We start from the raw sequence: 71152 nt of genomic DNA, 5'->3' as shown, positions 1-71152 counted from the left end.
TAAAATAGATTAAACAATCGTGTGTATTGAGAGAATTCAGTGAGTTCAACTCACAGAGTCTGGCGATCAATTTTAGCTATTATTATTTGAAGATTTCTTTCAATTATCCAAATTGAAATGTCTACATTGGTGGAATTCACAATACTTTATTTTTCTTTATATTAGCTAGAGTCTTCGATGGGTAATTTCTTTAAAATGAAGTTTATTTCACCTACTATGCTATATGTAACAGTAGAACCATCTGGCCTCTCTCTGTCTCTGTCTCTCTCTTGGTTTCAAAGTTAAAATAATAGTTTCAATACCATCACCCCATGTTCTCTTCTGTACTCTTTCTCATGTCCCACCTCTAAGGTTCAGGCGCCCAAAGCGAGAAACTCTTTAAATAACTCAGACTCTGGTCTATACAGAAAGAGGAAGTCCTGCTTGTTTGCTTCTCTGAACACACCCCAAACGGATGCTGGGTCTTAGGGCTTTGATTGGTTTTGACTATTTTTATCTCCCTGTCTCTCTGACCTCTCATCTTCTCCAATACCAATTCAGAATGCAAATACCCCTTGATGGAATAGAATACTAAGAGTGCCTGCTGGTCAACTGGCTCCTGTATCCAAAAAGAGCCAACAGCAATCAAGGCACCCTGATCCCTGCCTTCTACTTTTCACTGTTGCAGACTGCATTATTTCTCCTTTATCTTGACACACACATTCTCCTAATCAAGTGGGATTTGCCTGGCCCTTAGGCAATGGTTCTATCAGACCGTGTTTGTTTTCTTCCCAGAAAGTAAAAAGAATGCTTCTCTCCCAGAGCAAGTGATCACATCTTTACCCACAAAAAAATCAACAGACAAATTTGTAGTGAGATCTTTGAATTGAGAGTCTTAGGAGCATCTACCCTTTTGACACCATTTGAAAGAGAAACTCAACTGAAAGCTTTCTGGAAAAAGGCAAAAAGTAAGTTTGGTAACAACCACATTTGACTGTTATTACCATGACAACCTTGAGCTTAGTAAACAGGAATCTCAAAGCAGGCTCCTGTCAATACCTAAGCATGTGACTCCTATAAGGATTAACAGCTGTGACTCACGGTGTATAGACAGAAATTTGGGCTGAAGTTCCCTGACTTAGCACTTCAGCATCCTGGTAAAACTACAGATCCACACTCTGGTAGATTTTGTCTCTTAAATTCAAACCACGTGTGTGGACTGATTAAATAAGCATATGTCATAACATATTTGGGCAACTATTGGGCAACACTAAAAAGTTGGCAATAGATCTCATAAAAGTTACTCAACTGTCTAGTAAGGCAAGGCGGCCTTTGAAAACATGGCCCCTCGCCATTTCTTTAAGCCCTTGGTGTGAGCAGCTGCAGGACTGGTGAGGATTGAAAGAGTTGCTATTCTTTCAGGAACGAGGTGAAAATAGAGGACTGGGGGTCAAGCCAGAGATGTGTGTCTGCACTGAATCAAGGGAGAATGAAGCCCAGCCAAATCCCACCCTCTATCTGCATCAGATTTATGGAAGCAATGGGTGAAAAGCCACCTTCCTCATATGGGTAACTGGAAGTCAATTTCTTACCTCTCTGCAGCTTTGAGGGCTGCATTAGAAGGCTCTTGAGTTCATTGGGAGCTGGTTCTTAGGACCTTTTATCTTTTCTTAATTCCTTATTTTTTACGGGTAGTCATTCACACATGATGACACATACCAAGTACCCCAAACACACTCACTTATCCCCCTTTCTGGTGTCACAGCAGCCAGGAAATACAAAAGTATTTATTGAGATATTCGGATTTGCAAGTTGGTTAGACATTTCCCTGCTTTTTTGTGATCATTGTGGCTATTCAAAATGATGGTAGACAAATAGGTCTATATGCTCAAAATCAACACGCCAGAATTCTAATCTCATATCTAAATTGAATGTGATAACCTCTGATTGCCTGTGTATGGCAAGGAAGAGATCTGGAAGCAATGTCCTGGAACCCTGGGAAGAGGAACATTTCAGAGAGGAGGAAATTGTCAGATGTCTCAAATGCTGTAGATAAGTCAGTAAATATAGTACTCAAATGTATGTATGGGCTTTTAAAAATAATTTTATTGAGGTATAATTGACATACAATAAGCCACACATCTTTAAAGTATATAGTTTCATAAGTTTTCTGTATGGACACACCCTAAGACCATCACCGTGATCAAGTTGATGAACACATCCATCACCCGAAAAGTTTCCTTCTGGTCCTTTGTAACCCCTCCTCTCCATCCCTTTCTATCCTTCTTTCCCAGGCAACCACTGATCCATCACTATAGATTAGTTTGCATTTTCTCAAATTTTATATAAATGAAATCATAGTATGTACTCTTTTTTTAAACTGCCTTCCTTATTTTGGGAATGGGCCTAATTATTTTGAGATCGAGACTCACCCATTTTGGAGCATTGTGTAAATAGCTTTCCCTCCTTCTTCCCTTCCTCCCTTCCTTCCTTCCTACCTTCCTTCTTCCTTTCTGCTGAATAGTATTCCATTGTGGACTTAGCATGGATGTATCACAGTTTATTTATCCATTCTCCTTAATGGATAAATGATGGACATTTGGGTTGTTGCCAATCTTTGGCTAATGCAGATAAAGCTGCTTTGACTGTTCATGTTCATGTCCTTGTAGGAACGCATGCTTTCTTTTCTCTCGGGTGAATACCCAGACTGGCTCATATGATCTGTATATGTTTAACTTTTTAAGAAACTGCTGAACTGTTTTGCAAAGCGGTTGTACGATTTTACATTCCCATGAGTGGTATCAGAGAGTTCTGGGCCTTCCACATCCTCTCCAGTGCATGGTAGGGTAATTTTTTTAAACTTCAGCCATTCTAAAACTGAAGCCATGACACCTCACAATCGGAAGGTCCTGATAATCTTCAGAAATCATTTCCTTTGCAGTTGTGGGTGCACAAGCCAGACTGCAATGGGCAGAGGAGGCAGAAGTTAAGCAGTGGAGACAGTCTGGGCTGTTTTCAGAGACTGGACTGTCAGGGAAGGCTCCAAGTTTATGTACAAGTCATCGTCATATACTCAAAATAGGTCTACTTTATATCTCAACTAAAATATTTTACAGTTTACTATTTTCCCAGTTCACCATGTGGGCAGTTAGGTGGGGCCTTGTAAGGATAAAGCTAAAGGATAAACTATTTCTTTTTATTCTTACCAATTCATAAGGCTACGTTGCTTCTTGAAAAGTATCTAAGTGTCAGGGTTGGATAAAAAGCAGCTGGAATCCTTCAGCCCTTTCATCAAGCTTTAAATATGTCACATGTGTCCTTCTCCTTTCCAACAGGGCACACCCAAGCAGAAGACACACAGGGAGCCTGGGAAAGAGAGACAAAGACGGAGTGAGAAACAGATAGGGTAACATCTGTCCCAGTTTGCTGGGGACTGTCCCAGTTTTGCACCAGACGTCTGAGTCTGTGAGCGTGTTGTGCGCTTTCGCCCGAGCTAGAGGAAGAACCAAATTTATAAAGCTAGATGACTCGCATGGAGGACAGAAGATGTCGCAGTCTCAAATTCCTTTATGGAATATTTCTCATTTGTCCCTAAAAATGCGAAGTGTAACTTCACAAATTAATGATGTATCATGTGTGGAAGAGTTGTACAAAAACCAGGGGTTCGTAACTGGAAATGTTTCAGAACCACTCACTCAAGTGAGTAGATCCAAGGAGAGCAGGGAAAAGGTTAGGACGAGTTCAGGCTCCTCCCCCCACATACCTCTCTCTGTTGTGTGACAACCGGCTTCTCCTACTCTTTGGGATGCCATGTGGGTTGAATTGTGCCCCCCCTAATCCCAGCTACCTGTAATTATGACCTTATTTAGAGATGGGGTCTTTACTGATGTAATCAAGTTGAGTTAATACTAGATTAGACTGGGCCTAGATACTAGATACGAGATTAGATGACCCAAAGACTAGTGTACTTAGAATAAGAGGGACCTTTGGACACAGAAACACACACGAGGGAAGAAGGCCATGTGACAATGGAGGCAGAGATTGCAGTGATGCACCTATAAGCTAAGGAATGCCAGACTTTTGGTAACCACCGGAAGTGAGAAAGGCATGGAGTAGATTATCCCTCAGAGCTTCTAAATAGGAACCAACCCTGCTGGTACCTGGATTTCATATAGGTAGACCCCAGGACTGTGAGAGAAGAAATTCCTGTTGTGTTAAGCCATCCAGATGGTAGTACTTTGTCACAGGAGCTGTAGGAGGCTAATACAGATGCTTCCACATATGGAACCCAGTGATCACTTATATCCTGAACATTCATTTCACAAAAGTTTATTGAGTAACTACCATGTTCCAGGGCCTGTGTGGGCATAGTGGGAGAAGCAGAGTAGAATGTCAAGGCCTGGCCTCCTCCTTTGCCTAACTACCCAATTGTACTTTCCAAGTCTCCATGTAGCTGTTACCCCTAGAGGGTAACAAGCCTTCCCCTCACTATATCTCCCTAGGAGGGTTCCAATGGCTCTCAACCGTCTCTGGGTATCAGAATCACCCAGGGAGCTTTTAAAACATACTAATGCCCTGTGATCTGAGATTCTGAATTCATGAGTTTGGGATGGCGCCAGGGTACTTGGTAAGATTCTAACTTGGGTTGGGATTCTCTGTTAGGGTGCTCCTCCTCTGGGCTTTCGCCACACCTTGTGACTTCCCTCAGCACCCTTCCCAGCACCCTCAGTCTTGTATTGAAATAACACTCTTCTTTTCATCTAGAACATTTCTCGACCTTGGCTGCACACTCAAATCACCAAAGGAGCTAAAAGTCCTCAAGTGCCTGACCAATCCCAGACCACTTGAATCAGAATCTCTCCAGCTGTCTGCAATTGGCCGCCAAGTTTGGAAACTACTGTACTATATCATAAACTTTTTTTGGAGCAGGAATCGAGCTTCATTGGTTTTGGTAACTCCATTGCCAATAGACTCCTGATGCTTTATGCTGCTGCAAGCACACCAATAGATGTTTCTTAAGTAAGTTAACTCCACCAGAAAATGAGTTTATAACCCAGAAAGGAGGTCAAAACAAACAAGTTACTATTTACAAAGTTGTAATAAGTGACATAGAGTAAGCACTATAGAGCTGCATCTTTTGGGAGGAGTTGATGGGTAAGGAGAAAAGTAAGGAAAGTCAACAATTACTCTCGAAAATCCTTTAGGAAGGTGCCTTTATAATCCAGCACTTTCCCAAGATCATAGAAATGATGGCCGTTTCTTTGGTGGAACACCAAATGAAATAATGGGCTTGCATTTAGGAATTGTGTTGATTACAAGATCCAACTCTTTGAATCCTAGAATCACACTCAGTTTGAGAAGACGCTCTATGGAAGGCTTATAGCACTGGAGATCCACTGAGGGGGAGAGCTGATTAATTAATTTCAGCTTTGCTTTCTCATCAACTCGAATAGGAATTTCCTTACCATCTAAACTGTATGCCCTCCCTTTTGAGCAAGAACATCTATTTTAATTTACATTTTTAAAAATGTGTATATCATTCCACTCCTTTGTACCAGCAAATAGCTTTGTGATAAACAAAAAAACAAATAAAAACAACTTTACATAAGGGAATTTAAAAAAAGATAAGGGAATAAAAGATAAGGGAATTAAAAAAAAATTTTTTTAATGTTTATTTATGTTTGAGACAGAGAGAGACAGAGACAGAGTGCCAGCAGGGGAGGGGCCGAGAGAGAAGGAGGCACAGAATCTGAAGCAGGCTCCAGACTCTGAGCTGTCAGCACAGGGCCCGATGCGGGGCTGGAACTCACAAACCTTGAGATCATGACCCGAGCCAAAGTTGGACGCTTAACTGACTGAGCCACCCAGGCGCCCCTGGGAATGCTTTCTGAATGGGTATAGGACTTGAGCCACACTTAGGGTTAAATGAAATCAGGATGGGAACAAAGGCAGTCTCTCATAGCTACTTCTCTTTTGTGTACCAGCTGTCTTCTCTCAGGCTTCTCTATACATTAAGGGTTCATGGCTACCAGTGGTTTAGGATACATGCTTAAAGCTCCATCTATGAACTGAAGAGACTATAAAACTACAGAGAACATAAAACTTCCTTTGAAGTTCGGGAAACCTCCAAGGAATGACTCTGATTGGCCAAGCTGGGGTCACATGACTATGGTGGAGGCTAGATGGGGTACCATGACTGAAATCCCCTCCGCAAGTACCGGATTGGAGCAGAGGGAAAGAGCTACCAAAAGAGAGGTGGCCCCATGAGACGTCAGTAAAGCCTGAATGACACTGGTGCCATTAAGTACAAAAACAGAAACTCATCAGTTAACCGGGTGAGAGCTACTGAAGAAAGAAGGACCTTGAACACCCCCAGACGAGCAATTTAAACTGATGTTCCAGGGACGCCTGAGTGGCTCAGTTGATTAAAGTCCCCTGCTCTTGATTTCGGCTCAGGTCATGGTCTCAAGGTTAGTGAGATCCAGCCCCACCTTGGGCTCTGTGCTAACAATGCAGACAGAGCCTGCTTGGAATTCTCTTTCTTTCCCTCTCTCTGCCCCTCCCCACCTTGCATGAGCGCGCGCCCTCTCTCTCTCTCTCTCAAAATAAATAAACAAACTTAAAAGTAAAATAGGGGCACCTGGGTGGCTCAGTCAGATAGGTGTTCAACTCTTGATCTTGGCTCAGGTCAGGATCTCACAGTTTGTGAGTTCGAGCCCCACACTGGGCCCTGCGCTGATGAACGTGGAGCCTGCTTGGGATTCTGTCTCTCTTTCTCTTTGCCCCTTTCCAGCTTGTGTGTGCTCTCTCTCTCTCTCTCTCTCAAAACAAATAAATACACTTAAAAAAATAAAATAAAATAAAATAAAATAAAATAAAATAAAATAAAATAAAATAAAATAAAAAATTGATGTTCCACAGGTACATGGAGAATGAGTTGCGTACCTGATCATTGAACAGGAGGCTGGTGTTCAGGGGAAAGGGAAGGTCTTGATAGGCAAATATGATGTGATCTGCACAGAGGAAGATTAGGGGAGTTGAGGTCAATATTAAAAGAGAAAACATAAAGAAAAAAGAAAAGGCTGAATGTGAAGGGAGCCCCTACACAGGAAGAGCTGGAAGAGGAGAGAGAAAAGTGCAATCCAAGAGCTAAATGGAACAGCTGAGGGAAAGGCACTGTGTGATGCTCACACACCTGAAGAAGGTGTGGCTGAGTTTTTAACGTTTGTTTACTATGAAAAAGAGAGAGTGTGTGTGTGGGGGCGGGGGGGGGGGATGGGGGTGGAGGGGCAGAGAGAGAAGGGGACAGAGGATCCGAAAAGGCTCCACATAGACAGCAGAGAGCCTGATTCAGAGCTCGGACCTGTAAGCAGTGAGATCATGACCTGAGCCAAAGTCGGAAGGTTAACTGAGTGAGCCACCAGGCACCCTACGGTGCGGCTGAGTTTTGAATGGTGACAGACAATAGGGTTGCCCAGGAGAGTGCGGTAGGAGTGCACATTCAAGAGAGTAGGAGGATAAGAAGATGTTAATGGGGTGAACCTCTTCTCCTTGGTTCTTAAGCTTTTCCTCCCCAGCCCTCCTGCCCCTCCCCCAGCCAAAGTCCAGACGTGTAGCAGCAGGAGCTAGCACGTTAAAAGGAGCTAGCACGTTAAGCTAGACGTTAAGAGGATGGGTTGTGGGCCTTCCAGCTCATAGATGCCTGAGCTTTAATTACCCTTTCTCTGACTCAGAGCCTTTGATGCTTATCAGTAACCCAGATGAGATCACTGAATGTAATCTGTTACAGCGTCATTATATTTAGGGCCAGTCTTCACGAAAAAGTAGGAAGCTATCTATTAGAGGTAGAACTTCCCATGACCCTCCTTGACTTGCAGCTGATGACTAGTCCACTATCAAAGCTTTATCTTGTTAGTTTGAGGTTTTGTTCCCTGTGAGGACACAGATCCCATTGGGGGAAGAGACCCCTATATCTGCTTTACGTACGTGATTTCGTTCCTCATTACGCTACTTCAAGATGCTTCACTTGATGGTCTACCTCCTCAACCAATCCATGCACTAGTCTATGAGGGCATACGTTGTGTTTCATCCACCTCCAAACCCCCAGTCCTCGGCACAGCCAAAGGTGTGCTAGGGCCAGCTTGCACCATTGTGCTTATATCTTCCCAACTCTGTGTTCGGTGATATCGCATTGGTAGCTCAATATCAGCCATGGTGGCAGCATTCACGCCACAGAAATTGGTAAGTGCTACCAAATCAGGGGCTCCCCGTCTCCCGGATGGTGGTTTGGTAAATAGTTACCACCACACCACTCCCTGTCCTGCTAGACTTAGGCAGCATATTTTTCCACTGAACCATTGGAGTTGTGGGTCCGATAGATTTTAATGTGGTGCTACTGTAAAAGAAAAATTTCCGTGATGCTCTACAGCTAATCTATAGTGTTCCCCCCGCCGTGACCTCTGAACAAACCTATGAGGCAGGCCAGGAAGATCATTGAGCCCCCTGTTTTAGCCACCTGTTGAGGAAGGGACAAGCTCCGTGAACCCTCGCTGTAGGAGGAGGAACAGGAAGGAATTTCTCCCGTTTTCTTTGCCCTTTTTCTCAACTGTTTTTAGCCGTTGACATCTAACAACCAGATGTGGCTGCTGTGTTGGGCCAAAAGACCCTTCCAGAATGCATACTTGAACAGTTAAGGGTGAAATTTAAATACAGGCTTGCTTCATCTTATCTCAATTCACAGACATGGCGTTTTTTACCCATTGAAGATTTGTGGCAACCTGTATTGAGCAAGTCTGTAGATGTCATTTTCCCAACAGCGTTTGCCCACCTCGTGTCTCTGTGTTATATTTTGCTACTTCTCACAATACTTCAAACTTTTTCATTATATTTGTTGTGGTGATCTGTGATCAGTAATTGTGACTTGCTGAAATGAAAGCTCAGACGATGGTTAGCATTTTTTAGCAACAAAGTATTTTTTAATTAAAGTCTGTACATTGCTTGAAGTCTCTACATTGCATACTTAATAGAATGCAGTACTTTTATACACAGTAGGAACCCAAAAAGATCATTTGACTTGCTTTATCACAATAGTCACTTTACCGTGGTGGCCTGGAACTGAACTCACAATATCTCTGAGGGATGCCTAAGGCAGGCCATGAGGTAGACAAGCTAGGAGGTCACTAACCTTATCCTGTTTGAGTCTATGGCTTTCGATGATCGGTATTCTAGGAGACCTTATCCTACCAGGAGACTTGACAAGTAGGCTACTGACAAACATGTTCCAGATTTCTGTGGAGGCCGAGCGGCTTTTCTCTGCACTGTCTGTCTCTGTGTATTACCACCCCAGGGCGACTGGAAGAGGGGTGTGCTGTGATGTGCTTCAAGTGATATGTTACAGATCACAGTGACAGCTCCAAACCAGAGGCTTCCTTGGGGAGAAGACAATTGGCTCAGGAAATGGAATTGCGTGTCTTAAATGGAGAATTTTCTGGCTCTGAGTCCTGGCTCTGACTTCTGACATGTTCCTTGGGATCAAGCTCCAGGTTGGCCCCCCCTCGGAGTCATGTTCTTTGTTGGGCTCTAGCAAGCCTGGGCCCCCCTTTGATAATGGGGCAGGTACCTCAGCCCCTTGAGGGCTGGGTTGTTCTTGATCTTTCTAGTTTTCCTAGGTAGTCGGTTTTCCTGGCCCTAAGCCACGTTCAACAGCTGGACCTTAATCACAGGCCTCATCCCTACTGCTTTTCTGTATTTCTACTCCTGACAACCTTTTTAGACGGCCGGGAACATCTCATCTTGTGGCCTTTCTACTTGTTCCTCCTTCGGAAGACCATTTCTCAACATTCTTGAGTACCACTCCCTCCCTAACCCATTCCCTGTGGCCCTGCCTTATTTTCTTAATAGTACTGCGAGGAATTACCTGCTTGGCTGTCCAATTACTTTAGTTATCATCTGGCCCTCTTGCTCTCTCACTGCTTCTTAGAACACAAGTTCTAGGAAGGCAGACACTGTTGTGTTTACACCGAATTTCCAATTTCTAGGCTAGCCATCTGCCCCATAGTAGGCTCTCAATAAGTATTTGAATGACTGAATCCTTAGGTTAACCTGCCTTTCACTTACTCTGTCATTTCTTACACTGCCTTCATTTGGGATCCCAAGAGCTGCTGTCTTCACAGCAGGTACGTGTAATTTTGAGTTCCCACCCGTCTCACCCTCCCCAGCTCTGCTGAGTCCATGCCAGGAGACCCAGCATCACATCTCCTGAGCTCTAGGCTTTCCTTCTCAAAACTTGACAATCCAGACCTCTGCTTGAACGGCTAGTTTTGATACATAGCCTTGTTCTTACCACGAGTAGCTCTGCCTTCTTGACTTTGGGATCCCACTGAGGCCTCTGGCCTCCCTGGCCTGCACTATGCCTTCTCCCTCCCTTGTCCCACTCCTCCATCTTTTACCCTGTCCTCCTCATTCCAGCTCCTGCCCTTGCCGCCTGTGGTCCCAGGACTGCCATAGAGAAGCTAGCATCAAGGTCAATGGCACTTTCAGCCTCTAATTTTAAATATGAAGGGCTTTCAGGGATCTCCAAGTAAGAATTTCATTCAAGTACAACCCAGAGTATGTCAGTCAATAAACAGTCAATGGCGACCAAGTCTCCTCCTTGAGAAAGAGTTTATTTTCCTAGGATGACTAATGTCTCCATTTTTTCCATATTCTTTTTTTTTAAATGTGAACTAAAACATGTACTCCAAAAATAAATGTATGAAACACATTTGCGTCATTTAATGAATAATTATCTAGCAAACACCTATATAGCCGCCACCTGGATCAAGAAGTAGAACGTGACCCACGATCACAAACTGCCCAGATGTAACCTGTCCCCAGCCCATCTCCTAGTGAGAACCACTACACTGACTTCTGTGTTTATTTCATTTTTCTTTCTCTAACTATACCGCTTATGTATATATCCCTAAAAAATAGAGTTGAGTTTCATCAACTTTGAACATTACATGGCTAGAAACAAAACATATTTATCTTTTTATGTTTTCTCCTTTGGAGGTGACTCTTTTCCATGAGAAAATTGTTCTTAAAACACATGCTCCTTTTTTTGTCATTCTGTCTGTACCAGCAGCATCTAGCAAGAATCATTATTGGTAAGTTTACCCTTTTCTCATTCTGGCCTTCTTTGGAACGTGACTTGCAGTTTCCAGATGGGGTTTACCGCTGTGCTTTCCACATTGCTTGGTAGTAAGCCCAATTGTGGCGTCCAAACCCTAACTCTCTCCTAGCTGCCTACTGCCCACCCCTCAACCAAACAAAGAACATAAGATCTTTTCTTATCTCTACGTTTACACATTTGTAGTGGAGATGAAAATTCTTTTTTTTTCTTTTTTTTTTAGAGAGAGAGACTGCACACAAGGCAGAAGGGCAGAGAGAGAGAGAGAGAGAGAGAGAGAGAATCTTTTTTTTTCAACTTTTTTTTTTTTTTTTTTGGGACAGAGAGAGATAGAGCATGAACGGGGGAGGGGCAGAGAGTGAGGGAGACACAGAATCGGAAACAGGCTCCAGGCTCCGAGCCATCAGCCCAGAACCCAACTCGGGGCTCGAACTCATGGACCGCGAGATCGTGACCTGGCTGAAGTCGGACGCTTAACCGACTGCGCCACCCAGGCGCCCCTTAAGCAGGCTCTATGCCCAGTACAAAGCCTGACATAGGGCTCAGTCCCACTACTCTGCGATTATGACCTGAGCCCAAATCAAGAGTTGGACGCTCAACTGACCGAGCCACCCAGGCTCCCCAGAGATGAAAATTCTTAATGACTTGCACTGGAATATGGCCTGTAAATATCCAAGCTCTTATTCTATAGAGAACCAGAAGGAGAATTACCGAGGCCGCTGTCCTGAAGCAGGAAGAGCATGTGGAAGATGTGGCCAGTCTTGGATAAAAACAATCCATGTGGAGCAGCTAACACTAATCCTTTGTAAAGAGAAGTTTTATCTAGGGCCTCCAAAAGGGGACAAACTAACACACTGTGAAGTACCCCAATTCTAAAGCACATTCCTATCGCTGAAAGAATATTGAGTACTCTCATTCTAGAATATAGCCAACTTTTTCAAAATAGCGATACGAAGAAGTCTTTGGATGCAAGCTAAAGCTTTCGGAAAGCCAATTTGTGCAACAGTTTTGTAAATCAGGCCTGACTGTATTCTCTGCATTGAAATGAGTCATGAAAGTCGTGTGCCTTGTTAGCGTTGTTCCACAGTTGGCTTTCTGACTCAGCAGTATCCCCCAGAACTGATTTATATGTTGGGAATGATCATTCCGAGGCAAAGGATGAGAGAGAAAAAAAAAAAACACGTCTCGTTTTGGCCATCAAGTCAGAAGCCTCCACTGTGGTTCTGAGAAATCGCATAAATCCACCTGCTGTGCTGAGCTCATTCATAGTCTGCGCTTGGGTAGTTTGGCCCACTGTGCAGTGAGTTACAATGGGCTACATCAGCAGGTTCTGTCACTTACCCTTGCTCCCAGCTGCTGAGGTCTGAAGAGGAGTGTGTGTGTCTGTGTGTGTGTGTGTGTGTGTGTGTATTAACAAAAGGGAATCCTGCTGGTACATTTGAAAGGGGGATCTTAGCAAAATACTTACTCTTACTTTCAGGAGTAAGTTCTAGAAGCTCTGAATGCTCACGCACACACACCCCAGGTGCCTCTGTGTTTCTACCCCTTGCACAGCAAAATAGTCCTTTCCCAGTAAAACAGAGCAAGAGAGAAAGGATGCGATTACTTTCACACAACCATTTGATGGCTATCAAATAGAGGAAAAAGGAGGAAGTAAAATACAAAGTTGATGACAACCTCTTGGTGTTCAGGCCAGACTTCGTGGCAGGACCTTACCTTCCCCGAGCGAAATCCACCCGTGTGGCTCTGTGCTGAGAAAGACTGGGTGACTGCAAAAAGCAGTTGAAAACTGTCTTGGGACAGCCGCCAAGAGACAGGGTCCCATGGCTTCTGGGACCAGAAAGCCACATACACAAGAAATGAATGTGAAGATACTCTTCAACGAGTGAGCACAGGGTGTTCAGTTTGGGGTTGTTAATTTAAAAAAAAAAAATTAATGTTTTTATTTATTTTTGATACAGAGAGAGAGACAGAGCATGAGCGGGGGAGGGGCAGAGAGAGGGGGAGACACAGAATCTGAAGTGGGCTCTAGGCTCTGAGCTGTCAGCACAGAGCCCAACGTGGGGCTCGAACTCACAGACTGTGAGATCATGACCTGAGCTGAAGTTGGACGCTCAAACGACTGAGCCACTCAGGAGCCCCTGGGTTTGTTAATTTTATCTGTGCAACCCAGGAACACAGAGCCCGATGCGGGGCTTGAACTCATGGACCGCGAGATCATGACCTGAGCCGAAGTCGGCCACCTAACCAACTGAGCCACCCAGGCGCCCCTAGCCTGCATAGTTTTAATAAGGCTCAAATATATGCTGGTTGCTACGTTCTTAAAGGGTCTCATGACTGCCTGTGTATCTCATCAAACTGACTTCATATCGAACTGCCTGATAAACACCAGAGAAATCTTGTGAAAGTAGTTTTCTGAGTAGAAATTCGAAGAAGACATTAATGATCTCATGTTCCCTCCACGTCCCCTCCCCCTTGAGCACTAAGCGTGTAACCCCCAGGTTCACATAGCAAGTGCAGCCCTTTCTGCCCACGGGTCCTGTCCCCATGCTACTTGAATAAACTTACTAAGTTGCACCATGACACATCTCAAGGATTCTTTCTTGACTGCCGCTCTCAACGATCCCACCACACTGAGACGAGCAGTGAGCAGAAGGTCTCTCAGAAACCCATCCCCGAGCGCCAGGCAGAGCTCACAGCTGGGGTGGCAGGGAATGACGGGTGGCATAGGCCAGGAGTGTGGCTGGCTCGGGACAAATCTGTGCAATGCAAGAAAAATATTTTTGCTGGAAGAAAATCAGTTGACACCTGACCTTTGAAAATAAAACAAAGAGCTGGGCACGTTTCGGATTTATGGGAGGAGTTTACATTTAAATTCGTTTGAATATCGCTTGCATGCAGCTGTAAATACAGATCTCCTCTCAAATTAGAATTCATTTGTCTACAACTCAGCGCGGCCAAGGGGAATAGTGATACTTTGTAGGAGTTTAGTGTTTTGGGGGGACAAATCATTCATTCATAAGCAGGGTTTTTACTTCTTTAGGATCCTCTGGGGATAGGTGAGTGAACAAGTAAATACAAGAATCAAGGTAATGCACCAAGTGTTTGTCTCAGAAGTGGTGAGAAAAACAAAGATTTAAAGTCCTTATTTGCTGTCATTTCTTACAAATCTGCCATGCCAGATATTTAAACCACCAAGGTGTTCTTCGGTGTCTAACTAGATAAATAGAGCTTGTCCCGCCTTTTGCACTAAAAAAGTAAATTGTAGAGGTGCCTGGCTGGCTCAGTTGGTTAAACCTCCGACTTCCACTGAGATCATGACCTCAAAGTTAGTGAGTGTGAGCCCAGCATCAGGCTCTTGACTTTCAGCCCAGAGCCCACTTCAGATCCTCTGTCTCCCTCTCTCGCTGCCCCTCCTCTGCTCTGTCTCTTTCTCTTTCAAAAATGAATAAACATTTTTTAAAAAAAAAGTAGATTGTGTCCCCAGGAAGATAATATATGTGAGGCAGTACCTGAGATGCATTTCTTTCCTTTCAATAAAAGGGAGCCCTGCGATGGAATAATAATTTTATCATCTGAAGCATTGAGTGTTGGTTAAATAAATTATGGATCAGCCATGCAATGGGTTATTACACAGTCACTCAAAATCAGGTTTTTTTTGAAAGACATTTCATGAATTGTGGAAATGCTGATGCTATCTTATTTTTAAAATCTGGACTATGCTAGAGTGCCTGGGTGGCTCAGTCGGTTGGGCGTCCGACTTCAGCTCAGGTCATGATCTCACAGTTTGTGAGTTCAAGCCCCGCGTCGGGCTCTGTGCTGACAGCTCAGAGCCTGGAACCTGATTCGAATTCTGTGTCTCCCTCTCTCTCTGCCCCTCCCCCACTCGCGTTCTGCTTCTCTCTCTCTCTCTCTCTCTCTCTCTCAAAAATAAATAAACATTAAAAAAAATTAGGGATGCCTGGGTAGCTCAGTTGGTTAAGCATCCAATTCTTGATTTTGGCTCAGGTCATGATCTCACGGCTTCATGGGTTCAAGCCCCACATTGGGCTCTGTCCCGGCAGCATGGAGCCTGCTTGGGATTTTCTCTCTCCCTCCCTAGCTACCCTTCCCCCACTCGTGCTGTCTCTGTCTCTCTCAAAATAAATAAATAAACTTAAAAAGATTTTTTTAGTTAAAAAAAGTTTGGATTATGCTGTATATACAGGTGGTTTTCTATTTTGTAATATATGTGTATGTACATATACATATATACCATATATGTACATATACATGCAAAAAGACAAAGGAAATACACCAAAATATTAAGAATTGTTGTCTATAAGTTATAGGATTATTTCTGATTTAGAAATTGAGTAATTTTTTCATTCCAACTATCCTACAATAAATATATTTTACTTAAAATCAGAAAAAAAAACCCTCATTTTTAACATTTTCAAGAATTGTGAGTCCCAAAGTGTCCAATCTGTTTTCTGGAACATTCACAAATATGATTAAAATAGATGTAGATAAGCCCAGGAAGATAAAGGTGTTCATCTTGCGAACTATTTACTTTGTTTCCTTGGCCACACGCTTCCCCAAATCTGCAGAACTGTCTCTGATAACTGCTGGAGAGGCAGCTCGAGATCCTTTCCTTCAGCGGGTCATCATCGCCCAGAGGGAAGTGGTGCCCGAGAGGAACCTGAAGATGCTTGCTTATTTACAACGCCGTTCAACACCCTCTCCGACAGGTGGAAGGCCACGTGCTGTGGTCGCAGGGACTCTGCCCAGGAGGTCTGGAGGCCTCAGTTCTGGCCCCGGCTCTGACTTGCACACACCGTGTGGGTTTAGACAGGAAAGGCACAGACCTGATGACCCTACATTCTACTCTAGCTCTCCCTGGACCCACATGAAGGAATGAAGAACACGAAATGGAGACCACATGGAGAAATACATGGCACTATACAGGCAAATAGGAGACTTTCTTTCTTATGATTCAGGTATCTTTAAAAGATAATCAATTGTATAAAGCAAAGCGAGGACAGCACTAAAGATTCATATTTGTCTATTTAATTTTCATAGTTGCTCTATTTGAAGTAGGTACTCTTATCATGTGCACTTTACAGATGAACAGACTAAGGCTGGGAGCTGAAATATCTTGCCCAAGGTCAAATAAACACATCACTTATATTCTATTGCTTTATGCCATTGACACAGTACACAGTTCTCTTGCTAGAAGTATGTGGAAGGGAGGAAATAAATATATTGAGTAATTACTATATTTAGCCGCTTAAACAAATGCCTCTTTGTTCAGACAAAAAGGTATTTATTGGGGCATATTACCATGTTACTCATAAGTCTAAATATGAAAGTCTATAAAAAAGAATGTCTGATTCACTGAAAGGGAAATGATCCAAGATCTGATAGAGAAGGATCAGTTAAGTTTTATGAGAATTTAGATGACAAGCAACTGGCTTTTTAGGGCAGTAACTGGAGAGGAGAGAACAACACTGTAAGAGAATCTTTGTGTTTCATATTATGTCATTTATAACTTCCATTTGGATTAGGCAAGAAACAGATACAGGATAACTAGCATCTGTTTCTCTCCCCCACCAAGTATAATGTTATTCAAGGAAAAGAATTTAAAAGAATACTCATTTTAAATCTATTCAGTAAGTGTGATGGTAGAAATTTCTATGACTGGACCTGAGCCTTTCAGAAGACCTCAAGCAGTACACAGGTTCATGAAACAATGTATAGATTTTTCTCCCGATTCAATAGGATCAATGGGGAGCAGGGAAAACTATGCATGCGTCTGTGTGTGTGTGTGTGTGTGTGTGTGTGTGTATTGTGTAGGGTTAGTGAAACAAGAAACTAACAGAAGTTTGTTTAAAAAAACTAACATTTTGGGGTTCCCGGGTGGCTCAGTCGGTTAAGCATCTGACTTGGGCTCAGGTCATGATCTCAGGGTTCGTGAGTTAGAGCCTCGCATTGGGCTCTGTGCTGATAGCTCGGAGCCTGGAGCCTACTTCAGGTTCTGTGTCTCCCTCTCTCTTGCCCATCCCCCACTGGTACTCGCTCTCTCTCTCTCTCTCTCTCAAAAATAAATATCCATTAAACAAAACTTAAAAAAACTAACATTTATTAAGTTCTTATAATCTATAAAAAATGTACCACACATATTTTTAAACATTATCTGTAATGTAATGGGTTCTAAGGAATACAACTTTTGGCTATTCAGATGGCCGAATATTTCTTAGATATATTTGGTCTTCATCCACAGTTCCTAAAAATGCTTCAGAGCCATACAGGTGAAATGGGTGTCTTGTTATTAATGAATGTGACTTTTGGACCCACACAAGGTGGGGGAGGCTCTGGTTGCCAGGAGGATGAACCATGTGATTAAAGGTTTGGAACTTTTAGTCCCCTGGACCTCAGAGAAGGGAGTGCTGGAGGTTGCATCAGCCAATAGCCCATGACTTAGTCAATCATGCTATGTAATGGAGCCTCCATTAAAAACCCAAAAGGATAGCTTTTTTGGTCTTTTTCAGAGAGTTTCTACACTCGGGAAACCAGAATGCTTCCTCAGGCCACCTAACCAGTCCCCAGACTCCATGAGGACAGAGCTCCTTTGTTCAGGACATCACCCTGTGCATCTGTTCATCTGGCTATTCATTTGTATCCTTATCACATCCTTCCACAAACTGGTAAATATGAGGCAGTGTTTCCCTGAGTTCCGTGAGTAGCTCTAGTAAAGAAATGGAACCTAAGGAATAAGTCATGGGAACCTCTCAGCTGTAGCCAGTTGGTCAGAAGCACACGTAGTGGCCTGGGGCTTGAGACTGGCATCTGGAGTGGGGGTGGGTGCTGAGGGCAGTCTTGTGGGACTGAGCCCTTAGCCTGTGGAAGGTGATGTCATCTCCGGGTACAGAGTGTCAGAATTGAGTTGGATTCTTGGACACCCTGCTGGTGTCTGAGAATTTCTTGGTGATGTATGTAGGGAAACCTGCCCCATGTTGCAGCTGGGCCTAGGAACTCTAAAATATCATCCCATTTAATCTTCATAAAATCCTATGTAATAGGTGTTAGTATGCTTTTTTACAGATAGGGAAAGTAAGTTTTAATGAAGTGATCAGCACTATTAAAAAATAATGTTCTAAGCATTTATTATAGAGGTTGTACTATGTGTCATATTTCTGTGTTAATCTTCATAATCACTGTTTTGAAGTAGATACTCTTATCATGTAGCACGCTTCACAAAGAAGCAAACTGAGACTTAGAGACCCTAAATATCTTGCCCAATGTCAAATAAACACTCTTCATTGATACTATTGCTTTGTGTCCTTGATAGAGTCCAAAAATTAGTCCCCATTCGTCCCTAGCATCTCTGTGAGGGGTATCTACCAACACCAAAGGCAAATGTTGGCAAGTTACATTTTCATTTGTGATAATCTGTAAAAGGCTGGCCAAAAGAAGGTCCCATGTCTTCAAATCTGCCTCTCAGTCTATCAGGGAGGAGTGCCTACTTTTCCTTAGTTTCCATGATACTTGGGGCACTTGGAAGCTTAGATGTTGGGAGTCAGGAAGAGTCTGATTGAACATGAAGTGTTTGGGGCATGGTCCTTAAGGAATATGAGTGTAGGGCCAAACCAGACAGTAGCTTTGCTGCACGAGAGAGCTATGATTATCACACCAATAGGTGACTTCTCCATGCCAGCACTGGGTCTGGCATGTCCAACCCTACGTGCTACACGTTATTGGCATCTTGTCCATTTTACAAAGAAGGGAACTAAGGCTCAAGAAGTGTCTTGCCCAAGGCGTGCAGCTGGTAAGTGGCAAAGAGATGGGAAGGTTCCCATCTGGCTGGGATGTCTAGCTGGGATGTCTGGCTGGGAATTCCTGAGCTAAACTCAGATCCGCCTTATTACCCTCTTTCCTGATAGAATAATAATCCAGAGTAAAATTGCACAAATGGTGGTCTTGGGTCTTATTTAAAGACTTGCCTGGAACTACCAACCTTTAATGTCAGTAGGCTATTCTTAAGTCTGACTGCACATTGCCTGCTGCAAAAGGTTTGAGAAAGACAAAATCATTGCTCCTGTGGCTGGGAGGTCACGTGACCCCAAATGATGCTGACAACTTCATCAGGAGCACTCTGCACTGACAGCCAGTTTTCTTTCTAGGCTGCTGTCCTTTTAGGAGGATTCTAAAAGCACGGCTGAGGCCTCTTTTTTGTTCTCTCTTTATAAATCATTAGTTGGAAAAGGGTCTGGTATTTTGCAGTTGTAACGCATCCACAAAATGAACACAAAATTTAGGGCTCTGTGTGTGTGTGTGTGTGTGTGTGTGTGTGTGTGTGTGTATTTGGGCCCATCTGAAAAGTCTTTCACAATACTTTGTAAATCTCTAATAAATACAAACTGTAGCTAATATAAAAGACTAGATTGTAGGTGTTATTGAATATATTATTTCAAATACCAATCATATCTTTTCTGGTTAGTACTTCCCATGTCCCGATTAAGTAATTTTTACTCACCTCCAAGTCACCAAGGCATTCTATGTGCTTTTTAAAGATTAAGTGTTTTTACTGTCCCACCTTTCACATTAAGGTCTGTGATCCCTCTCAAATTAATTTTTGTGTATTGTGTGAAGTAAAGGTCAAGGTTCAGTTATATTCCATATGGTGTCAAATTGCCCAAACACCGTTTATATGAAAGGATCATCTTTCCCCCACTGAACTGCACTCGTTTCTTTGTTGCCAATCAAGTGGCCATATATCTGAGTCTATTCAAACTCTCTCTTCTATTCTAGTGATCTCTTAGTCAACAGAAGCCTTGAGCATTAACACGTGAATTATACTGTCTTTCTGAGGTTAGAAGGAAGAGAAGACCTACATTCAGCGCAGTTTAATACAGTAAATTATAAAGCCATATATTGGATGCTTCCTGTGTACTAGATGTTATGCTCAGTACTTTACATTTATCATGTCATTTATACTATATAACTAATTAATGGTGTGTGCTATATTGACAAAACAAAGGCTTGACAAATCCCGTGTTTCTCTCTGCAATATCAGTTTAAAGGCATCTAATTTATTTTTCTGCAACCTTCCTTCACATCTCTAAATCATCCAAACCAAGGCATGATCGTCATTTTTGGAGAATCTGATGTTCTTGGCTTGATGTCAATTTCAAGAAACAGAGAAGTCAGTCCTGCTTAAGACATTAGGAAAAAGAAATTTCAAAGCCTATTTGTAACTAAGCACATGGAGAGCAGGACAAGACAGCGAGTTCTGAGCAGAAAGCGCAGAGAGTCTGAGTAAGGTCCAGAACAAAGGAAGGGCTCAGAAAGAATGACTACGGACTTCGCTACAATGTTCTCTGTCCAGACTATTAGGTCACCCCAGGAAAATACACAGCTATTTGAAAACGGAAAAGAGCTTTGTGTCCGCCCTCCAGCTGCTCCCTTGCCTTCTTGCAGGCTCTGAAAACAAATCAATGATAGATGCTCACAAGGCATTCTGTTTAGGCTTTTGCTACTCAAAATGTGGTCTCTGGCTCAGCAGTCCCGGCATCACCTAAGACCTTGCTGTAGCATCAGGGGCTCCACCAGAGAACTACTGGGTCAGAATCTACATTTTTTTTTTCAAGACTAAGGGGATTCCCGTGCATATGAAAACTTAAGACGTATTAGATCACCAAGGAAGGAAAATGCAAACATCAGCAGGCTCCCACTGTCCCACTGTCATGTCCCGTTGTCCAGGAGCCTTCAGTAACTCCCCCTGCCCTTGGGCTAAAGCTCCAACACCTTAAGGTGGCCTTAGACTCTCCCCTCCAGCCTCCTCTCCTCACCCTCCCCTTCTTGTATTTCACCCAAGCCCAACTTAGAACAGCAACAGGAATCAGCCAGGCTTTCTTTTTCTGCTTTGTGTTGCACAGTGTTTCTGCTACTTAAAACAGGACTGTCTTAAAGCCGCTAATTAGAAACAATAAACATTTAAAACGAGGCCCACTGGCCCATTGGAACCCAGTGAATGTGCATGTGGCTAGGTCAGTGCATCAGCTCTGTACACAGCTGAACTCAAGAAGCAGAGCTCTCCCCAGGAGGGTTCTTCAGTCAGTAGCTTTCAGCCAATGGCATTTCTCAAGAGCCCTCTTTGTTTACACTTGGTTGGACTTTGGACAGCAGCTCCCACACCAAAGAATGACAATAGGACTCTTGGGAGCCCTTCTTAGTTGACCAACTGCTGTAATGATTCATTGAAATGCTCTACTTGTCTTTCCTTCTTCAAATAGACCTAGTGTTTCGTGTTGTACATGATATGGGTGTCAGCTATGTTGACAACAATGTCACAAGCTCTTCCACCAGCCAACCTGAAGAGCTTCCTCGTGTCGCGGAGTAGAACTGAAGCTCCCTCCTGTATGAGGGAAGTCACTGCTGCCTGCTAAGACTGGCATTGATTTTTTAATTTTTCTCGGTAAGTGGAAGAGAGACCTGGGTATTATCATCACAAATTCTGCTACGTGCAGTCCATACAATTTAATTACCAATGTCTTCATAGCAGAGGCACTCGTTCACAACTAGCCAGAGAGAGAGAGAGATGGTTATTCCTCAAGTTCCAGAGTATCAAAGGTAGACCAATTGTGGCTTGCAGACTCTACATTTTGCCAAAATTTCTTTATTCGACAGATACTTTTAAGAGCCTAGATTATGTTCAAAGCACTTTGATGATTAGAGGGAAAAAAACTGAGATATTTCCAATGGAATCCAGGAAACCACTTGGCAAGGATACTACATTGTAGCTCCAAAAACTGCTTTTTTGGAGTTTGGATTTTGCAGTGCATCCAAAATCACTCAGTCTCTTGAGGTCTGTAACTTAAAACAATACAAAATTTATTATCATACAGTTCTGGAGGTCCGAAATTCTGAAATGGGTCTCACTGACTTAAAATCAAGGAGTCAGCAGGGCTGTGTGTTCCTTCCAGAGGCTCTGCAGAAGAATCCATTTCCTTGTCTGTCCCAGCTTCTAGAGGGTGCCTTCATTCTTTGGCTCACGGTCTGCTTTCATCTTCAAAGCCAGCAATGGCTGGCCAGATCTTTGTCACATTGCATCACTCTGACTCTCCTGCCTCCCTCTTTTACTTATGAGGACCCTTGTGATTACGTTGGGACATGTGAATGGTCTAGGATAATCTTCTCCTGTCAGAGTCAGTTGCTTGGCAACCTTAATTCTATCTGCAATCTACATTCTCCTTTGCTGTGTAACATGACATAATTACAGGTTCTGGGGATTAGGATGTGGGCGTCTTTGGGGGATGATTCCTCTCCCTATTACAGGATCTGATTTAATTTGACCAAACTCACTGGAGATTAATAGGCAAGAAGGAATGATAATTTATGACTATTTACTATGAAAAATATAACTTCAGGGTAGTGGAGTCAGTGAGAACGCCCATGGTGGCTGGTCAGCACCTTCTTTCCCTGTAGGCAAACTGACACGCAAATCTACTTTTAAATAGAAGTTAGTAAGGACAGCACAAAATTAGAGCATCAAGTCAAGCTGAATGACTTAATGGCTAGTGAAATGAATCAAAAAAGAGAGAGAGAAGGGGCCCCTGGGTGGTTCAGTAGGTTAAGCCTCTGACTTGGGCTCAGGTCAAGATCTCACAGTGTGTGGGCCGGAGCCCCACATCGTCTGGCTCTGTGCTGACAGCCTGCTTCACATTCGTGTCTCCTTCTCTCTCTGCCCCTCCCCTGCTCACGCTCTATCTCTGTCTCAATAATAAATAAACATTAAAAATTTTTTAAAAAGGAGGGGGAGAGAGAGAGAGAAGGTGTTGGTTGGATCCATCTCTGCTACAGAGAGCTAGTCTCCCACGGTATTCATTTTACTGGCATATTAAAAGATTGTAACTTAATGTGGCAAAATAATTTATTGAGAAAAGTATTTGTATTTTATTGTTCATGATAACTTATTAAGAAATGCACTTGTTTTATCCTCAGTGCTTTGCAGAAAAATCCAAAGGAATTGAGACCACTTTTCTGTTAATCTCCCTGCCCCTAAGAGGATCAGTAGGGCTTGGAGTACCCCAGGGCAGAGTTAAGGCATTGTGTACTTAACTTAATTGGATTGTGTGGTATGGTAAGCAGAAAGGCAGGAGTTGCCTGAGTGGGAAGTGGCTTCTTCAAAGAGAAGATTTTTTTTTTTAGTTTATTTATTTTGAGAGAGAGAGAGAAAGAAAGAACGTGAGAGCACGTGTGTGTGTGTGTGTGTGTGTGTGTGTGTGTGTGTGTGTTCCTATGCGCATGCGCATGAGGGAGGGCTAGAGAGAGGGGGAGAGAATCCCACAGCGGGAGCCCGCCGGTCACAGCAGAGTCCCATGCAGGGCTCCATCTCACAATCTGTGAGAACATGACCTGAGCTGAAATCAAGGGTCCGATGCTTAACCAACTGAGCCACCCAGGCACCCCTGCCTTTTTGTTTTTTAATGGGAAGGGCAGAAAGGGTCTGTGAGAGAGGGATAGACTTTCTGAAGGGGCAGCGTTTGAATGCTGAGTGACTGAATCCCTAACAGCCTGGTGAAGGACCCTGGTACCCACACTTGGTATAGAGTGATGGAACTGCTCAAATTAGTAAATTTCAAAAATGAGGATCTCTCTAGTGACCATGATGGAAGAGACCAGAAATGTTACATAGGCACTTGAGCTCTTGAGAAACTTTAGGGAGGGAGTGAGGCTCGTTAACACATGGTACCTTTTGCCTGCTACCTTTTCAAGTGGGGATACCAAGTCAACTTAATTTGATGTAGAAACAATTTTAGAAAAATAAGGTTTTTCTTTTCTCTTTTTTCTTTCTTTCTTTCCTTTCTTTTCTTTTTTCTTTCTTTGTTTCATATCCAAGTTACAGAGAAAGATTCCTACCAGCCACACAGGATTGAATCTAGGCATTTTAGTCTTTCCTTATCAAACAGCCCATGTGGAAATGACATAAGGAATTATCTATACTGGGCCAGAAGGCTACCAGAAAGACTAACAAAATGTCAGGCAAGAAACACTGAAGTACCAGGTCGTCTCTGGGAAGCCGACGTGAAAAACGTAAAATGTGGTTGATGGCTTGAGGCACAAAGGTAGGAAACAGTGAAGTATGTCCTCAGAGCAATTGGTGGGCCATTGAGAGCCTTAGCATAATTGAGACACGAGTGAGAGAAGAGACTGGAAATTGGGCTGAGATCATAGTAAAGAACACTTTAAATGTTGACTAAGAAACTAAATGTTGGACACTTCAAGTGTTTCCAAACATGGGATAATCTTAGCCTCATGTCTTTCCCTTTCGTGGGATGGCATTCAAATCACACCCCGCAAGCCACGTGAACAGTTAGCAAATACATGGAACACCAGAAACATGTGAAGTACAGGGCCAGGTCTGGGGGGAGGGAGTTGTGGGGGAAGTAACTCAGAACTGAGTAAGGTCCCCCGGGTCGACAATCCAGAGGGCAAGACAGAATACAAACAGCTTATTGTTTCAGTTCTAACAGATTACTGGGTACCTTTGCACTCATGTGGGACCCCACATTTTTACGTATACCACATTTCTTGTGAAAAGAGACCACAGAACAGGTGCAGCTTCTGGTTCTACTAGTCCCGCTAACTAAGGGCATCTTCAAAGAGGATGGGGAGAGGAGGAGGGGGGCTAAGGACAAGGTTTACTGGTTTTCTGTCAGACCCAGGGCACTTGTCCTTCCTCTTGCCATTTCCACCAAAACAGGCTGACCCTGGGGATCAAGGTTTGCTCATGACAAAAGGGAAAACAGGCTCGAAATGGAGTCATTTGCCCCCACAAGAGTAAACTAAGAGTTCCTTACAGTTTCAGCTACGCCTGAGAACGCACCCTCCAATCAGTCTGGAATGAACTGATGGCACTAGTGAGGTTAGACTGGGTGAGAAGCCCCGCCCCCTGCCTGTCCCTCAGAGGAGAGTGACCTTGCTGGAAATCATCCTTTCTTTTGTGTATGGCTTCCTTGTCCCACCCCCTTTCTGCCTCTAAAAACCTTCCCTTTTTGTACAGAGCTCCCTTCTGTGAGCCTGATTCATGAATCATTGAATAAAGTCAATTAGATCTTTAAATTTACTCAGTTAAATTTTGTGTTTTTTTAAAACATATTTTAGCTTCCTCTGTCTCTGAAAGGTAGAACCTCTTTCAGGGTATGGCATTTCTGAACATGCCTTCACAGACCCCCAGCTACCTATCACTGGCAGAAGCAAGTAGTAAAGTGGCAGGATTACTCTTCCTTTTGAAAGAGGAGCACAACAAACCCAAAGCTAGGCTCTGGCACCCCTAAAGGAAAGCAAAATAGGGCAAGACTTATGAAAATTCAAAGAGTTTCCGGGGGCAGAAGGCATCTCTTATCTTAGCATGTTGCTTTCCCTTGGGCTTTTACTCCAAAGAAGTATTACATCCTGATGACACATCTTAAATATATTTATATGTTTATAATATTACATATATATATAATGTATATATCATATATAACATATACACTATGCATTTTCTTTTTTTTTTAATTTTTTTTTTTTCAACGTTTTTTAATTTATTTTTGGGACAGAGAGAGACAGAGCATGAACGGGGGAGGGGCAGAGAGAGAGGGAGACACAGAATCGGAAACAGGCTCCAGGCTCCGAGCCATCGACCCAGAGCCTGATGCGGGGCTCGAACTCACGGACCGCGCGAGATCGTGACCTGGCTGAAGTCGGAGGCTTAACCGACTGCGCCACCCAGGCGCCCCTGCATTTTCAATATATATTTATATACATGTATATACCTACAACACATATACCTTATTATGGTAAAATATACAGAACATAAAATTTACTACTTTAACCATTTGTAGGTAGCCAATTCAGTGCCATTAAGTACATTTGCAATAATGTGCAACCATCACCACTATCCATCTCCAGAACTTTCTTATCATCCCAAGCAGAAACTGTACCCACAAAACGATAATTTCCCATTTCCACTCCTCCCGTCTCTGGTAGCCTCTATTCTCTTTTCTGTCTCAATGAGTTTGCCTATTCTAGGTTCCTCACGTAAGTAGCATCATCATACAAATTTGTCCTTTGTGGATAATGGATGTTTCAGACACACAGGAAGGAGGAAAAGAAACTGAGACAAGCCTAATGCAGCCTGGTTCTTTTACCCCTTGTCACGTGCTGACTTCCCTCACATGTAGGATCATCCCTCCTTCCCTGAAAGTCATGATGTCAGCAGACTCCTTTTCGTAGCTTACGAGGCAGTTCATCTCATTTCGTTCCTGTTTTGCACGGAGACTGATTTCTCCTTTGCTGACTTCGTTAGCTGAGCTCAACAACAGGGTCGCGTCCCTGCTCATGGCACAAATCACTTCTTGTGAAGTCTGGCTGGGTTTGGAAGGGCAGCTGCCAGGCTTCTGCTCCCCTGTGAGGCTCGTCCTGGCCACAATGGAGACTTGTGTGTGACCATTGGGTGCTGGGCAGGAGCCCAGTTAGATGAAGCCGTGAGTTGTTCCTGATATGCTCACTGCCCTGGGGCCCCAGGGCGTGGAGGGCACTGTGACCTGGAAGATGACCTTCCCCATGAAAAAGAAAACCAACCTCTGCTTTTCCTGAGTGGTTTTTGGCTTGTAATTATCAGTGACTTTCTCAGCATTGAACAATTGATTGGGCAGTCTTGGAAAGCCCATACTCAGCATTTAGGACTTAGGAAATTCTACCTCCAGAACTCTAATCTCAGAGGGGACAGTCGATTTCCAGTATTCCTTACTTGAAACACCTGTCCTTGAGCTTTCTCTCTTAGTTGTAGAGATAAGCTTGCAGAATGTGGCCTCCTTTACTTGTGATTAGATGTCGAATGTGGATGTTCAAGTTTATAGGATGCCCACATAACGGGGCATAGGCCAGCCTATTTACTTTTGATAAAGATGATTCCAAAGTGACTTCAAAAGGGACTGACCAAATATTACCATCTTGGTCTAAAATCTCCTAGTGTCCCTACAAGAATGCTTTCTTTGCCTTGGATTTGTCCAGTCTACCACCTAGTACAGTTTGGTTTCTGTTGGTTGTTTTTTTTTTTTTTTTCCTTTGAATAGTAGACTTACTGGTTTACTTTGCATGACATTTTTTCTGTCCACTTCCTCCTGATTCCTTTCCTCTTTTAATTATTGCTTGAAAATTCTCATGCTTCACCCCTCGATTTCATTATTTTTCTGTGTAGCATGGTGGAAAAGGGACATAAGGTTTGGTTGATGGAGACCTCGGTCTTCAGAGCCTAACTGTGCTTTACTAACTGTGTGACCTTGGGCAAGTAACTTAACCTCTTTAAGACACAGAGGAAGAATCTGTGGAAACAAATGATATTCCGGAATATTGATAGGATGGCTCAAAAATAATTTGTAAAAGTACCCGAGCCCACATATACATTTTTTTTTTTTTTAGTTTAATGTAAGCCCTTCCCAGTCTGTCTTCACCCGATCCGAATTCCTGAGACAGAACCCCAAAAGTTCAGAGTCCTTTCCGGTCTAAGTGGTTCTAGGCTCCAAACAGGCTGTGCTCAGTGTTAAGTCGGGTGACTGACAGCTAGTGTTCACCAGACTCTGACTTAGGATCAGAGACTACCTGACGCCGCCCCTTAGCCACTCCAGTCTAGGCTGTGCCAGGAAAAGCGTGTTCCAAAGAGACATCCAGCAAATAAAGCCCAACAAACCCGTGAGCTGGTTCCACAACCTGGAGGTGACCCAGGATAAAGCCAAAGAACCGAGGGAGGTGCGATGCGGTTGGCTTACCCTGCAGAAGGGAGTCTTTTAAGTAATCCTAGATCGGCTCACCCGCTGCCTGTTGCTACAGGGGCAGGTAACTCCGAGATTCTTCCCCCAACAGAGGTTAGGGCGCTGGCGGAGCGTGTTCAGCCTCCCTAGGGGCGAAGGGACACCGTGCACTCAGCCCTACCAACGGTCAGGGCTTCGGTGTCTGAGCGTGACAACATTCTGTTTTGGTTGGCAGCTTCTCGCCAGCGTCCACCTAGATCTGGACGCAACCCGCGGCACCCCTCGCTTCCAGAGGACTAGGTGATGAGTAGGTAGGTCGGAGGCTGCCAGGGAAGTCGCCGTCGTGGGGCTCCGCGCGGAGCAGCCCGCTGAGGTCACGCTCGGGGGAAGCTTTAGGTCTCGGTCGCGCGCGTAGATCTCTGTGCGGACGAATCCCGAATACTCGGCAGGATCACGCGTTCTCTCAGGCAATTGCACTGAACGCCAAATACCGCTGCCCGGGGGAGGGGGGGAGCTGGGAATTCTTGTCCGCCAGGTCTGCGGGCATCTCGGTATTTCAACCCCAGAAAGCGCGTTTGCGGCTCAGCGCCCCCCCCCCCCCCCCCGCCCCAGCGAGGGCACGGCGTGATTTCAGGAGGGAACGCGGGGGGAGGGGAGCACGGCGGCCCCCGGCTGTCCCAGCCCGCGTCACCCGGCTCGGGGGTGGGCGGCCGAGGACACGGCTGCGGGGGGGGAGGGGGGGGGCAGCGCGGGGGCCGCAGTTCCTTCCGGCTCGCGTCCTCCGCGTCTCCCCGCCGGCTGCAGGCCCGGCCGCTGCGCTTCGCTTCCTCGGGGACCTTCTCGGATTGCTGCGGTGGCCCGGGATTTCGATGGGGGTGGGGTGGCGGCGGCGTGGCAGCGTCAGGGCGCCGCTTCCCCCTCCTCGCTCCCTCTTTCCGCCGCGGTGGCGCGCTCCCGGAGCCCAGCGAGCCGGGAGCCGACGCGATGCGCGCACCTTGGTGAGCGGGGGTGAGCGGGCCGGGGGCGCGAGGGGCGCCGGAGGTGGGTAACGCCGGCGCGGTGAGGCTGCTGCAGCGGTGAGGGGCGGGGGGGGGGGGGCGAGGGGCGCCGGAGAGGCGTGCGCGAGCCCGGGGGCACGCCGGGGCAGGGGCAGGGCAGTGCCGAGGCCCCTGGGCGAATGGAGGAGGGGGCTGCTCTGCAGGGATGGCGGGTTTTTATGGAATCGACCTCGCAAAAGGGGGCGATCCCGTGCTCGGCTTGGATCCGGAAGGCTCAGGAACGGAACCTCGAAGACACTTCAGCGCCGGGCGAAGGTCAGTGAGCCCAAAGCCTGCGCCCTGCGTGGCCCCAGGCACCGCGCTCCGGGCGCGCAGGCTTTTCTCGGTTCCCCAAAAGCGCGCGCACAGATGGCGAAGGCCCGCGGAGGATCCGCTCCCCACACACCCAGCCCTATGTATGGATGTCTGGTGGCCCAAACCCATAAACTTTCTGTTACTTAACCGAGCTGGGTTAGTGAGCGCACGGCCGGTTGTGTGGTCCCCAGCGCCCACCGAGAAGTCCACCTGCTGACACTGCGGCGGGGAAAGCGGAGCTGCTGCGCTGCACCCCCACCCCGCTCCAGCCTGCCGGTGGCCGCGGTGAGGTTCGCCACCCTCCTGCCACATTGATACCGTCAGCCTGGAGAATGTGGAGAACCGCCGGAAGAGGGGTTATGTAGCCCGAATGGGAATCAACACGATAAGGAAGGGGTATATTCCGGAACCGTGCTTACTGTGTTGTTGCAATGGCACTTGGAAGGATCTCTGAACTGACGGTATGTTGGGAAAGCGCAAAGGACTGAGGGTCTGCAGCCTTGGGTTCCGGGGACTCTGTCCTGAAAGGCTGAATAGCAGCAGTGAGGTCTGGGCAAGTCAAGAAACCTTGTTTGTGTGAGAAGCAGCAGGGTGATCCCTGCCCTGCCTCACTGGACGGTAACTGGAGGAAGAGTAGGGTTTTGAAAAGCAGAAGTGTGGTTTCTATAAATTAAGGTATCACCACATTGCTGCGCACACCTCCCTCCTGGCCGCCAGCAGAACCTCGTTTGGAGCAGAGGTAAGGCAGCACCTTCAGGGTAGTGTGGGCACTTTCCCGCTTACCTGTCCACGATGTCCGGGTGTGGCTCTTCCTCAGTGTTTCGTTCTGGGCCCTCTTGCGAGCAGTACTGCCTGACGCTGCGCATCAGTGTGACCTCAGGGTTCAGGAGCTGTGCCTTCCTCATCTTCTTTAGGGCCGGAGGGAGATGCTAGGAAAGTTGATGAAAACCGGTCGTGGCCTCTGGGGGTTAGATTTGATTCGAGATGCTCTTCATGACTCTGAAAACATCCTTAGCCTTCTGAAGTTGGAGGTCGTGTTTTCTGACGCAGGGAAGACTCTGCCAGCACCAAGGATAAACGTGCAAGAATAAGCGTTTTAACTGGAATGGTCTTTAGAGGAGGATAAGCAAAGAGGTCAAGAAAGACTGCGTTGCTCGCGAACACATTTTCCCCACCTGTCTGAGGGCACACAAAGAATAGCTTTGCCAAATTTGAATAGTTTCCCTAGTTACTAAATTGAGATTCGTATTTCTCATATGGAAAGGAAAGAGTCACATGGTTGGTTGCATTACTGTTAAAATTGAAGCAGTTCTTTTTAAATAAGCTTGTCAAGCCTTCCAGAGATTATAAACATGAGCAATAGTAATGCCTGTGTGTCGTATTGTATCCTTCCTAAAGAGATAAGTAAGGTGTGCAAGTCAATATTACCAAGACCTCTGATTGTTTTTGCATTGTCATTTTTTTTTTTTTTTAGCATTTACTTATTTTTGAGAGACAGCTGTAGCAGGGAAGGGACAGAGAGAGAAGGAGACACCGAATCTGAAGCCGGCTCCAGGCTCTGAGCTGTCAGCACAGAGCCCGACGTGGGGCTCGAACCCATGAACTGTGAAATCGTGATGTGAGCCAAAGTCGGAGGCTTAACCGACTGAGCCACCCGGGCGTCCCGAGTTTTCATTTTAATTAAAAAGACTTGAAAGATGACTCATTTGCAAAGTTGGGAACTAAAACTAGGTCTCCTTAATTGTGCTGTCATACACTGAAGTCTAAGTCTGTAAAATTACACTGATGGTGATGATAAAGCCAACTTTTATGGAATAGTGTCTGTCGGACTGAGATATGCATGTTACAATTCGTTAAGTTCTCACAACAATCAGTAAAAAAAACTGAAGCACAGAGAGGTTAAGTGCCTTGCCCAAGGTCACACAGCTGGTAAGTGAGGAATTTCTCAGATTGGCATAAAAATTATATTTGGGACTCTTTTTTTTCCCCCTTAATTTTTGTGCTGTTGTATCTTACACATACAGAAGCATGAGGGTGAGATTGGGGGGCTCTGGAGCAAGGTTCCAGGGTCCCAGTGCTGAGCTTGCTGCTCAGTTGCTGTGTGTGGTCTTCACTTCCTTTTCCTAGGCCTCAGTGTTCTCATCCACAAGATAGTAATAATAATCCTATATTGAATGATGCTTTATTTCTCACGTGTGAACCGTGAAAGGGAAATATTGCCGCAGGTAAAAGGAAGTCTCAGAGGCAGGTGTTTTTGTCGTCGTTAACAGTAGGCTGGAAAATGACAAAGGAGAAGCAGCTGAAATGATCTACACACTTAAATGTGATCTGCTCAACAACTAATGTTTGAAAATTCCTTAAAAAAATTTGGTTCAGGGGCGCCTCGGTGGCTCAGCCGGTCAAGTGTCCAACTTCAGCTCAGGTCATGATCTCATGTCTCATAGGTTCAAGCCCCACATCTGGCTCTGTGTTGACAGCTCAGAGCCTGGAGACTGCTTCAGATTCTGTGTCTCCCTCTCTCTGGCCCTCCCCAACTCGGTTTCTCTCTCTCTCTCTCTCTCAAAAATAAATAAACACTAAAAGAAAAATTAAAAAAAATATATTTTAGTTCTGTTCTTGGATCCTTAGTTTTACATTTACTGAAAGAGATAAATGTAAATTGGACCTCAAAGTTTTGGGGGCAGGTGACCTTGAAAAGCACCCATGGCCAACAGGTGCTCTGCTCTAGTTGATTTCAGGTGATGAAGACTGAAGGGCGGTGTGGGATTCTTTTTAATCCTTAGGCTCCTCGACATTCTCTTATTTCAACAATCTATAGTGGGTCAGGAAACAAGTGTCCTGGGAACATCTGTAAAGTACCTCCCTATTCTCTCTTTCTTTATTTGGAAGCTGTTTTTAGAAGACAGCTTTTGGGACGGCTATTTTAATACGGTAGGTCGGGAGACTTGAGCTTTTATTTATGCACATTTTAAGAGTGTTTTAAACCGTCAAATCACTTGAACTGTCCTATGACATACATAAAACCTGTTCTTTGTTTTGTGTTGTTTTTCCTGCTGGCTCACTCTTCGTTCAAACTCGGTCTCTGTGGAGATTTGGGCCAAGGTCACTGACATTGCCAGCAGCTACTTCGTGCTTGATAAACTTGGATAGTCTCCAGAAACGTTTGAATCTCTGAGATTTAAAGGTCTTTCCTTCATCCCTGTGCTGTTGCGGGTAAGAATGCGAACTTGGGAGCAAGACTGCTTGGGTGTGCAACGCTCCCCTTTATTGGCTGTGCCTCGGGTCTGCATCTGTAAAATGAAAACAGTGTTGTTGTATCTACCTCATAGGTTGTTAGAGGGATCAAGTGCGTGCGTGCGTGTGTGTGTGTGTGTGTGTGTGTGTGTGTGTGTGTATAGAAAATCTAGAACAGTGCCAGGCACCTGCTAAACTTCATGCAAGTGTTAGTTATGAGCCGATGACGATGGCTAAGATAATAGGTGAGTACTCTGGAGGAAAAAAAAATAGAGCAGTAAATGAGGATAGTGTGCACCTTAGGGATGCAGTTTTAAAAAGGGTGATGAGGAGAGTCTCATTCCAAAGGTACTTTTGAATAAAGATGGCCGTGCCGAAGACTATAGAGGAGTGTAGGGGAGGGGTGCAGAAGGGTGTAGAGGTGTAGGGATGTAGAGGTAATAGATAAGGAGGTCAGAGAGGTAACTCAGGGACACACGGACAGATATTGCAAGTGTTGAAGGGTTTATTTTTGTTTGTTTGTTTGTTTGTTGGGACCAGCAGAACCTCCCTCACGGTGCTGGTTTAAAGAGAAGGGTGGGTGTCTGACCTCTGGGTGTAGGGTCTGGGAACCAGTGCCCAGTTACTGGTTGCCATCACATTGATGATGTTGCCTTTACCAGTCCTTGGTTTCGTTTTTTTTTTTTTTCTCTTTTCTTTTTCTAGATAGTTCTGCTGTGGCATTTTCACTTCTTCCTCTCTCTTCTCTATACCTACTTTAGGCACACATATTCAGTATGCCTCTTATTTGCTCTCTGTTTCCCCTTTCAGCTTTCAGTACCTTAGTTTGCAGCCTGACTTAGAGCCAGCGCTCCTTCCATCCCTCTGCCCATGCACACCAGCATTCTCCAGGCTTCCTAGACCTTGTTTGAAGAGAGATGGGTACTTCCTCCCATCTCATTTTTTTTTTTTTTTTTTGGACAGCATTATTGAGATTGAGATAGAATTCACATAACCTACAATTCACCCATCTACAGTGTACAAGTTAGTGGCTTTAATATATTCACAGATATGTGTCCTCACTGTCACGGTTGATTTGAGAACATTTAGAACCTCAAAAAGATACCCTGTACCCGTTAGCTCTCACTGTTTATGTTCTCGTTCCCTCCTCCCCACCCCCCCCAAAAAAAATAACTCCACTCATCTATGTTTTGTCTGTATGGATTCGCCTATTCTGGACATTTCATAAAAATGCATCGGTAAATACGAAATATCTTTTGTGCCTGGTGATTTCACTTAGTATAATGTTTTCAGGGCTCACCCATGTCGCGGTGTGTGTTAGTACTTCGTATTGTGGCATCGCATCAGCCCCACGCTTGGTTTACCCATTCATCAGTTGATGGCCATTTGGGTTGTTTGCCCCTTTTGGCTGCTGTGACTATTTCTGCCGTTGACATTTGTGCGCAAGTTCTCGCGTGAGCACATGCTTTCGTTCTCTTCGGTATATCCTCAGGAGTGGAATTGCTAGGTCAAATGGTAACTGTATGCTTGACCATTTGAGGAACTGCCGGACGGTTTTCCAGTACGGCTCCCCATTTTATTTGGCCCAAACATGGGAACTTTGCCATTGTTCCAATGCAGGTCCCTACGCTTACTTCGGGTAAAGTTTTGAATTAATGTTTTTTGTAAGTCTTATTCAGTTATGTGATGTTCGTGTGTAAGTAATTTTTTGTTTGTTACTGTTTTTTTAAATATTTTTTAATGTTTTGTTTATTTTTGAGACAGAGGGAGAGACAGAGTATGAGCAGGGAAGGGGCAGAGAGAGAGGGAGACACAGAATCTGAAGCAGGCTCCAGGCTCTGAGCTGTCAGCACAGAGCCTGATGCGGGGCTCAAACCCACGACCCTTGGGATCATGACCTGAGCTGAAGTCAGACGTTTAGCCGACTGAGCCACCCAGGTGCCCCTGTTTGTTACTGTTTTTTATATAAAAGGTTTTAAGTAAAACATTACTTGAGTGGTGGTATGTACCTTTAGGTTACAAGATGATTTATTGGAAAGCAAGAACAAAATGTTATGTTCATGAATTTTTACATTACATATTAGTATACCTGTGCCTCTATAAGGTTTATAAATAAATATTGGAGCTGTTTGTACAATCACTTTTGTTTTTTACACAAATAGGTGTAATCATAACATTCTGGGCACAACTGTTCTAAAGACATGGAATCAAATACAGTGGTGTGGTTCTTAATCCTTTGTTTTGTGACAGATTTAATAGGAATGTTCTTAAATTTACATTGCTAACGAAATTGAAAATATCCCAACTTCAGCCCTAGTGATATACATAAATAGGAGTGGAAGGAGCTTTGGATCAGGTGTCAGACTTTTGTTTTTTTGTTCTCCTGGTAAATTACTGATGGTGAGGCCTTGGGCACGCCCCCTAACGTTCTTTACGTCCGTTCCCAAATTGGCATAATACCACCTGAAACACTCCGCGAGAGTGGTCACTGTGACCTACGCGGTGACCACAGGAAGTTAGTCATTTGTGTGTCTTAGGCAACCTTGCAGTTTTCTCAGGCACGTGGTTCGTGTTCCTTGGTCTTTGCCTTCGTGGGGTCTTCCCAGGCGAACCTTACCCCGCGCATTTGTCATAATTGCTTTGTGTCCTTCCTCCGTGTTCTCCTGACGGCGGACCTTCCAAGTTAAGGGTCACTGCCAAAGTTCAGGCGGGCAGGGAGGAGCCCATGTGATGCCACCAGCCTCATTGCTATATGCCATTGCAATAGAGCACTGCTTCCTTCCTGGTGCTGTTAGTGTTCGAACACAGAGTTCAGCATGTGCCGTGGTGAGGGCGCAGCTGTGTGAAAACGGCAGTTGACTCTGATTGCGGACCGCGTTGTGGAAGCTATGGAGTCGCGTTACTGGGCCTCGAAAACAGTCGCTCTTCTGTTTGATAAGTGATGGTTTGAGTTTCTCAACATCCTGGGGGGTGGGGGTTTGTCCAAACGCAGAGCATGAAGGGAAGTAGATACGGAAAGATGGGGAGAGGACCGGGGAGCTTTGTGAACGAGACACCGTCCATGCTCTTTGCTCACCTGCATTTCGTTACTACTGAGCATGCTCAGTAAGCCGCCTTAAAGTGGGCATAAACGAATTTTACCCTTTACCCCAACTCTCGTTTGTGATTTCTGTTCTCTAGCTTCCTTTATCCTAAGGAAACAGTTGAACAGAAATTTTAGGTCGTGATCTCCAGCTTCTTCTAAAGGTTGACATCTCTTCTCCATTTTCTTTCCTAGGCGACAGAAATAACCAGCAGAACCATTCTTAGGTACTGTTGGTTTGTTCATTCGTTCATTGTATTCACACTCAATGCGTGTTTGGTTGAACACCTATTATGTGCCCTGTTCTAGATTCTGGGAACAAAGTAGTGTCCAGAGTACAATTTTTTTTTTTAAAACAGTTACCCTCAGAGATTTTCCATTCTAGTGGGTGTTCGTGTTTGAGGCTAAATACAATGGGGATTAATGCCAAGGAGTAAGGAGAAAACCAGAGGTGGGAAGCGGGGCGGGGGGTGGGGGGAGAGGAATTACTGGCTGGGGCAGTTGCCATGACATAGGGTGACCATGGAGGCCTCACTGAGGAGGTAACCTTTAAGATCAGTCTTCAGTGCTCCTAATCATGTATACAGTTGGTAGTTAGTGCTGGGGCAGAGAAAATCCTAAATCCGAAATCTGACATGCTTGTGTCTATTCATGGAGTCACTCTAAGATTGTTAGGGGTATTGGGAGTGAAAACTGCTCATCTGCATCAAAATTCTGGCTGGTTATGGTCTGAAGGATGTTTATGAGGTCACTGTAGAGGTCACGGTGGCTCATGCCCAACTGAGTCGTCCACCCCTTTGGCAAAAGCTGCATCTCTGCAGTCAGTATTGTGGCTCTGAGCTTGTCCTCATTATGCAGTCGTTCGTGATGGAACCACTGACTTTGATGGGCAGAGACCCATCTAGAATGACTTGCCAGGGGGAGTCCAGGAATCTCTCTCTTGTCTAGGACCTTTGCTGCCGCATATATGTTAACTAGTGGTAATCTGGCCTGTGCTCACCCTCAACAGGAAAATCACAGTAGAAATGATGGTAAGCTTCGTAATCTTCCTTTACAATGTTTTGGGAAGGGGGCCTGGGTGGCTCAGTCGGCTAAGCGTCTGACTTCGGCTCAGGTCATGATCTCTCAGTTCGTGAGTTCGAGCCCCATGTCGGGCTCTATGCTGATGGCTCGGAGCCTGGAGCCTGCTTTGGACCCTGTGTGTGTGTCTCTCTCTGTACCTTCCCTGCTCTCATTCTGCCTCTCTCTCTCTCTTAAAAAAAATAAACATTAAAAAAATTTTTTAAGTGTTTTTGGAAATAGATTTTAGCTTTGTACCTAAGCCTTGCTAATTCAAAGGACGCCATTTATCACAATGGGACGCATTTTGGGAAGATGTCAACCACTGCTTAAACCCATACTACCTGCCGGCCGTCGGCACTGAAATGTACGAATGTATAGGTTCAGTCACTGTCTTCCCTCTGCCGGAATGTAAGCTATTGGAAGAAGCACGGACTTACTTTGCTCCAGCGCTTCCAAAACAAAAACAGTGCCAGTCATGTAGTAGTTGCTCAGTAAATATTTAATTGATTACCAGACGACAAGCAAGGTGACAGTGAGCCAAAACACCGTATGATGGTATTTCATGAATTATCTGTTGCCCCAAAGATCAGGCAGTGGTGATGTGGACCCCCGGGGCTAGGGCCAGTGCTTTGTTTCTAACCATGGCTCTCTCCTGTGTCAGTCTCCCTGTCAGAGAGGCTCATGCTCCCGAGTGACTGTCCAACCTGGCTTGTCATCCTTTCTCTGCCGTGTCTTTAGACATGGCTTTGAATCTCTATGGGCCTATCCCAGCTCTAAAATGTGCTCGTTTTATAACCTGGAAAAGCCAACACCTGCTGGTTGTTTGTGTGAAACAAGAACACCTTTCTAGAAGGAAGTGGAGCAAGTACCGCTTCTGGAAATCACTTTTGAAAAGGAAGTCTGTTTCTGCTCAGTGCCGCTAAGTCAATTCCGTTTCTGGGAGGCTCATAAATAACATCATTCTTCGTGAACTGTGGTCTTTAATCTGTTTGTAAAACACACAGGGATCCCTGCCACTTGTCATTGGTTTGAGGCTGTACGTTTCTTTATGTGATTTCACATCTGTAATCATCTCCCCCCCCCCCCAAGAACAGCTATGACATGTAAAGAATTGATCATAGAATATGACTCATACAGCTTCATTCTCTTGGAAACAATGACGTTATCATGAGCTATGGACTCAGAACTAAAAGTTTAGCGAAAGAAAATTAATAAAAAGCAACATGAACAAAATTGTTCATCGCTATATATTTTATAACTGCGAAAAACTAAAAATACGTTCCCGTCAGTAGTCTGGTGACGTAAATTATGATCCTTTTATACTATAGAAAGCGGTAAGATAGTTGAGTGATACACAGCCTCAAGAACTTGTTGAGAGAAAAAGAAGTCTCATTATAGATTTTGTCCAGTGTGAGCTCATGTGTACGTATAAAAGAGAAAACAAAACACATCTTCTGATCTGCCGTATGTATGTTAATTCATAGGGAAAAGTCTGGAAGGGATGAAGTGGTTACCGATGTCATTTCTGGGACTGAGGTAGGATTGGCAGGTTTGGCACAATGTGAGTGCTTCGTTCACTCTAGGCTTCTGTGTTTTTTGCCATTTCATAAAAACACAGTCATGGTTCCCATTTGTAATTGTGATACTCGGAATTATTGGAGGGGAAAAGACGTGTGACAAAGAGAAATTGGGGCACCAGGTGAGATTTGAGGTCTGGAGAAAGAAGACGAAGCTGTTCAGATGAATTCTGACAATTGCCACCAATCCCATGATATTTTGTGAGCAGTGATTTGGAGCTCACGCAGTATCGTGCAGTGTTACATGTATACCATATACAAACACGCACACATACGTATATATATATGTATGTATATATACATCATTTCAAAAGGTTTGACCTAGGATGGAGGGCCCCCACCTCAAGAAAACCCAAGGAATTTAGTACAGTTTTCACATGTACCTTCTTTTGGTCTATTTGTAGACGTTGAGAAAAATGTCATATCTTCAGGAAACATGGATTCACTTCTATCCTTGTACAAACAGTTCTGTCACAGTAACAGAGCAGTTGTATCTACCACGGAAGTCTTCTCTCTAGCTCACGATGTTATTTCCACCATTGAATTTGCTCTTTCAGTCGTAAGTTTATTGAGGTCCCGCGTGCAGCCATCGGACCTGGCAGAGAACAGACGAGGCCCCATGTTCTTGTGGAGCTTATCGGCAGGGGGGGACCGTGGGGGCGGAGGGGAGTGACAGTGAGGGGTGGAAAAAAAATGAGGAAGTGAGACTACTAGGATGAAAATTAAGCAAGGTGATGTGATAGAGAGTAACTGGGGAACTACTTTAAGAGAGGTGGTTAAGAAAGACTTCTTTGAGGAAGTAATTGATAAACCAAAGCATGCAACAGGACAGGAAGGAGCCAGATGTATGATCAGTTGGGGGAAGAACGTTCCAGGCAGAGGGACTAGAACAGCAGCAGTAGGGTGGGCGAGAGCTTGTAGCACGTGAGAGTTTGGTGAGTGGTTGGGACTTATGGAGGGTGGACAGAGATAAGTGAGAGAGGTCTGCAGGACGGGATCATGTCATGCCTTAAGGACAAGGTAAGGATTTTGGATTTTATTTCCAGAGTTGATGGGAAGCTGGTGGAGGGGGGGGGGTGGATGGTGATTAGGGGAATGACATCTGATTTACACCTATTTTTTAAAATATTTATTTTGGGGAGCGCACAAGCCAGGGAGGGGCGGAGAGAGGGGGACAGAGGATCCAAAGCAACCTCGGCTCTGACAGGCTTACAGCAGCGAGCACCATGTGGGGCTCGAACTCATAAACTGCGAGATCATAACCTGAGCTGAAGCTACCGACCAAGCCACCCAGGTGCCCCGTGACTTACACTTAAAAAGATCTCTCTCTGCGTACCTCTTGATTATAAGTTGGCCAGAGTTGAAGCGGCAAAACCCACTGGAAAGATGGGAGGAGGCCCAGGTGGGAGAAGATGGTGACTTAGATTAGGGCAGTGGCGATAGAGCTGAATTCGCTAATGGATTAAAGATGGAGAGCTACGGAAAGATAGGATCAGAGAGGACTTCCAGAGTTTGGGCTTTAGCACCTGGGAGGTGTGGTTCCTGAGATGGGAAAACTAGGGAGGAGCAGACTTGGGCGAAATTAGGGTCTGTTTTGGATGTGTCAGGTTGTGGTGCCCCCTGGATGAATGTCAAATAGGCAGTAAAATATGGTAGCCCATAGTTGGGCGGGGCGGGGCGGGGGGAGGGTGTCAGGAGTAGGGATCCAGGTGCAAGCCCTCTGGATACATAACAGTGGTATCTAAAGCCCTGGAACTGGGGTGCCGGGGTGGCTCAGTCAGTTAAGCATCTGACTTTGGCTCAGGTCATGATCTCATGGTTCGTGAGTTCAAGTCCTGCATCTGGTGAGCATGAGCCCTGCTTCTCTCTCTCTCCCTCTCTCTCGGGCCCGCTCTCACTTATACCCTGTCTCTCTCTCTCTCAATAAATAATAAATAAATAAATCAAGCCAGCCTTGGAACTGACTCCCAAGCCTCAGCTCACCACCTTGTAGCCCTGTTCTCCACTCTCCCCTTACACTAAGCTCACCGAAGCAGACCACTTTCATTTCTTCCTCTGGCTGACCTTGCTTGTGCTTCCAGGGCTGCTTGGAGCCTCCCAGTGTGAAGGACAGTGGGAGCAGTAGAAAGTCGCGGGCTGGGCCAGTGACCACGGGGACCAGGGTGCTTCTCTCTTATCATAAACTAAGTCCCATAAAGCAAAGTTTTTAGTGCTGTGAGTTGCCCTCAGTTTCACGTGCCGCTTGTCTGCTTTGTTGAAATACAAGCACAGACTAAACAAAAATAAGGAACTGTGAAAATGTGTCTTTACTTCCGAATGGTATTCCCATTTCGGGTTTGACATTTAATTTCGTTGGAAGAATGCACGGCTGTCTTTCACTTTTATCTGTCGTATCAGCAGTTTGCTTATATGACTGTGTCCTTGTATAAAAGCAGTCCTCGTTTATGCCCTGAAAACCCTTTCCTATCCTGATGTCACGCCTCGTGTGTTTGCTGCCAGTTTTATTGCTGATTTGTTTGTTTATTTCTTGTCAATCCAAGTGGAATTTACTGTATTGTACAGAGCGAAGTACAAACTTATTTTTTGTTTCTTCTCCTCAAAAGATTTTGGAGTTTACAAATAGGACTGAGTTCTTACTTACCTTGAATGATTTTTGCTCGTTGCAGGTAAGCTGTCTGGACCTCAGCTGGCCTCATGGTGAGTTCAAGGCCCTAATCCAGTAGTCCAACGGAGTTCACGCCACCCTGAGCCTGGAAAGATGGTGTCACAGTCTATGGGCCGGCAGGATTCTCCTGTGCACCCTTGGGAAGGGGTCAGCAGTGACCCTGGTGACGTTGAGGACTCGCCCAATCTCCTGGACACTGACCAGCCTCCTTGCAAATCAGACGTCAGGTTCATGAGGCACAGAGCTGCCTGGATTAACCCCCAGAGTGCGCAGCAGCAGCTACAGGATTTGCCCCCTCAGGTGCCGACAGCGGGGAACAGTGGGAACCACTTTGGAAGGGATACCGCCTGTTCCCTGGGCCCTTCACCGTCGTCCCTTGGGGACTCCATGGTGGAGACATCACTGTCCAAGGATACTGCAGACTCTGCCTGGGGCTCCGGTGACAAGAGCAGCGACTTCTCTTTTGCCTCCAAGGGAGAGCAGACAGTGCTCCCAGGAAAGTCTCCTCAGATGTCTGTGTTCACAAGCTCCAAGATTTCGGCTGCCTCCTCGTGTCCGGAAGCTGACAGCGCTTTTTTGAAGCCTTCCCATCTGACAGCTTCCGCTGATGAAGGTAACTTCAGTCGGGACTTGCCTCATTCTTGTCTGTTGACACGCAGGCTTTGCCTTGGCCTAAAGCCTGTCTTACCGTCTGTCTCATGAGGACGAAAGTCCTGGCTTTCCACTCTGATTGGAGGCCAGTGCATTAGCTCATTTAATATTCTTCAGCCCAGCTACCTGGATGCCTGGATGGTCACAAAGGGTAAAAACAAATATTTCCACTCTCCTTCCGTAGCAAGATGTCATCTTTGCTCAGCTTAAGTGGTAATCCATGCCAGCTGCCATCTTTGAATGGTGTGTGCCTTTGGGAGCGTCCAGCTCATGAAGTTGCTGGCAAGGGAGAGTGTTAGAAGTGCTCTCAATCCAGTGTGGTGGGAGAATGTGTTTCCAGACAGACTGGGCTCTATTTCACACTAGTGCTTTCGTAGGAGATGAACTCACCTCACCTACATTGACCTGGACAGGGTGTGACTAGAAACTAGTCAGATTTAAAAACACTAATCGCAATTTCCCCAAAGACTACACAAAACCTTTCTTTTTTTTTAACTAAAACAAGGGCTTCCATTGCGATGAAGTAATGCACGTATTCCTAAAATAAGATAATGCATGCAAATGCCACTCAAGAGTCAGTAACTTCTCTTATTGCTGTTACAATTTGTGGCATTCTGTTTTTTTTAATGTTTATTTTTGAGAGAGAGAGAGAGAGAGAGAGAATGAGCGGGGGAAGGGGCAGAGAGAGAGAGACACAGAATCTGAAGCAGGCTCCAGGCTCTGACCTGTCAGCACAGAGACCGACGTGGGCCTCGAACTCATGGACTTTGAGATCATAACCTGAGTCAAAGTCGGATGCTTAACCGACTGAGCCACCCAGGCCCCCCAATGGCAATCTAAATTTTTAAAAATATATTCGTCATGTTGTATTTGTGTTAATTTATATTCTTGTTAGAGCCCTAGTTCAAAGAGTCAATGAAGTTTCTTTCTTTCCTAGCAGTCTGAACACTGCTGGCCTGCCTGTGTGTGTGTCTGTATGTAGCCATTTATTTATTTCTCACTAGCAAGAACCACCCCTCCACCTTTCCTAAAATATGGGGTTTCTTTGTTGTACTGGAAACACTTTTGAAAAGCTGAAGATGATGACAGTCTTTTAACATATTATTCATCGCTTAAGAACAGCAGATTTTGGACGGTCTTAAAATAGGGTCATTTTGAAAGAAGAACCAGATTTGAGCAAAATGACACGTTCTACCGGAATTGGTTCCGCAATTTAAAGTTATCCTGGAGTTTGTCTTTCTCCCATAAAGAAAACAGGTACCCTGGCCCCTTTGTCCAAAGACAATAGCCCCCAGCAATTTCTCTAAGTATCTTTAAAAACCATCTTCACCTTGGTAGGGGGATTCATCCCATGGGAGTAAAAAAAAAAAAAAAAAAAGGAAGTCCTAAGTGATCTGGTCTTTCTTTGCTGTGGGACAGCATTGCAGAGAACAGGCATTTGCTACTAAGACACAAGATTTTTCCTATGACTGCTGCATCACGAATGATAGCACACTTTTCCTTTTCTAGATAATGTGGTAGAGAAAGGCCCTCCCCCACCCCAGCCTATAAGAATTTCTTGAGGCTGGAAGAAACAATCCCACAGTTCCTTTTTTCCTTGCGTAGGATTTGCACATTTATAGAGCACATTCACATGCCTTATCTGCTTTAATCTCCTAAGAGGTAATTATCCAGTTTAAGGCATGAGGACATTTCAAGGCAGAGGCACAACCAGCTGGTAGAGACAGAACTGGAACTGGAATCCTCACTGTTTGATTCTTCTCTGTCCTTTTTCTTCTATACTCGGGGTCCTAACACTATGACCCGCAGGCCAGATCCAGCTGGCCTCCTGGTTTTACAAATAAAGTTTTGTTGATGTTGCTGACGGCTGCTTCCTCACTCCAGTAGCAGAACGATATAGTGCAACAGGTGGCCCTCAGATCCTGCAATATTCACTCCCTGGTCCTTTGCAGACAATGCTCACCCACCCCAGATGGATCCTGAAGCTAAGAGATTCAGCGTCCTTCACGGACCATTCCCTTTCTTGGAGAAGAGACAGGGGATTGGGTGATTGCGGGCATCTCTGTCTGTCCCCCCGAGAGCTGTCTGATCATCAAGACGTCTATAACATTTTGTTCTAATTTAGCAGGTTGGGATAACCGAGGTCTTGAGGCTCTCACAGAAAGACTTTGCCTTAAATGCTCCAGGAAGAAATCACATGACAGGAATCATTTTGCTCTGATGGTGTTCCTGCCGGTAATGGAGTGGCTTCAGGGTGCAGAATGGATGAATCAGCGGAATATACCCTCTGTGGTTTCTTCTTGTTATTGGTCTGGAGGAAGACCATTTTAGAGAAGCAATGCTGGCCTTTCCAAATAGATTATCTCTGTAAACAAGAAGTTTGGGGTCAGTTGCAGTGCATGGGAGAAGTGATCCTATAATTTTTAGGACCCTGCTTCTAGACTGTTCCTTCTGGCCCTTCTCCATCTCTTTTAGGTAGTTTCCATGATCTCCTCCTCTTTCTACCCTCTCCTCCTCACTGGTCTCCTCCATTCCAGTGGTTCTCCCATCCCTCCTCTGAGGATCCCTCCCAATTTGCTCCAATGGGCTCTTGTAGAAATGATCACCATAAAGGCAATATCTGCAAAGCCTACCACCAGGAGGATCTGTCTTCTTCTTGCACCCTAATGTATTCTAGAATTCTGTTAATTTTTAAAAAAACAGGTTTTAAAGGCCACTGCCTAGAATTGTTTTGTTTTCCTTGAACGTCTTTTTCTCCATTTTTAATAACTTGCTGCATTGGCAGGTGCTGTTCCAGTCGGTAGAAGAACCACTTCTTTGAATTCCTTCTCCCCAGAAGCATTCTTGCTCCCTGTCGATGTAGAAAAGGTGAACACATTTTTTTTCTTTAAAACACACACACACACACACACACACACACACACACACACACACGCAGAGTGTAAATCCCTTAGATAGTGTTGTTCTGATTTAAATCTGGAAACCTCACTTGATGAAGGATGGCAAATAGGTTTCGTTTCAGCCTTTGGCTAGGCACAGGCCACCAGGAGCTAAGGAGGGCTCTGAGGCAGCCCCTGTGCCCAGCTGGGAAGTTTTCCATGATTGATGCATGGGTCTACCATTGGGCCATGCACCGTGTGGGGTGTATATCACAGTAAATTCAACTTAGCTTGTCTTTGGGTCTCAGTGGGCTAAATTTGCTGTGTCTGGAAGATATGGGCTGTACCTCATGTGATAACTCAGTTAAATGAACATTTAAATTTTTTTTTAATTTATTCATTTTTAAGAGAGAGAGAGAGAGAGAGACAGGGTGTGAGCTGGGGAGGGGCAAAGAGAGAGACACAGACTCCGAAGCAGGCTCCAGGCTCTGAGCTGTCAGCACAGAGCCCGACACGGGGCCTGAACTGAAGGACCGTGAGATCATGACCTGAGCCTAAGTCGGACGCTCAACCGATTGAGCCACCCAGGTGCCCCTTAAATGAACATTTATATTCCTATACATTAACTCTGCTTAAATACGGCGTCTTAGTTTTCAATTTAATACACCCTCAATAAAGAACAGTTGGTTACGCTTGCAATTTAACTGATAATTATTTTTCTGCAGGAAAATGCCCACTTTTACGTAGCAGATATGATGATAGCAGCCATGGAGGAAATAAAGTGTACCATCCTCAGTCAACAGCACACACAGAACTGGAGCGTAGAAGAAGCCAGTGCGTCGCTCAGGAATGATCAGGCAGACCGCGAAATGGCCTTTTATACGAGTATAAAGCAGGAATCTGGGTCTTCTGACTCTTCTGACAGTGGCTACGAAGGCAAGTGGGGCAAATCAGAGAGACTTTGCACTGTGTTCTTGACGTACGTCTCTTTTCCTGTCACACCCCGAAGTATGTCTTCAAATCTTTTGTCTAAAACGTCCTGAATAACCATCATCCTCACCATCTCTGCCGTTTGGGCTCGGCATCCATTATCCTGCTCCCCTCTGTCGTTACATCGATGCGTTGTTCTGATTTGGACTCCATCCTACTTTGTGTTTGGCAGTGGCTGCTGGCTTCCCTCTTTCCCTGTTTTCTGCCACGTGGCCTTCCGCCAGCTCTTCTCACACATTGCTTCTTTTTTCCAAGTAGACCTCTTTTCATTCATTCCACAAACCAGGATTCTGAGATCCTGGATGCCGGGAATCAACAGGCAACAAGATACATTATTACATCCCTCAAGGAACATCCCTGCGGGAGCTGGATAGACACCGAGGACTGTTGTGTGGGGTCAGCCTGGTAGCGGAGGCAGGGGCCCCATGCAGCGGGCCCCAGAGCAGGAGGAGCGGGCCTTGCTGTGGCAACCGGGGAATCCTTCCTGGAGAGGAGGGTACCTCAGCCGAGAACTGAAGTTAGGGCGTGTCGTTTTCCTTCCACTTCCTAAATGGGAGTCCTGCTTCAGTCCTAGATTCTTTCTCTATATTCACGTCCTGGGAGATGTTGTCTACTGCGGTATCTTTCCCTGATTCTCCCCTGATATCTCCCAAATCTGGGTTTCCCCTCCCGTCCCTCTCGGACAAGTGTTTGTTCCATACTGCGGGGACCTGCTTAGCTGGTTGGCAGGTAACTAAACTAACTTAACATGTCTACACTAGTTATCTATTCCTCACAACCCCCTTCCTTTCAAAAAAAAAAAAAAGATGCCTTTCGTCTTGATTTCCTTGACTTGAGCGTCTTAATCAGGAGCCTTACGGTAATGAGGGGAGAACTCACTCCAGGCAATACCGTGTAGCACAATGCCTGGCACAAAACCTATGTACCATCAACGGCTGTTGAATGCACTACCTGGCTCAAATTGAGGATACAGAGCATCCTCAGTGAACCCAGTGGTGGGAACCACAGAATGACCAGTGTGGAGGATCTGGCCTTTCTGGGGTCCCGTGGTCTCTTATCACGTTGTGCAATTACTTTGTTCTCCTTTCCTGCAGCCTGACTTCTCCTCCTCGTGCAGTATCTGGTTTCTGCTCTGCAGCTCTGTGGTCTTCCTGACTGCCGGCCGGGACCTCACAGCTCAACCCGGTCTTGCAAGGACCCCAGGTCCACGTTCGCAGGGAAGGGCGCGTGCGGGGGCGGGCTCTGATTGGGCGCCCCCAACTGGTCAGCCGGCCGTGGCCAGGGGAGCGAGGGAATGTGATTTGGACCATCATCCCCACTGAGGCCACTCCTGGAGAGAAAAGAAACGATTCCTGTTTCAGTAACTCTTGTACTTTATCTTTGACTCTTTCTTCTTTGTGCCTGTGTCCCTGCCCTGCTTCTAGTGAACAGATCGGCCCTGACTTTTCGGTAATCGTGACATCCCCTCCAGTCGTTCCCTATTCCTGCCTTTGACCTGGACCACCTCAGCCACTGCTGGCCAGTCATTCGATGGGAAGTGCAGTTAGGTGCTCAGTGCACATTTGCTGTCTTTGATTGTCTCTTTACTCACAGCCTCTTTCCTTTCCTTGAATGCTGCACACATCTGGCTTCCTAGGACGACTTGTGCTCCTCTAAGATGGCCTGCTGACTTTGTGCCACATTTTATCCTGGACTTTTTAGCCTCGTGGGATGCAGCTTCTCCGTGCCTTTCCAGCAGGCATCTCCTGCCATTTCCCATGGGCTTCAGTAATCCTGGCCTGTCAAAGTTGACAGTGGTCATGTCTCCTAAGCTCTTGCCTTCCTCCCTTAGCTTGGTCTAGGCTCCCCTGGAATGCTGGTTCCCCAGGAACTTCCCGTTAGTTCTTTCATCCCTCCCATCCTTGAAAGCAGTCTCCTGCCGCCAGCACTGTGACAGGCTCCCAGATTTGCATCACGGGGCAGGGGCACCATTCATACAGAGTTAAGCATAAATTGTGCTCCAGAACTTTCTATAATTGTCCACGTGCGTGCCTCAGTCCTTCCCGGAGTTGCACAGTGTGGAGCCCCGCCTTCTTGTGTTTTCTTACAGTTATGTGTGTCCGTGTCTCAGCTCCTTATGAGGTTTTAATCTCATTGTTGGGTAAGTATTTGTCTTATTTGAATTTGCCTTCAGCTTGGTGCCTTCCTCAAAATCGGTATTTTATAAATATTTGTTGAATGGTTGAGTGGAAGCTCGTGTCTAGCTCAGTTTTTTTTAATGTGAATGTAAATATGTGAAATGAAACCGTAAAACATTTCTACCACCCCGATAAAAATACGCATCCTTTATTAAGTGTCTCTCCTGTGACATTTATGGTGAGAGATGCCACTCCGTCGGGGTAGGTCAGTATTCTTCAAGTTAACAGGTGGGTCTTGAGAGCATTTAAACACAAACCAAAGAATAGAAAGTATCCGCATTCCCCTCACCTAGAGTGAGCAATGCTTCCTGGAACTTTTATTATTATTATTTTGTATCAGTGGTATAGATTTTTGTGTTTGTACTAAGTGTGAATGTATGTTACTGTGGATCATCGTCAAAAGGGTGCCAGGAAGCACAGAGAGCTAGGGGAAGTTACCCCTATTTTACCCAGAAGGAAACCAAAGCCAAGAAGTTGGTTATCCATAGTCACATAGCTAGGATCGGACAGTGTGGTTTTAAACCTTGGCCAGTTCACTGCAAAGCCCACGCACATAACCTCTGCGTAACCTGAGGGCTAGAATTTTTCCCTAAGCAATAGAAACCCAAACATTTCTCTGTGTTTTTCTCTCACGTTTATTCAAATGAATATGGTTTTGTAGTGATTATATACTCCTATTAATGTAATTGTATTCATAATATGATTGCATTAACAGTATTTCATATACAGCTTTCCGTGTTGTTACAGTTTTCACATTTTTCCAGGATGCTATTTCTTGAGTCAATAACATAATTTGTGAAATCAGTGCACTAATATTTGTCATTTAGGTAGCCTTCAATATTTTAATATCTTAAATAGGCTGCAAATAGCTCCTTTATGATCAAAGTCTGCATTTTTCACTTAAAAAAATTTTTTAATGTTTATTTTTGAGAGAGAGAGGGAAAGATAGAGCTCGAGCGGGGGAGGGGCAGAGAGAGAGGGAGACACAGAATCCGAAGCAGGCTCCAGGCTCCCAACTCGTCAGCGCAGAGCCTGACGTGGGGCTCGAATTCACAAACCATGAGATCATGACCTGAGCCAAAGTCGGATGCTTAACCGACTGAGCCACCCAGGTGCCCCCATTTTTTTTTTTTTTTTTTTTTTTTTTTGCTTTTCAATGACACTCTAAGGATAATATCCCACACTAGCATTCGGGAAAGAAAAGCATGGACATATTTGTAGTAGTTTCCTATAGTTGCTTTAACAAGATACCACAAAAAGCACGGGGAGCTTAAAACAACGGAAGTTGTATCATCTCACGGTTTTGGAGGCCAGAAGTCAGCAATGAAGTTGTTGAAAGGCTTGGTTCCTCGTGGAGGCTCTGAGGGAGAACCCGTTCCTTGCCTCTTCCAGCCTCCGGTGGTTACTGGTGCTCCTAGCCTGTCCTTGGTTTATGTGTGAGACACATCACTCCATTCTCCGCCTCCGCTGGGCCTTCTCCTGGTTTAGCAATGTCTGGATGCAAATTTCCCTCATTATGTTAATACCAGTCACATTGGATTTAGAGCTCACCCTAATCCGGTAGGACCTCCCCTTAACTTGACCACGTCCGCAAAGACCCTGATTCCAAATAAGGTCACATTCACTGGGTGGGTATGTATTTTGGGGGGACACTCTTCTACCCAGCACAACATTTATGTCGCTTATGCTCTTTGCGTCACTCTGAAGCTGATTTTTGCCCTCTTTCATTTTTTAAAAAAATTGTGTATTATGGAAAATTTCAAACACACATCAAAGTAGGCAGCTTACTCTTAGGGACCCCCTCATCATATATACTCATCAGTCTGCTTTCTGAGTCACAGTGAATGCAAGAACAACACAAAAATAGCTCTCTACATCTTTTAATTCTTTTTTTTAATGTTTATTCATTTTTGAGAGAGAGAGAGAGAGAGAGAGAGCACAAGCAGGGGAGGAGCAGAGGCAGAGAGGGAGACATAGAATCCAAAGCAGGCTCCAGGCTCCAAGCTGTCAGGACAGAGCCCAACATGGGGCTCGAACTCATGAACCGCAAGGTCATGACCTGAGGTGAAGTCGGATGCTTCACCAGCTGAGCCACCCAGGCGCCCATGCATTTTATAATTCTTAAAGCTGGATTTTTAAACTCTTTTAAAGTAAACTCTCGGCCCATTTTGTTCCCGTTTCTAGTTCATTGACTATGACAGGTTGTGCGGTTTTTCCTTTTCTCCTTGTTGGTGAAACTCCCTTCATTTCTTTTTCTAGGCTGTGCTGTGTTACAGGGCAGCCCAGTGGCTGGGACCCCCTCTTACTGTGATGTGCTCAAAGAAGGCTGTAAATGTGACTTCGATGACTTTGTTGTCGTAGGTAAGATTTGGAAACTCATCAGCTAAGACTCGGTACTTCCCCTCCCCTGCACACACATATTGACATGCATCACAGGTGATATTGCATGGTAGTGGCTTTCAGAGAGACTTCTCTCAAGATCAGACTGTGACCCTGATTTAAAAAAATAATAAGATGTCCTTCTTATTTCGGATGTCTTGATAACCAGTCTGTCATCTGACTTGTAGAATTGAACGCAAAAGCAGATACTCATTATGGTCTGGTATCTGGCCCCTCCATCATATTCTCGTGGAGTCCCAGGTGAGTATATTTTGAAATCCCATCTCTGGTCCTTAGCTGTAGTCTCATGATAGAAACCCAGAGAACCTGAAGTATTAAGATGCTGAATACCGACTTCTTTCTGAGATGCAGGCATTTATTTTTGTGTTCTTATAAAATTGGGTATGAACGAGCCAAACAGACCGAAAGACTTTAATACCCTTTCTTTTATTTGCTTGCAGAAGTTGGTGAGTTTAACAATATCACAGAAACCTGTGGATGCCCCTGCAACTCCTCTAAGAGGTATCTGTCTTCCGTGTCCCGCTGCACCTAGACCCCTGGGCCATTACCTCTGAGGCACTATGAACACCAAGCCTCTGACATCTTGGACCAAGTTCAGCCAGTTCCAATGATAGGGATTAGTAATTAGCAATGAAACAATCACCGATAAAGTTTCTATAGAGCTTTCTACAGTTTTTATTTAATAGCGTTTAAAAGACTTTGGTATACAGTCTCATTGAATCAGGCTGGGCAGAGTTTTTAACCCCATTTTATAGATGGGAAACTGAGGCTCAGACCCAGTGTGCCTCAGGACATAATGCTGTTAAATAGCGGAGGTAGGACTTGAACTCAGGTCTTCGGACTCCAAATCCAGTGCTCTTTAACCACGTTTCCTCGTCTTGGTACCCTCAATAAATAAAAGCTGCTCTGTTGAGCACGGAGGAACTGCATTGAATAAGACATCCAACGGGTATAGATGCCTGGTCTCCTGCGTGACACATCTTCTGAGTTTTAGGAGTGGGAAGGATAGTTGAAAACACAAAGACACAACATACTGCTCATGAGTATAGTTTTCCCCTTTTGGCATCTTGTACCTTTCAGTGTCACTTATGAGCCAAACTTCAATTCTGCTGAGCGAATAGCCAAAGAGTTGTACCGAGTATTCCGGAAGTGCTGGGTGTTGTCAGAAGTTAATCATCAGCTGGCAGGTTCTCTGAATGCAGCTGGCTCGATGGTAAGTACCAAAATTAGTTGGCCTTGAATTGGAAGTTCCTTAATTCTCATTTTGGCTGCCGTTCACTTCAGACATTTATGCGTTTCCTTGTATGGTGGCCGGGTGTTGCCGGGACACTTGAAACAAAGAATGAATCTGACATTTATTGAGTGTTTATTATGCACCAGGGGATTCAGCATTTCACATTTTTCATCCTTCTAAGTATCCTATTAGGTAGATGCTGCTATTATGTTTATTTTATTTTATTTTATTTTAATTTTTTTTAATGTTCTATTTATTTTTGAGACAGAGAGAGACAGAGCATAAGCAGGGAAGGGGCAGAGAGTGAAAGAGACACAGAATCCAAAGCAGGCTCCAGGCTCTGAGCTGTCAGCACAGAGTCCAGTGCGGGGCTCGAACTCACGAACTGTGAGATCATGATCTGAGCCGAAGTCTGACGCTTAACTGACTGATAACACCCAGGCGCCCCAACAAGTTTGAATTTTAAATGCTAGTAAGAAACTTGAGTGGTTCAGAGGGGAGCCACTGGACATTTTTAAGCAGGGAAATGGTCTTAAAAGAGCTTTTTCTGGGGAAGTCTGACAACAGCTGGGGTTTCTGGTTGGAATTGGTCTCAGCCTCTTGACTAAGAGGGGTAAGGCTTCTGCTGTGCATAAAAGCATTCCAGGTCGCAATGACCTACTTCCAGTAATTTGAAGTCTGGAAACAAGTGAACTACTGAAAACACGAGGAAAAGTGATCTCAGCTGGGTGGTGTTTCAAGCATGTCTGCAGATGGCTTTAGATACAGGGAGGGCTCCTTTAGTTCAGTTGAAAGCAGTTTCAATTTTTCATGGCAAATTTTAATGCTGGAAACACACGCGAACGTTCTTTTTATTTCAGTTCCTGGAATGTGCTTGTTCAAGTTGCTCTGAAATTCTCTTCTGTGTCGTGCAGGTTGTGAATGAAGAGCGTGTCCGAAAAGACTTTGAATCCAGCGTGGATGTAGTTCAGGAAATTAAATTTAAGTCGAGGATCAGAGGGGCTGAAGACTGGACGCCCCCTAGATTTCAAATCATATTCAGTGTTCACCCACCACTCAAGTAAGTCCAGGTTGCTGCTTGGGCCTCCAATCCAGGTAGCACAAGTCGAGATGGCCCCCACTCGTGGAGCCATGGCTTCCTCTTCGTGGAAGTTGAGGAAGGGGAAAAAATAACACACCAGGGGACAAAGGAAGTTTTGTTTTAGGAATAGGAAAAGTTGGGCATATTTTTCTGAATTAGCTTCTTAGCACCCTGTTTATCATGGGTTTTGGAGGGCTTGGGGGTAAGTTTGACAAGTTGAGAGTTTAACTATGTCCTTAATTATGTACATTATATAGCAATTAAAAATCAAGTAGGTTTGGGGCGCCTGGGTGGCGCAGTCGGTTAAGCGTCCGACTTCAGCCAGGTCACGATCTCGCGGTCCGTGAGTTCGAGCCCCGCATCAGGCTCTGGGCTGATGGCTCGGAGCCTGGAGCCTGTTTCCGATTCTGTGTCTCCCTCTCTCTCTGCCCCTCCCCCGTTCATGCTCTGTCTCTCTCTGTCCCAAAAATAAAATAAAAAACATTGAAAAATAAAAATAAAAAAAAAAAAATAAAAATCAAGTAGGTTTAAAGGGGATATTCTTTAAGCAGCTAATATTGAACCTTAAAAACCATATACAACAAATTTATTTATTTATTTATTTATTTATTTATTTATTTATAAAGTTTATTTATTTTATTTTAAGAGAGAGAGTGTGAGCAGGAGAGGGACAGAGAGTGGGGGGTGGGGAGAATCCCAAGCAGGCTCCACGCTGTCAGCCTGGAGCTCGATGCAGGGCTGGAACCCACAGACCCGTGGGATCATGACCTGAGCTGAAGCCAAGAGTCGGACGCTTAACCAACTGAGGCACCCAGGCACCCCGACAGGGGGACATTTTTTAACCAGTTACAGTCTTTCCATTCCTCTTGGCTTGTATTTAATGTGGCACCCAAACTACAGTGTAAAGAAGGGATGGTGAAGGTTATTGCCCGGGTCCCATGGAAGTGCCTTCTAGGCTCTGTGTTACGTTTTCTTTTAAGAGAATGCCAGGAAGGTCTCTGGGGCGGTTCGGGCAGAAGAGCTCCTTCTCCAGGACTTGCAAGGGGTCACTTTCCTTAGCAAGGGGTGACTCTTCTCTAGCATTTCCCTATGTCCTCTCTAAGGGACATGGGTAGGGTTCTGTACATTTTTACCTCGACCTTTTTTGCTGACCCCAAACTGTAATAAAATTTTATAACTTTCTTCATATTTCCAAATCACATGTGAAGTTGTGAAATCAATAGTTCAATAGAAAACCCTCCAGTAGACTGTCTCTCACCAGAAACGTCTGATACTTCTGTCTTCTGTTGCCTCTTACTTATCTGAATTTCTTTGGATCCATTTGTCAACTTCCCAAGTGCATTACTTCTTGGTGTTTCGTCTCCCTGAACTTTCTCCAATGCATTATGTGTCTTAAATTCTGTCTGATAAGGAACCTGTGCCCTCACAGCGAGAAGTCTCTAAAGATCCCATTGCGGAAGAGTTATTCATGAGACTTACTTCTGCTTTGGTGGTAGCTGGGGCTTTCAGAAGACCCACCAATCTCAACTCTAGAATAAAAAACTCTATCAAATAATCCTATTTTTTCTCCAGATGAAAAGTGACAAAATTAAGGCTCCAAGCCAAGACAAGTACCGTGATGTCAATTTCTTTTCTAATCAGTTGAGAAATGCTCTGTTGACCATTTCTGAAATGTAACCGTCATCATTTTCTGTACTCAGGAGGGATCTCGTGGTAGCAGCCCAGAATTTTTTATGTGCTGGCTGTGGAACTCCAATAGAACCTAGTAAGTATGGACAATGCATCACCTGCTTAGTGTTCGGTCACAGGGCAAAGGGGAGCAAAGTTGGAGAGCGCATTGTTTTTATGAGAGATGCCTTTGATGAGGAGTTGTTCTAGGAACTTCACAATTCTTATCTAACTCAAGAGAGTTGCCCTCTCTTCCGCGAAGAAGCCATCGTAACTTACAAGGCTGTAAGTGGGCCTTATAAGACCATTGGTGGGCCTGTTACCTCTCGGCCTCATCCCCTAGGGCACTCAGCTCCAGCCACATGGCCTCCCGGCTTTTCCTTAAAGGAGGCAGGCTCACTGCTGACTTAGGGATTTTCATCTGTGGTTTTCTCCCCTTAGAATGACATCCGCATGGCTGGCTCCCTTACTTCCCTCACATCTTCATTCAGAAATTAATGAGGTTTTCTCTGGCTGCCCTTTTGAAACTGTCTGCCTTGCCACACTCCTGGCCACCAACATCCATGTGTACTCTACATTACCCTTCCTTTCGATTTTTATTCCAGTACTTATCTTGCTAAAATATTCTTTTAGATTTTACTGGTTTTTCTTACCATTGTCTGTGTCCCTGTCTAGATTCTAAGTTCCCTGAGGACAGACGTGTTGTCTGTTTCATTCACTGCTCCTACAAGAGCACCTGGTGCGTGGTTGTTCCTTAAAAGAAACTTAAAAGATTTTACTGGTTTTTCTTACCATTGTCTGTGTCCCTGTCTAGATTCTAAGTTCCCTGAGGACAGACATGTTGTCTGTTTCATTCACATGCTCCTACAAGAGCACCTGGTGCGTGGTTGTTCCTTAAAAGAAACTTGTTGAATGATTGAATGGCCTATCAAGGAGCTAGCCAAACTCCTCTGAGAGGGTTTGAGGAGGTGGCCTGAGGGGATCATTCCTGGGTGAGCCGAAGCCTAGAAGATCAGGCTTCTTCCAGGCAGAAATGCAAATTGCCCACTCCAGACTAGGAATCTCTTGTTCTGCTTCTGAGGGTAGCCATAGGCCTGACCTGTGGAAGGCAGGGAAGAGAAGCTTTGCTGGAAAGGGTCCCTTGGCCTTTGATGGAAAGTGTTGGAAAGAAAAAGACTTTGGGGACCTCCCCCTCAAGAAATAAAAATAGAAAACAGAAATCTGTCTGGGATTCTGGGCCCGCCATTCTTCACAGTTATAACTAGTTTTCTTTAAGTGACTCAGCCTCCCGGCTAGTTTAGTAGGGACCACGTCTATTTGGTTAACCACTATATCCTGGTGCCTCAGTATCTGCATGATTGAGAGCATGAGTCAGAAACTATGAACATGTGACTGTGATTCCACCAACTTTTTAAGTATTTCCCCAAGCTTGTTCAACTGTGGAGATGTATGCCTGCCCTGGTGACATGATTGTGGTCCTTCACCCATGGAGCCTGCTTACAGGAAGGCGTAGACATCAGCAACGTTTGTAACAAAATAGAAAGTCAAGAGTGTTGTGGGATTTACAGCACAAGAACTGAATCTGGGCTCGTGGGGCTGGGAGTGAGAAGTTCTGCAGGGAAGTGATGGGCCCCAGAAGCGTGTGTGTGTGTGTGTGTGTGTGTGTGTGTGTGTGTGTGTGTTGGGAAGGGTTAGGGGTCACCATGAGCAAAGGGCCTGCAGCAATGGCAGAGAAGTCCTGTGTGACTGGAGAGTAATGAGGACAGGAGAACACATGCTGAAGAGGTACCCAGGGCACAGAGAGTAGATACATTATCAGCCAATGTAGGCAATTTTGGACTTTTCCTATGAGCTTCCTATATAGTTCTTAGGATATATTTTGACTCTTTATTTTAAGATAGATTTAGACTTACAGAAGAGTTGCAAAAATGGTACGGGGGCATTCCGTATTTCCTTCACCCAGCTTTTCCTAATGTTAACATCTTACAAAAATGAGAATATGATCATTAAAACTAAGAACTTAGCATTGGTACACGTCTATGAACTCAACCACAGACTTCATTCAGATTTCACCAATGACCTAGAATTGCACATGGCATTTAGTTGTCAGGTCTCCTCCGTCTCCTCCAATCTCACACACACTGAACCATTTGAAAAGTGAACGACCAACATGACGTTTTACCCTTTAATGCTTCAGCATGTTTTAAAAGTAAGGATGATGAACAGTTAGCATACCAAGGAAAGTTAATAACAACTCTCTAATATTCTCTCATACCAATCCATATTCACCTGCTGTTCTCAAGATGTCATTATAGCTAATTTTTCCATCCAGACTCTAACCATGTTTAATACGTTGTGTTTAACTATCATTTCTCTTTAGCCACCTTTATTCTAGAACTGTACTATCCAACATGGTAGTCACTAGCTCATGTGGCTATTTAAAATTTAATTTAAATTAATTAAATGGGTTTTTTTTGAAGTTTATTTTGAGAGAGACAGAGAGAGAGAGAGAGAGAGAGAGAGAGAGAGAGAGAGAGAATCCCAAGCAGGCTCCACACTGTCAGCATGGAGCCCATTGTGGAGCTCGAACTCACAAACCACAAGATCAAGAACTGAGCTGAAATCAAGAGTCGGTCGCTCAACTGATTAATTAAAGTTAAAAATCCAGGGACACCTGGGTGGCTCAGTTGGTTAAGCATCTGATTTTGGCTCAGGCCATGATATGTTGCTGTTCATGGGTTCAAGTCCCACGTCAGGCTCAATGCTGACAGCTCAGAGCCTGGAGCCTGCTTCAGATTCTGTGTCTCCCTCCCTCTCTCTCTCTCTGCCCCTCCCCAGGCTCGTGCTCTGTCTCTTTTTCTCTCTCAAAAATAAACATCGAAAAGAAAAGAAAAATCAATAAGTAAATATATTTTAAAAATTTATAAATGAGTGAATAAATAAAGTTAAAAATCCAGTTCCTCAAGCATGCTAGCTACATTGCAAGTGCTCAGTAGCCTCATGGGGCTACTAACTGGTCTGTTGGAGGGCACGGGCTTAGAACATTTCCATCCTCACAGAAAGTTCTGTGGGACAACACTATTCTGGAATTTTTCCTTCCTATTTATTTTTCTGTGACCTTGCCTTTTCCTCAGCTGAGAGCAGTTCTGGTTTAGAGCAGGATTTCTCAACCTCAGGACCACTGACTTTGTCATCCAGGGCCGTCCTGTGCATTGTAGGGCATCCAGTAGCATCACTAGAGGTCGCCAGTGGCTCCGTGAAACTGTCCCCAGATATCTCCGAATGTTCTTAGGGAGAAAAAAATTACTCCTGGCCCGGAACCACTGGTTTAGGATACATTGTTTTGCTCTGTTTGAATGAACGGACTGAAGAAACCAAGAGAGGTAGACGTAATTGATTCTGTATGGACAGAGTAGTGCTTAGTATATATTCAATGAAATTCGATGAGTGAGCGACTAGGTATTGAAATGTTGGGAAAGTAGATGTTAGGGGAAGATGAATTACATCAGGAACATGTACTGTCTCCTTCTGCCCCCCTCCTCTTCCCATTTTGCTAAGTTTGATCAGAAATGGTGAGTGGAAGGGTCAGAGTATACCTCATTTTGCCCATTTTATATAAAATGTATCAAGGCCCCATCACAAGCAAAGTAATACTCATTATCTGCCAAATCAGAAATCTTAATCCAGGGCGGGAAGTAGACACAATGCAAAAGACTTCTCCAGATTTCAAATTTGAGAAGTCAGACATAAACATGAGCTCTTAAGGTCTTAATGATAATTCATCAACCCCAGAGAGACGTCTGTACATACGTATTTATAGTTGAACCTGAGTATTTGTGATTCCATATTTGCAAAATCATCTACTCGATAAAATTTATTTGTGACCACAAAATCATGACTCATGGTGTTTTCATAGTCAAGCACAGATATGCACAAAACACCAAAACTTTGAGTCGCCCGAAATTTGAGTTGCCCCGAAGCACACGTTTGCAGCCGAAGCTGAAGAAGGCAATGCTCTGCCTTCTTTTTTATCTCTCGTACTGTAAACAAGGTCTTCTTGTGGTTTATTTAGCACCCCCCCCGTTTCTTTTTTCACACTTTTGCCTTTTTTTGTCGGTGATTTAGCTGTTTTAAACACCCCCCACATGTAGTGCTAAAGTGCTGTGTAGTGTTACTAAGCCCAAGAAGGTTGTGATTTGCTTTATGGAAAATGTACGTGCATCAGATAAGCTTCATTCGGGCATGAGTTACAGTGCTGTTGGCCCTGAATTCAATGATATAAATAAAAAAAATATATATGTGTATTTTTTAAGCTTATTTATTTAAGAGAGACAGCACACGTGCACATGAGTGGAAAAAGGCAAAGAGAGAGGGGGAAAGAATCCCAAGCAGGCTCCACGCTGTCAGCACAGAGCCTGATGTGGGGGCTAGATTTCATGAACCGTGAGATCATGACTTTAGCTGAAATCAGGAGTCAGACGCTTAGTCGACTGAGCCACCCAGGTGCCCTAACAAAATACATTAAATAAGGTATCATTAATCAGAAAACACACAAAAAACAAGATTATATATTGATGGGTTGGCAAAAATATTGTTACTAGAGGCTCACAGGAATCTAGCCCTGTATTTTACTCCGGGACACCCTTTAGTACTCACTAATTCAGTATTCAAGGCAACTTTGTAGAACATAAACTATTGTAAATAATAAGAATCATTAAGAATCACACTGGGTGTGACCTGGGTCGGAGGAATAATTTGGGCAGGAGCAAAGGCATTATTAGCTCTTCGCCCTTGCCCTCATCCGATGCAGCAGAGGAAGAGTGGGATATAATGGCCAAAAGCTAGAGCGTCAGGCCAGATGTGAGGGGGAATCCCACTCGCCTGCTTACTGTTTGTGTGTCTCTGGCATGTGGTTTAACTTCACCGGCTGTGCTCTCATCAGCGAAATAGGGAAAGTAATAGTCCCTGCCTCTTAAAGTTTTGAGCAGAGAACGACACAGTGTATGTAAGACATTTAACCAGCGTAAGACACGGAGTAAGCGTTCGATAAACATTTGCTCCTGCAGGCACTCGGGCCTTATTTATTTTTCGTTCTTTCTTTATTTTTTGGAAATACGTGTGCAGAAGCAAATAGGAATAACCATGTACCTAACTCATGGAAAGCACATGGTGTATAAAGTATCCTTCGGGCAACATTTCATGAAGACATAAGTGGCCTTGTTTGTTTTTGAAGCTGGTATTTAAGGAAGCTGGATGTAGAATCTGCAGTGTGCCAGGTTCTGTGGTGGCTGCTTTCCCATCCACAGTTTCACTTAATCTTCACAAGATGTATCATCTAATATGTCTATGATGCCTTATGGTATTTAAATGACAAAGAAACCCATGAGTTAAATGGCGCATGTAAGTATCAGCCTTGCTCATCTTAGACTCGATATCAAGGGAAGGACACGCAGGAGACTTAATTGAATTGTTGCCTTCTTTAACTGAGTGGTAGGCACCCAAGTATGTATTGCATTTGTCTCTGTGCTTTTTGCTTGTCAGTGTATTTTGCTAGCTATATTTCTGAAAGCCATGTGTGTTCATTTTACCAAATTCGAAAAATGTGAAGAACAAAAACCCTTCTCCCCCACCGCCCCAGAAGTAGTCACTATCGCCTTTTTGGTGGGGATCCTCTTGGACTGTGCCTGTGTATTTTTCAAAACAAAATCAAGATCACATTATACATATTTGTAACTGGGCGCTCACTGCCCATGGGCTAAAATGTATCTCGTAGGCTCTCTGGCATTTCACTATGGAGTGCATCATACTTCCTTAACTAGTTGCTTCTTAATGTGTATTTAGATTGCTACCCCCTCCACTATAAATGTGCTATAATGAACACTTTTCTATGTCTCCACGCGTGCATGTTAGCACTTCTGTCTGGTGTCACAGAAGTAGGATTCCTGCCGCATGTTGAAGAATTAAAGTGTATCATGGAACTTTCTTCCTGAACAGTAGCCTCCTGTCAGCCCTGTGAGTGCCCACCCCGGTACCTCACCTGCTCTGGATGCTCTAAATTTGTGACAGTCTGATGCAAAACCAAGGAGTTCGCTCTGCTAACACACGTCTTTGTTACTGAGGTCGTTTCTCAACGTCATTACTGGCTATTTGCATTCCGTGTTTCCCTGTATCGCCTATTCCCATCCTTTGTGCATTTTTGTGTTTTTTTTTTTTTCTCACTGATTTATCCAGGAAGTTTTTTTGGGTGTCACTCCCTAACTGTGTACATATTGTGCTTTACAATTTACAAAGCACTTTTCATTATGTGAGATATCCTGGCATCTGGTTCTGAGTTGGCTTCTTATGGCCTCAGGACAGTTAGCTTGAAGCGATTCCGGCCAGCCCTCAGGCCGCCTGCCAGAGGGAGACAGAGTCTGGACTCCCACCAGATTTCCGCACTCCGAATCTCATGTTCTTTTGGCTCCACTGCAGTTTACAATGCCCATCTTCCAAATTCAGGAGTGTTTGGGGAGGTTTCTGTTTTTCTGACAACTGTTTCCACAAAGCAAAGCTCATGAGCGGCCGTAATGCGTGGCCTCCAGTCCCCACGGCCTTCAGTCCCCACCGGATCTTTCCCAGGCGCTGTGAGGTGGAGTATGGTGCTCGCGGCACAAACCCAGCAGTCTTGAACGTGGGGTGGGAAGGGGAAGTAGGGGTGGAGGAGGGTACGTTGCCAGCCCAGGCGAGCTGCGCTCACGTCCCGTGTGCTCACCCTCCGTGTGCCCTGCAGAGTTTGTGAAGCGGCTGCGGTACTGCGAATACCTGGGGAAGTACTTCTGTGACTGCTGTCACTCCTACGCGGAGACCTACATCCCTGCCCGGATCCTCACCTTGTGGGACTTCAGGAAGTACTACGTCAGCAATTTCTCCAAACGGCTGCTGGACGGCCTGTGGCACCAGCCGGTTTTCAATTTGCTGAGCGTTGGCCACAGCCTGTATGCCAAGGCCAAGGAGCTAGACAGAGTGAGGGTGAGCGGCTGCCTCTACTGGGGGGAGGCCGGGCCAGAGGCTCGGAGGGCCCTGCGATGGCAGATGCCACCGTCTCAAGGGACCCAGACAGACCCTCCAAGGGGCGGGTTTACCACCAGCGGATGGAGCGTCAGCTTCAGGGCCTTTTCCAAGACCCCGTACCACATTTTATATTTATGCATAGTTCTGCACGTACACGTAGCTTTTGAAATTTGTTTTTTATTATTTTCAAAATAAAATTGTTTATATTTCAGGTATACAGCATGATAATTTGATATACAAATACAAGTGAAATAATCACCGCTCAAGCTAATTAACCTATCCATCTCCTTGCAGCCACCTTTTGTGTGTGTGTGTGTGTGTGTGTGTGTGTGTGTATGGTGGGAGCACCTGAAATTTACTCTCTCAGGAAGTTTCCAGTATTCAATACACTTATGATTAACTATAGTCATCATACCATCTATTAGATCTCTAGACTTACTCATCCGACAGAACCCCAACTTCGTTCCCTTTGACCGATGTTTTCCCATTTGCCCCACCTCCCCACCCCCCACCCCGCCCCGGTAGCTTCTGTTCAACAACTCTCTGCTTCTGTGTATTTGACCTTTTAAGATTCCACATAGAAGTGAGGCCCATGCAGCTTTTTCCTTTCTGTGTCTGCCTTATTTCACTTAACATAATGCCCCCCAGGTTCACCCATGTTGTCACAAATGGCAGGATCTCCATCTTTTGTGCATAGTTTTGTGTTCTCCTCAAAGAGGGCCCCCACCCCAACGGTTATGTAAGCTTCAGGCCCCACAATAGTTGGGTCCATCCTGGACCCTCTGCGGATCTCTGGACTCAGTCACGAACCCCTGCTATATCGACTGTTTACTTCAAAGACTTGTTTTATAGAGTTGTAGCCTTTCAAAGTGAGAAATAACATTTAGACTTAACTTCTACATTTTCTGTGTCATTTATCACATTAACTTTTCCCCCCCGTTTGGTGTCTTCCTTTAGGAAACCCGGGAGCAACTTTTTCATATCAAGAAGCTGTTGAGGACCTGCCGGTTTGCTGAAAGGTACTAGTGTTTGGCTGGGACAGGCCAGGCCTGGGTCCAGGAGGGCTGGGCGCCCCCACATACCTGCCAGTCCCCTGTGTGCCACCTGGTCCCAGCTCCCCCAGTCCACAGGGCCCCTTAGCACAGCACCTACTTCGGTCTCCCCTTGGTGATGCAGACCGTATTGTTAAAGTCACTAAACCTTCTGGCTCACTAGCAGTGAATGTAACGTGTTAGAAGAATTGGCCAGTACAGGGATGAAATCACTCTAGTTTTCAGTTGTGATAAAATACACGTAACCAAATACACCGTCTTAACCATTTTAAGGGCACAATTCCGTGCCCTTAAGTACATGCACATTCTTCGGCAACCGTCACCACCATCCAAGCACAGAACTTTTTGTATCTTGCGAAACTGAAATTCTACATCCATTGAGCAGTAACTCTCTCTTCCCCCCTCCCACCCCGCCCCTGTAGCGCCTGGCAACCACCATCCTACTTACTGTCTCTATGAAGTTGATGACCGCGGGTACCTCATAATAGGACAGTCACACAGCATCTTTCCTTTTGTGACTGGCTTATCGCACCCAGCAGAATGCCCTTGAGGTTGCACCTGTGTTGTAGCACGTGTCAGGACTCCCTTCCTTTTTTAGGGCTGAAAAAGATTCCATTGTATGTATCTGCCACATTTTGTTTACACATTCATCACCAGAAACGTTGCTTCCATCCACCTTCTAGCTGATGTGAATAGTGTTGCTATGAGCATGGGTGTTATCAACGGCCTTTTAAAAACCCCCGATAGAGGAGCATGTCGAACTGTCATTGGTTGTATAGTATTCTATACTAGGACGTGGTATTGATTTAAGTATTATTCTTTTATTCATAGATTTTTTTTATCTAATAGATTTTAATATCTTAATGTTAAAATAGATTTTTAATATCCTTATAGATATTAAACCCAGTAGATTTTAATACCTAATAGATATTTAGATAGGTTTTTAATGTCTTGTGTTATTAACAAACTAGGTTTTAGCTGAATCTCTGTGCACGTCCATAAATACGCCCTTAGGATTAATTTCTAGAGCTGGAATTTCTGGAAGCCATGGCCATAGAGGTATGGGCATGAATTCATTGACAGAGATAGAATTTTTTAAGTGGAAAAAGAGGTTGTTACTCAAGGGGTTAAGATTATTTGTTATAGTAGGTGGGATCATAGTCTCTAAAATATTGTTTTGTTTTAAAGCTTCGTTCAGTTTCTGATCTTTAGTTAATGATAACGTATTGCTTTTGAATTAAATTTCTTGGGGAGGAGCATGTCTCCGGTAGTCATTGGGCCTAACCTGTACCTACCTCATGGCCTTGGTGTGACAGGTTAATTACTTCTCAGGCTCTCAGTTTTCTTGTCTGTAACATATTGTTATATGTAACAATACCCACAATTATTACTGTCTACAAAAATTTCTTGAAATTTTCTTTTCTCTGCTTCAGATAAGGTCTCATGCTAAGACCAGGGAAAAAGCACAAACAGATCTTGTGTGTTAAACACATACGCAGGGTGCCCTGAGGATGCAGAAAAGGTGTCTGAAGGGGTGGGGTGGGGAAGAGGACCACGAGGCTTCCCAAGCCTGAGCTTGAAGAGCGAGTTGGACTGAAGAAGAAGGGTCAGGGATCCCCCGGGAAGAGGAAGCCTCGGGGGGGCCAGCACCCCTGGCTGCATGGAGAATTCAACACAGCCTGGCGTTACTGGAATGTCAAATCCAGGGTAGGCAGCGGCTGGCTTGGGAATGCAGTGCATGGTGATGCCACTGACTGATTTAGGAAATTCAGAAGGAGATGAGTAGGAGTCGGAGAAAGTTATGTTCAGTTTTGAATGTCCTTGGGACACACAGGAGGCTGTGATCGGCTCACAGTTGGACGCTCGAGCCTTAGGCTGTGTGCTGGACTCGTGGATGAGGGGAGTCCCACACCTGCCTGTGAGCGGTGAGTCTCCTGCTGGCTGGGACAAGGGTCCACCTGCTGATGGTTGAAATTGAGCTGAAATGAACAAGGTAGCGCTTGTTATCTCAGTTATAGGTTTTTACGTCTCGAAAAACAGATTTGCAGTTGTCTTTCGCTCAGCGAAACCCTGCCCGTGGGCAGGCTGCGGGAGGCGTGTTTTTCTGCTGGTTCAGCCTTCTGAAATCCGCTTTGGTAGAATTTTAAGTTCCTGGCTTCCAAACAGACTTGCAAAACGTAAGGTGGTGAGTAAGGCTAACTTGCTCTTGGGCTTTTTTTTTTTTTTTTTTAATTGAGCTCAAAAAAATGAAGTGTGAGTGCCAGAAACAACAACTGCCTGCCCCCCACCCTCTTGTGTCCCCACCGCTGTGTGGGTGGGTGCCTGAATTACTCTTTGTTTCCTCTCTGGCAGCACGTTAAAGGAGTTTGAGCAGGTGCCGAGGCACTTGACTAATGAGCTCCACCTGTTCTCCCTGGACGATCTGGTCAGGGTCAAGAAAAAGCTGCTGTTGCCCTTGCTCAAGGACATTCTAAAAGCTTCCCTCGCACATGTGGCCGGCTGTGAGGTAAGGGTTCACCTGGAACTGGTGTGTCCCCAAGCTGTCCCTTCCACATCAGGACCTGTGGCGGGTGTTCTACACGTCACCCCCTTTTAACCCCACAAATCCTGCGGAAAGTGCTGGGAGCGCCCTTCCCAGATGAGAGATGAGGTTCAGAGCGATTCGGTGACAGCCCTGGCAGGTGGCAGGGCCGGGATGCAGGCCTGAGCCAAGTGCCTTCCTAGGGAACCAAGCCCTGCTTGGGGCCTTCCTTGACTCCCGTCTGCCCTGACGTGCCAAGTACAGCCATGTGGACTCGGGATCCAGTGCAACAAGAGCTCTGTGTCCACATGAATTCAAGAATTGTAGTGCAGCCCTCAGAAACAAAATCAGATCATTTAAAAGGACATATGTAAAATCATGACCTTTCCCGGTGCCTCAAACTACCTCGATGTGAAATTTCTCGGTGCAACACACACATGTGCATGTTCCGTTCGAATCCATTTACTATAGCGTGAGATAGCATCCTGTTCCTTCTAGAGGCTGCAATTACAGACACTTAAAACTGACGTGTGTAAAGTTCTGCAAAGTAGGAACCTGGCTTCTCCATCAAAAGAAACATTGCCAATGAGGATAGTAACTCTCCGGCTCCTTCTCTTACAGCTGTGTCAAGGAAAGGGCTTCATTTGTGAATTTTGTCAGAGTGCCGCGGTCATCTTCCCATTTCAGACCGAAACGTGTAGAAGATGTTCAGGTATCTTCATAGCTTCATAACGTAAGCTTACTAACAGCTTAATAACCGAAACAGAAAATTAACTTAAGGGCAACTAACTTAATAACTTAAGCCCAGTGTTGTTTGAAGTATATGATGCTGGTGTGTGCTTGTATGTTGGATGGGAGCTAATGGAATTTGGGGTGCATGGGGAGGAGTGTGTGGGTGGGGCAGGGATGAAGGGTGAGGCCTTCCTGTACAGCGTTTGGAGAGAAGAGTGGTTCCCCTCTGGCCCGTGCCCCACTTCTTTTACAGCAGGGCAAGCACTCCACAGCCACTGCCCCAGTTATGGGATTGGATCACAATCATGCCTAAGGCTGAGGTGCTGTCTCTGGCTTCTTTTGCGCTGCACTGGCAGATTGTGGAGTTGTTGTGGAGACCGTGTAGCCCAAAAGACCTAATGCATTTGCTATCTGGCTCTTCGCAGAAGAGATTTTTAGACCTTGTTTTACTGTATGTGTTAACCCTCCAGGAAGTCCCGTGATCTCTAAACCGTTTCATGGGAGCAATCTGGCAATGCATTCTGCCTTTACCCTTGGTAAGAGCTGCTCCTCCTCTTTGACCCCCTCCAGCGCTGTCTCCGCTAACCTGTTAGGCAGAATCATTAGGCTGTATCGCAGGAGAGGCTCCCCAGCAGACAAACTCCAAGCCACAGGTTTGCAAGCAGAAAGCTCACTGGGGCATGTCAGGCTCAGCACCCGTGGGAGTGTGAAGTCAACAGGGCTTGGCAGAGGGACGAGTTGAGCTGGATATGGTGGCCTTGAAGGCTTAGCACATCTCAGGGCACTCTGGAGCAGGGTGGCCTTCACTGTCGTCACATAGTCGGTCAGGGACCAGCCAAGCCTTTAAACCCAGGGTTGACCAGTCACCCACCAGATGCGAGCCAGTGTCCGCATGCAGAGATGACCTTGAGGGAGGCAGCTCTCTCCAGTTAGGGCCATTTCCAGTGAGGGCCACCTCCTCAGCTGTCAGCAGCTGAGGGAACAGTCTTTGGGCAGATCTGGGGGCACTATAGTATCAGGCTCTCTCAGCCTCAGGTCCGTGACTTAGTGGGGACTTCATAATCGCTTAGTTTCAACCTGCCTCATTTCTTGTCGGATGACTCTGGTTTCTGGGTTCAGACCACCTCTCTCCCTGGGATGGGGATGACCATCTGTACATACGTGAGCAAGCAAGACAGCCCCTTTGCTGATAGCTGTCCCCTCTGCTCATAGGGTGTAGAGCCTGCTTTCACAAGCGGTGTTTCCAGTCGTCTGGGTGCCCCCGGTGTGCGAGGATCACAGCTAGGAGAAGACTTTCGGAAAGTTTACCCTCTGCGGCATCATGATGCACCGAGCATTGTGAAAAAGACTCTTCAGTATGCCTCGTAACACCAATTTGTGTCTATTATTGATAACATTGTTTTAGATTTTGAGTATTGTATATTAAGAATGGCCGATATCACATATATTTAATGTTTTCAAAAGAATTCAGATTGTTATTAAGCATTAACTTGTTACTGGTGGTTTTGTTTACACATGTTCAATGTTTTTGCTGCTACTGTTTTTTTTAAAGAGTTTTTCGGATACTTCCTAAATTGTATTTGAGTGGTTGTGTATACCTAATATCGGATCCTATTTTTTTTTATGAATTATCACTGACAAGACAGATGACTCCGTTCCTCTTCCTGTAAAGTTTGTCTTGTGAAATGGATCGGTACTTCCAATGAACAAAAGTGCGACCCACAATCTATCTGCTCGGAAGTTTTTTCCGCCTTAAATGCCATTTTGTAATTGTATCAGTGTTACAGACTCGGCTCGTTCCAGGGTTCGTATGGAGAGTGTACGTTGTTTCTGCAGTTACATCTATTTCGAGATGAGCTTGAGTTGCTTAGCCGTGCCCGGAGGCCCTGCTTGACGCAGTCACCTCTACGTGGCGCTCTCAGAAGTGCACATCTTTGTTATCTCTCTTCCCCACACCAAGTCAAGGGAGGCATGGATGAGTAGAACTTCACACCTGCCCTTTAGGATGTAGTCTCATACATACAACACTGAACGTAAAGTGTTTGCAGAAAATACTGTAATAACATTAAAATACTAGTAATTACTAGTAAAATACTAGTAATAACATTAAAATCACAGACATCACCTTAAGAGGTTAAAGGAATCACTATGCTTTCTTGAGACATGGGAGTCTGTTTTTTTGTTTTACCTGCTACATTCTTTCTCCTACTTGAGAAGGGCCCTGGGCCTGGATTCCTTCCTGGAACATCTTCAGCCTGGAGCACAAGTGTCATATCCCCTGGGGTTCATGTGCCCTAACTAAACGTATTCAGATGAACTTCTCAAACAGTACAGGCAGGCTGTAGAGTGGTACTGGTCCTCCCCTAATCCCATCCAGTGCATGCGTGTGTGCGTGTGTGTGTGTGTGTGTGTGTGTGTGTGTGTGTGTGGTATTCAGTGGAATAATATCGAGCTCATGAAAGAAATGAGTGTCTCCCACCAATCTGGTATCTTCTCCTTCTGTCACTTGTTTTCCCATCCCAGATGCATCCAGAGCTATGCGCTCACTCATTATTTAAGCTAGGTCTCTTTTAAATATAAATTTAGGTCCATGGGATGAGATAAACAAAGTCAAATTTAAAGCAGTGTTTTATTCTTGCCCATAGTTTATATTCCCTCTTGGGAGTCAAGGATCGGCATGGTATGTTAATATCACCTGTCTGTGAGATTCATGTCAGTGTCTTCATTTCACAAGTAAGAAAACAGGCTGAGAGAAGAGGAACAACCCACAGGTAGTGCACGGGACAGCTGGGGTTGGCTCTCGAGTCTGCCTGCCTCCAAACCCCGTGATCCTAGCCCCTACCTATGTGGTATCTTTTGGAGACAATACAAGCGAAAGAAACCAATTTCTAACTGGTAAGTGCGATCCAAGCCTCAGTTCGTGGCATGGGGCTGAGTGCCTTCTCAGTCTCTTGCATTGATTTGAGGAAGTTTCTGTGGCTTATGCATTGCTTGAAGGGCTCTGTGTTCGGGCTGCTGTGTTTGTAAGGCACTGGTATGTGTATGTGTGGGAGACACATCTTTGATGTTGAGGAAGAGGGCATGGCAGCTGCCAGGAAGTGATGCTTTTGACTTTTTATTTTGAGGCATATCGAGGCAATATAAATAACCATTCTATGGGCTTGGCTGAGACGTGGTTCCTCCCCACGTGGTATTAGACGGGTTTTCCCCGCAAGGTGCCTGTTAGAACAAAGAAGCCACCTCCACGCACGGGCAGCAGTCTGCAGGGAAGTGATTCACTGTGAAATATGTTGCTTTTTAATGGGATTTACTCATTGTCCTAGTTTTTCCACGTAACTCTTCCCTGGCCGCCAGAAGGAAGATGAGGACTTGGTCTTTCTCATCAGGCTATCATCCACCGTGAGGCCTCGAGTGGCAGTGCTGGGATCCCAGTGATTACTTTGGCCTTTACACCATTGCTTGAAGAATTCCAGTAACGTGTTGCTTACAGTTGTGGCTCTCAGCTGCAGGCAGGGAGTTATACCAGGGGACGTGGAGTGAGGAGGGATGAGTCATCTCAAAGATGTCCTAGTGGGTTGGCTTGGGTGAGAATTATTGGGTCGATTCCCAGGTCTACCGCTTTGTATTTGTGTGGCTCTGGGAGAGATACTTTGACGATCTGTGCCTCTGTTTGTAAAATGGGGGATAATAAATCTATACAGTTGATAGGAGGATTAGAAATGAAAATGAAGCACCCAGCAGAGGGCCTGGTACAAGCAATTATTAAGTGGTAATAATTAGATCAAGACAGATTAAATACTGAGTTATACCACCTATTTTCTGTGTACCTTTGTGGAAGTTACTCTGTGTCTCAGTTTAGTCTGAGGATTAGAGCAATACCACCCCATTCCCCCCCCCCCCCCACAAAAAGCCACGTTGAAGTTCTCAGTCCAGGTACCTATGATGTGACCTTCTTTGGAAATGGGTGTTTGATGATATAGTTAAGATGAGGTCCTCCTGGGTTAGGGGACCCTAATCTAATGATGGGTGTTCTTACGAGAAAAGGGAAGTTTGGACAGAGATAGACACACGGAAATCACAGGGAGAACGTCACATGAAGGAGACATGGGGCCACGTGTCTGTAAGTCAAGGAACCCTGAGCACTGCCAGCAGCCGGCAGACCCTAGCAGGGAGGTGTGAAGCCGGTCCTCCCTCACGGCCTCACAAAGGAACAAGTCCTACCCACACCTTGACTCTGAACGTCTAGCATCCAGAACCGTGAGAAAATGAACGCCCGTGTTTTAACCCACTTGGTTTGTGGTCATTTGGCGGCGCAGCCCTAGGAAACCGACGCACCAACGTCCGGCGTTGTTAGGAGGGCTAGATGGTGATTAAGTGGCACGCTTCCTGGTGCCAGAGAGGCGTCATCCAGTCTGGACCTCTGACCTTCAGGCATCAAGACACAGAGAATGGACTCTGAAAGATAACGATGGCATGGAAACCGTACCATCTGTAGGTCGGTGGGCGTCTGGACAGACAGAGATCCCCAAACAGAGCGATGACGACCGAGCACTGCCTCCACCTTTCCTACTTCTGCTCTGGAGCTTTGGAGAGAATGGCCACCCTTAGGTGCCACGAGTTTGGAAGGTGCTAGTCTGAATCATGGTGGGGTGGGTGAGGGAAGTGGCTGTTACCTAAGGTTAAAAAGCAAATTAATCCGTTTTGATTTTCAGATTTAACATACATTGGAATATACCTTCAGACAAATCTTGAGTGAGGCTTTGATTACGAGCCACTTGTCTGCCCGGGGCTAGAGGCAGATTGGGGCTCATTGCTGGCCACACTCATGGGCGTCTGTGTCTAACAGGGGACAGGTTCTAGTGGCCCTGCCCCATCCCAGTCCCCTGTGGGGGACCTCAGAGGGTGAGAGGGACTTGTGACGTAAAAGGTCGTTGTGGTGTCCTAGGGAATAACTTTGGCTGTGACCAAAATAGGTCACTTTTGTAGCCCTTTGCTGAAGATGCTAAGAGTGTCCGTCTAGAACAGGGCTCCAACTTCAGCTCAGGTCTCAGGCATCTCTGGGGTAACCATCAGGCAGAGGAGATGACCATGTCGCTGTGGAGAAAGATCCATTGCAAAGGCCACAAAGGAGATAAGCAGAGTATTTGTCAAAGTATGAACTGGAGCTAGAGGCTGAGTGCACGCTGAAGAGGAAGTTGGCAGCACGGTCCCCAGCCCTGGGGGTGGGGAACACAGAGTAGAATCAGCGATCAAGGTGCCCACAGTCGCCCCTAGGGAGGCCAGCAGGGGCAGGGCGACAGGTAAATAGCAGTCAGAGAGCAGGTATAGTCAAAACACTGCAGGAGTGGCAGGATCCACTTGGGACACCACGAGCGCTCGTGGAGACTGATCCGGAAGGCTCAGGCAGACGCCACAGTGAACGGGAGGGTGGGAAGAGGCCCCAGGAGAGGAAGAGCAGCCCAGAGACTTCTCTGAGGAAGGGCAAGTACACAAACACAAAACTGAGGGATTTACCTAAGGAGGAAGCCAGAAAGGCTAGAAGGACCCAGAACGTGGAGCCTAGAGAACGTGAGACCAGTGGGCATGATGGGCTTTGGATTCTACAGGAGGCAGGGAAGCTTTGAAAGAATTTTTGAAACATTTATTCATTTTGGGGAGGCAGAGCATGAGTGGGGAAAGGGCAGAGAGAGAGGGAGACACAGAATCTGAAGCAGGCTCCAGGCTCCGAGCTGTCAGCACAGAACCCGACGTGGGGCTCGAACTCACGGACCGCGAGATCGTGACCGGAGCCGAAGTCAGACGCTGACCCAACAGAGCGACCCAG

At 45.3% G+C, this 71152-nt stretch overlaps 1 protein-coding gene and 1 long non-coding RNA gene across 12 annotated transcripts in view; both read left to right on the top strand.

Moving 5' to 3' along the window:
* The window catches only part of LOC144615767 (uncharacterized), a 5717-nt gene extending 4160 nt beyond the window's left edge, over positions 1–1557 (top strand). The window contains exons 2-3 of the long non-coding RNA XR_013554383.2: positions 775–947; positions 1402–1557. This is a non-coding gene — a long non-coding RNA (uncharacterized LOC144615767). The remainder of the gene's footprint in view (positions 1–774; positions 948–1401) is intronic.
* Positions 1558–28563: 27006 nt separating this feature from the next.
* RUBCNL (rubicon like autophagy enhancer) lies at positions 28564–67458 on the top strand. 11 transcript variants are annotated; one of them, XM_078433574.2, is made up of 15 exons: positions 28564–28919; positions 29159–29234; positions 40895–41506; positions 44330–44412; positions 45149–45359; positions 49850–49951; positions 50431–50491; positions 51071–51203; positions 52139–52284; positions 54006–54070; positions 60743–60981; positions 61981–62042; positions 64428–64581; positions 65218–65308; positions 65799–66650. In XM_078433574.2, the coding sequence occupies exons 3-15, from the start codon at positions 40987–40989 to the stop codon at positions 66068–66070; spliced, it is 2139 nt and encodes a 712-aa protein (XP_078289700.2). In that variant the 5' UTR covers positions 28564–28919; positions 29159–29234; positions 40895–40986; the 3' UTR covers positions 66071–66650. The 11 variants fall into 11 exon arrangements, with proteins under 11 accessions (XP_078289700.2, XP_078289701.2, XP_078289696.2 ...); XM_060637163.3 differs by lacking the exons at positions 28564–28919; positions 29159–29234 and adding an exon at positions 38915–39248 and having other exon boundaries at positions 65799–65864; positions 66541–67458; XM_078433575.2 differs by lacking the exon at positions 29159–29234.
* The last annotated feature ends 3694 nt before the right edge of the window (positions 67459–71152 follow it).

Source organism: Panthera onca, chromosome A1, assembly GCF_046562875.1.
Source record: "Panthera onca isolate mPanOnc1 chromosome A1, mPanOnc1 haplotype 2, whole genome shotgun sequence".
Taxonomy (NCBI): domain Eukaryota; kingdom Metazoa; phylum Chordata; class Mammalia; order Carnivora; family Felidae; genus Panthera; species Panthera onca.
Note: the sequence above shows the minus strand (reverse complement) of the source record. Positions and strands in the feature narration are given on the sequence as shown.

Bases quoted from the DNA above. Each gene is read 5' to 3' on its own strand.
- RUBCNL (XM_078433575.2), top strand. From the start codon at position 40,987: ATGGTGTCACAGTCTATGGGCCGGCAGGATTCTCCTGTGCACCCTTGG. The intron at 45,360-49,849 runs GCAAGTGGGGCA...TTCTTTTTCTAG, and splicing joins TTCTGACAGTGGCTACGAAG to GCTGTGCTGTGTTACAGGGC. The intron at 50,492-51,070 runs GTATCTGTCTTC...TGTACCTTTCAG, and splicing joins CCCTGCAACTCCTCTAAGAG to TGTCACTTATGAGCCAAACT.